At 44.2% G+C, this 72089-nt stretch overlaps 1 protein-coding gene and 1 long non-coding RNA gene across 2 annotated transcripts; both read right to left on the bottom strand.

Moving 5' to 3' along the window:
• Positions 1-28860: 28860 nt before the first annotated feature.
• Positions 28861-30328, bottom strand: LOC140104487 (uncharacterized). The gene is made up of 3 exons (XR_011850336.1): positions 30290-30328; positions 29490-30216; positions 28861-29373 (listed from the first exon to the last, which is right to left on the bottom strand). It is a non-coding gene; the product is annotated as an uncharacterized lncRNA (long non-coding RNA).
• Positions 30329-34486: 4158 nt separating this feature from the next.
• On the bottom strand, positions 34487-67347 carry LOC140104628 (metabotropic glutamate receptor 2-like). Its single transcript, XM_072128246.1, has 7 exons — positions 66873-67347; positions 66357-66560; positions 63421-64481; positions 59698-59857; positions 40116-40167; positions 35318-35765; positions 34487-34822 (listed from the first exon to the last, which is right to left on the bottom strand). Exons 1-7 carry the CDS (start codon positions 67345-67347, stop codon positions 34487-34489), a joined length of 2736 nt encoding a protein of 911 aa, XP_071984347.1.
• Positions 67348-72089: the final 4742 nt, after the last annotated feature.

The following is a 72089-nucleotide window of genomic DNA, read 5'->3' as shown; positions in this document are numbered from 1 at the left end:
GGGGTGAGTTGGGACCTGAAATGTATGGAAATGATGGGGATAAGGGCCACAAACCTATTTCGGCAGCCAACCAGATCTCTAATAATTCCACAAGTAAATCCATCATTATGTCGGCTGCAGGGCATTTCTTGGGCTTTTTGGACCCCTCGTGCATTGCTTCCCAGTGATTCTTCTTTCTACACCTCATTTCCATTGGAGATTATCATTGTGTCAAGGGGGAGGGGTTGTGTAGTGATTGACAGAAAATAAGTCACCTGCCCACCAGCAGGAAAGACCACACCCTCAGTGCACTGAAGATCTAATTTGCATAAAGATAAGAACACAATTTTCTCTTAACACCTTAACCCTAATCGGACATTTCTCACGGTAATTGGTTATAACTTCGGAACGTTGTAACATATCCAGGTGATTTTGAGATTGTTTTCTTGTGACACATTGTACTTCATGATAGTGGTAAAATTTAAGTGATAAATTTTGCATTTCATTCTGGAAAAAAATTAAAATTTGGAAAAATTTTGGAGAAAATCTTCATTTTCAAAGTTTGAAATGTTCTGCATTCCAGACAGGAAGTAAAACTACCCCAAAAGTTAGATAAATAACATTTCCGGAATGTCTGCTTCCTGTTCCTGTCCTCTCCTTTTACTAGGATGTTATGAGGTGGCGAACTTTAGGTGCGATTTTTAAAATTTTCATGAAAATCGCCAAAACTCACATTTTGAGGGACAACTCAACTTCCAAGTGATTTTGAAAGGCCTAAATAATAGTAAAACCCCATAAATTACCCCACAATTTCTCCCGAGTGTACTGATACCCCATATGTGGTGGTACACTGCTGTACGGGTGCACCGCTGGGTCTAGGATGAAAGCTGCGCCATTCAGAGCAGATTTGTATTGTCACAATGTACAGGCTATACATTTTTTTTTTTTTTTGGTAATGCGAACATATGAAGCTTATTATTTGCGGGATGAGATACAATGTATAGATAATTCATTTTTGGGGTCATTTTATTAACTATTTCAAGGGGGACACAAACAAAATTATCCATTCCCGAGCTCACCGTAACGTAAAAATAATTTTTTATATAGTTTTTCTTATCTTTGTTTAGTTTTACTGATCGACAACTTTTTAGGGGCATAACTTTTGTATTTTTCTGTTTACAGATCTGGTTGAGGGCTTATTTTTGCGAAAACAATTGTTCTTTTCAGTCGTATCATATAAGGGCATGTAACTGTTTTTGATCACTTTTTAGAACATTTTTTGTGAGGGTATTTGATTAAAAATTCTATATTACGCAAAGTTTTTCGTGTTTTTTTTTACGTCGTTCACTGAGCGGGTTCAATATTGTTTAAGATTTATAGTACAGATTGATACAGATGCGGTGATACCAAATATGTACTTTTTTGTGTGTTTTTTGTATTTTATATATTTCATTTGGTTTTTAAAAGTAATTGGGCTGATTAGGGGACTTTAATTTTATTTATTTATTATAAAATGATTTTAACTTTTTTTTAAAACTTTTTTTTACATTTTACCCTTCTTAGCGCGAACAAACGTTCATCCGATCGCTTGTTCAAGCCTTTACACTGCAATACACTAGGGCGGCACGGTGGCTGAGTGAGTAGCACATCTGCCTTGCAGCACTGGGGTCCTGGGTTCGAATCCCACCCAGGTCAACATCTGCAAAGAGTTTGTATGTTCTCTCCGTGTTTGCGTGGGTTTCCTCCGGGTCCTCCGGTTTCCTCCCACACTTCAAAACATACTGTTAGGTTGTTTAGATTGTGAGCCCCTTGGGGACAGGGACCAATTTGACATGCTTGTGCAGCGCTGCGTAATCTGTGTGCGCTATATAAATAAAGAATTATTATTATTATTACACTTGTATTGCAATGTACAGTGTAAGTAATGCTGAGCATGCTCAGTTACATACAGCCGGGTCCTGCCAGGAGGCGGAACCCGGCCCAGAAAGGAGCCGGCAGCCTGGGGCCGATCTACATGGTACATGCTTACACACCGCGGTCATGCTTCATCGTTGTGTGTAAGGGGTTAAACAACCGGGATTGGAGATCTTTCCAATCCTGGGTGTTAGTGCCGGGTCTGGGCTCTGATTTCACAGCCCGACACCGGCACTTTTGGTACCCGATGTCCCGAAATCTTCTTCTGATGCACCGCAGTAGAAAGGCGTCGCGTCTGCATATGTACCCTTAATGACCGCCATAGAATCCCCATAGGGTGGTCATTAAGGAATTAAATTATAGATCACTGAGACGCCACAAAGTTCTGTCCAGAAATCTTATAATCTGCTCCCTTCATGGACTTCTAATCTTCCCCATTCTCCATGAAGGTTGCTGCTATTTCATATGATCAGATACATACATAAGGTAGATTTTAATGGGTGAAGGACCTTGGATGACATCACCCTAGTCAAATGACATGAAATGCTCAACAATGTAAAAGAAATCTCTCTGAATATTCCAAAAGGGCAATGTGTAAAACATTTGACACAGCAGCATGCCCTAATAGTGAGACCTGTCAATCAGTAACAAGGAGGCAGGGCAATGCAAGTAACATTTAATAAGCAGGGCTCCGTTAATATCATCAGACTCACCGTAGGTGATAAGTTTACAAACTGACTTTTTAACATTGCAGCCATGGAAATGAACCAGTAAGGGTTAAGGGGAATGTTTTTAAGTATATATTTTGAGTGGGTCAATTTAATCTCAAAACATTGCATTGAACGGAAAACAGAGAATACTGGTATACGGCAGGAATGGTGGTCTTTGTAGATTAGATGGATTCCATCATAGCTTATAGTTTATATAAAGAAAATAGCTTAGATCTGCAGTCAATAGATATTTGGGATTTGGGATATTTATACTTGACATAACTTGTCTACATCTGGATATCTGCCCTCGGCTTTGTGTGTGTATTTGGATTCTGTTATTTGGGAGCTCTGAGATAGTTATAAAGCAAATATATTTTTTTTGCTACTTATATTTTTTAAAAACTTTTTTGTCTGTCACTTTTGAGGTTTCTATTATCACATTTTACCCTAAACATTTTTTGCCAAATATTTAGTAATCAAGAACTCATTGCTGACTAATTAACTTGTTCCCGCCTTGCTGGTTGCTTTGGGGTTAAAGAGATCGCCTTGCAGTGATGCTCCAACTCTATGTCAAATGGTCTCCACCTTTGTTAGAACAAATGTCATAGCATCATGTGCCTTGGGTGTGGTGGATTCATGCTCCCAACGACACCCAGTACCTTCATTTTACTCCACTATCCCTGGCTGCAGCTCTACCAACTCTCAAAGCTCTCTGGACAGCTCCAGTGCTGAGCAATAAAGCTCTCTGGACAGCTCCAGTGCTGAACTATAAAGCTCTCTGGACAACTCCAGTGCTGATCCTTGGCCTAGTTCTTGAACTTCCAGTTCCTGTTTCCTTGGTTTTGCTCCACCCCTTCCTTGATTGAACTTTTTATTTACACCCAGCTTTGCTGATCTTTCCTTGCTGGATTTTTGTGCTCCCAGCCTGTAATATAGTTTGTCTCCTATTCTACTGCCATAGACTTCTACTGTGCATTGACCACCGACATCTTCCTATGATTCCTGCCTGCCTCCCAAAACTGACGCTGATCTTCTGTGTTACAACCACTGGCTTCCCCCTGACCATGTACTGCTAAGCCTCTCCAGTGCGCTGACTTCTGGCTTCCTCCTGACGCAATTATTCAAGTAAGTTGCAACACTTAGATTTCAAAACCAGACCCAGCTAGTAACAGTAACGCAGGTAATGGAAACAGACTAAAGACACAGAGATAGTGGGCCCAGTGATTCAGCTGTCCCTACCCACTTGCCTCACTTTACTCTAGATGGTAAGGGACAACTTGAAGACATTTCATCCAAGCACCACATTTCAAAACAAAAAGATGAAGATGAAAAAGATGTCATAAGAACATTATAGTAAAAATATGTGGTGTCCGTGTGAATAACATTGCATCTAATTAGCAGCTTGCTGTCTTATGTTCTTTGGTGGAGTCACTCTGCCCCTGCGCACATGGCGACACGTCATAGTGTGTGCGCGGGCAGAAAGCATAGTCGAGCCTCTGCCAGTGCATCCAGGATGAGCTGCGAGGACTATAGCATTTTTTACTTAAACGTTAATCACACAATAATCTCAAATAATAATAACATCATCCCAGCAGCACAAAGATAGAACAATGCAATAATTTTGTGCAAAATAATAACAAACATAGACCAGATTTAACGTGATAAATAGAAAGGGGCGTTCCGTTGCATATTCTTATATGTTGACAAGTCCGTGCAGCTGATCTCAGTTTTCATAAATGTGCCGCACGATATTAAGGCAAACTGCGCATTAATAGTAAATGTGGGCCAGTATTTTCAGGTATACCGTGAAGATGAAGGGGGTAGTGTATAAACAAGGAAGCTAATAGTTGAGAGCTAGGAAGTTTCTTTAAAGTCATCAAGTAACAGATTTTAGAAAATCTTTCACACAACAACCAAACAACAGTTTTTCCCTTAATATTTGAGTCCAGGGCTTTTTTAGTAGAGAGTGGAGGAGCCCTCTGCTAATCTTCAGGGACCTATAAACCTGGCGCACACCTCACAAGTTGCCACAAAGTCTTGGACACAATTAGACCACAATGGCAAACACAAAGAGTAAACAGAGATTTGGTCCCAGCCATAACGGGATGTCCAACTAGAAATGAAGTCTTCTTCCACTAGCGGGAGTATAACTAGGTGCTAGATCTTGGGATTTATCAGTAGAAGTGTCATGATTAATGACAGCAACCACAACAAAATGGCGAGAGAGGGCATCAACTTTAACGTTTCTAGCTGCAGGATGGTAGTTATCGAAATTAAAACTCGAGTCCTAATGATTTCCCCCCAATAGGTTTTTATGGTGGGTCATAACTGTCACTCATCATGATATCACCCACATCATAGCTGTGTTCAGAGGAGGAGGGAGGACTTCCTTAAGAAGACGGCTGGAAAAGATTAAGAGATTCTGGACCATAATACAAAACTTCTCCCAAGCCGACCTCAGAATAGTCAACCTTCACTATAAATGGCGCATTCCTTTAGCTGTACAAACGCTAATATACTCAGTCACATCAGAACCTTTTTTTTGTAAGATTCATCAGTGGCTTTGGCTGCAACAACAAAAAATTGTCTTATAAACCTACAGTAGTAATTAGAGAAGCCTGAAAAATGTTGAAGGGCTTAGAAACTGGCCGGGCCTTCCCAGTTCTGTGATTTTGTGGATTTATACAGGGGATTTACGTAACCTGGGAAAGTGAATTTTTTGGGACTCCAAACAAACACAATTTAGCAAATTATAGATATTGATGTAGTTTTAATACTGCAGTCCCGGGTGGCCCAATCCGGGGAAAATATAAGGATATCATCCAGATAAACCACAATGACAAGGTAGGAAGCAGCATTTCGGTGCTCTATGGGTGTGGCCCCCTTTTTCTTACCCAGGGCTTCCCACCCGGGGATGAAAGTTCCCTTCACCCCCTAAAAAACTGCATACGAAAAAAGTGCAATGCTTCTCATGGCCACACCCACAGTGCACCAAAAAGCATATAAATAACAAGAAGATCTACGGATTCAGGCTACGGATTAAAGAAGCAGGACGCTCCTCGCACAAGGACTTGGCTTCAGTTAACAATGTCACTGGGAAGGCAATAGGTTCCCTTAAAAAATAAGCATCACATTATAATGATGAGAGCTACAGCGGAGATGATGTTATCAAGGATATTCTGTTCTAGATATATAAACCATAACAATTGCTCAAAATGCAAATTATTAATAATATGATAATAATATGATAATAAAAAGAATTGTTTTTGTAAAAATTGATATCAGCACAAACATCCGCACCTTTCAGATGAGGCTCCGGGGCTGAAGTCTGGAGGTGACTTTTCCTTCCTCTTCCTCCTCCAGAGTCTCTGGGAATCAGAGAGAATTCAGCGTCTTGTATATTCTCCGTATACAGAGGGAGGTGTATACAGGCAATTACTGCCCCCCCCCCCATTACTAATACATTAATTCCATCACTGATACATTATATCCATCTCTGATACATTATACCCATCACTGATAAGATGCTCCCCACTCAGGATGTGGACACAAATTTACTGAGAAACACTAAAAGTCCTAATTATCCCTCAGATTAATAATGTACATAACACAAACAATTGTTCTGGAAACTTTAAAGAGAAGAAGATTACACTCTCCAAGGTTACTAACTCCTACACCAACTAGTTTGGAACTAGAGGAAGCACAACAATAGGGTCATAGATGTGGCCTAGAACAATCAGACGGTGCTCACATGGTGCGTTTGCATTACAACCTGCAAACACATTGGGAAGATCATATCATATGCATTGTGTAAGAAGCAACACATATTACAAATGATTAACAATGGAAACCATATTTACAACTTAACCCTTTGCTGCAGCCCAGGTTTTGGCTGCATATGGCTACGGACGCAGATTTCACAAATGAATGATCAGCAGCTTCACCTTGAAAGAACGAACCATGAAGCATGGTCTATGATTAAGAGTCAGAAGACTTGACCCGCGTAAGATCTCTTGTGTTCCTGTTATCCTATTGATGGTCATGTCATTTTAAAGAGAAGCCGAATAAAGAAGTTTTCGTTCTTTCACGGTGAAGTCTGGATGCCGGCTTTAAGATCGTGCAATCCAAGGTGAGCTGGATGTTTTAATCTGGACTGTATATTTCAATGCACGCCTGTGCAAGTGATGATGGAAGGTGTTAACTAGAGATGAGCGAACACTAAAATGCTCGGGTACTCGTTATTCGAGACGAACTTTTCCCGATGCTCGAGTGCTCGTCTCGAATAACGAACCCCATTGAAGTCAATGGGAGACTCGAGCATTTTTCAAGGGGACCAAGGCTCTGCACAGGGAAGCTTGGCCAAACACCTGGGAACCTCAGAAAAGGATGGAAACACCACGGAAATGGACAGGAAACAGCAGGGGCAGCATGCATGGATGCCTCTGAGGCTGCTTAAACGCACCATTATGCCAAAATTATGGGCAACAGCATGGCCATGACAGAGTGACAGAATGAAGCTAGATAGCATCTAAAACATGCAATAATTGACCCTGACACTATAGGGGACGGCATGCAGAGGCAGCGGCAGCAGGCTAGAGAGTGTCATGGCGACATACCCTAAATGGACTCAGGCTTCAAACCAATGGGTGGCAGAGAGGAACCAAAGGAGGTGAGCAAGAAGTGCTCAAATAATATCGGTACATGATAAAAGTTTGCCAGTATATTTTGTGGATTACACAGCAGGGTGGCGACAAAGTTAACATGGAAGCCATGAAAACAACCCAAAATTCTGCCTGACACAGCTCGTTTGATAAGGGGACCATGTATGGAGGCAGTGAACTAGTAGTAGATTAAAGGTGCTGCAGTTAAAACTATGTTAGTTGGATCTTGGCATGGAGCTGGCGCTCCGCTGCCAGGCGAGCTTTCGCCAATCCAAGCCCCTGTCTCTAGGCTACTCCCCAAACAGCACTTCTAAGAACCTTTTGTATAAGATCAAGTGTAGTAGCGTTCTTATAAGTTTAGGATATGCCGGGTGAGGGGAATGTAAACAGATGCGCAAGAAGCGCATGATGCGCATGGAGCTGGCGCTCCGCTGCCAGGCGAGCTTTCGCAAATCCAAGCCCCTGTCTCTAGGCTACTCCCCAAACAGCACTTTTGTATAAGATCAAGTGTAGTAGCGTTCTTATAAGTTTAGGATATGGCGGGTGAGGGGAATGTAAACAGATGCGCAAGAAGCGCTGAAATAATATCCCTAAATGGTAAAAGTTTGCAAGTATATTTTGTGGATTACACAGCAGGGTGGCGACAAAGTTAACAACTTTGATGTGGAATCCATGAAAACAACCCAAATTTCTGCCTGACACACCTCGTTTGATAAAGGGACGATGTATGGAGGCAGCTATATGGACGACTTTTGGAGGTAGGAATGGAGACAACGTGTGGAGGCTGCTATGGAGACAATTTAATTTGGATAGTGCCTGTATGTGGCAGTCCCAAACATTTTTCAAACCAGAGGAGCAGGTAGGTGGCCCTCCAGTAAAATGGGATAGATTGAGTGCCTGTATGTGGCAGTCCCAAAAATTGTTCAAACCAGAGGAGCAGGTAGGTGGCCCTCCAGTAAAATGGAATAGATTGAGTGCCTGTATGTGGCAGTCCCAAAAATTGTTCAAACCAGAGGAGCAGGTAGGTGGCCCTGCAGTAAAATGGAATAGATTGAGTGCCTGTATGTGGCAGTCCCAAAAATGTTTCAAACCAGAGGAGCAGGTAGGTGGCCCTCCAGTAAAATGGGATAGATTGAGTGCCTGTATGTGGCAGTCCCAAAAATGTTTCAAACCAGAGGAGCAGGTAGGTGGCCCTCCAGTAAAATGGGATAGATTGAGTGCCTGTATGTGGCAGTCCCAAAAATGTTTCAAACCAGAGGAGCAGGTAGGTGGCCCTCCAGTAAAATGGAATAGATTGAGTGCCTGTATGTGGCAGTCCCAAAAATTGTTCAAACCAGAGGAGCAGGTAGGTGGCCCTCCAGTAAAATGGGATAGATTGAGTGCCTGTATGTGGCAGTCCCAAAAATGTTTCAAACCAGAGGAGCAGGTAGGTGGCCCTCCAGTAAAATGGAATAGATTGAGTGCCTGTATGTGGCAGTCCCAAAAATTCTTCAAACCAGAGGAGCAGGTAGGTGGCCCTCCAGTAAAATGGAATAGATTGAGTGCCTGTATGTGGCAGTCCCAAAAATTGTTCAAACCAGAGGACCGGGTAGGTGGCCCTCCAGAAAAATGGAATAGATTGAGTGCCTGTATGTGGCACTCACAAAAATTGTTTCAAACAGAGGACCGGGTAGGTGGCCCTCCAGAAAAATTAAATGCATGAAGTATAGCAAGAGCCAGTGGGCCCTGTCAAAAAATAGCCATTTTCCTCTGCTTTACTGTACAAAGAGGAGGAGAAGGAGGAAAATGAGGAGGAGGAGGAGGAGTGGATCAATTATTCAGGTTGAGCTTCCTTCACCTGGTGGAGATTGGAAATTCTGAGAAATCCAGCCTTTATTCATTTTAATAAGCGTCAGCCTGTCAGCGCTGTCAGTCGACAGGCGTGTACGCTTATCGGTGATGATGCCACCAGCTGCACTGAAAACCCGCTCGGACAAGACGCTAGCGGCAGGGCAGGCAAGAACCTCCAAGGCGTACAGCGCCAGTTCGTGCCACATGTCCAGCTTTGAAACCCAGTAGTTGTAGGGAGCTGTGTGATCATTTAGGACGATGGTATGGTCAGCTACGTACTCCCTCACCATCTTTCTGTAAAGATCAGCCCTACTCTGCCGAGACTGGGGACAGGTGACAGTGTCTTGCTGGGGTGACATAAAGCTGGCAAAAGCCTTGTAAAGCGTACCCTTGCCAGTGCTGGACAAGCTGCCTGCTCGCCTACTCTCCCTCGCTACTTGTCCCGCAGAACTACGCACTCTGCCGCTAGCGCTGTCAGAAGGGAAATACTGTTTCAGCTTGTGCACCAGGGCCTGCTGGTATTCATGCATTCTCACACTCCTTTCCTCTGCAGGGATGAGAGTGGCAAGATTTTGCTTGTACCGTGGGTCCAGGAGAGTGAACACCCAGTAATCGGTGCTGGAATAAATTCTTTGAACGCGAGGGTCACGGGATAGGCAGCCTAGCATGAAATCTGCCATATGCGCCAGAGTACCAACGCGTAAGAATTCACTCCCCTCACTGGCCTGACTGTCCATTTCCTCCTCCTCCAACTCCTCCAACTCCTCTTCTTCTGCCCATACACGCTGAACAGTGAAGGACTCAACAATGGTCCCCTCTTGTGTCTCGCCAACATTCTCCTCCTCTTCCTCCTCATCCTCCTCCACCTCCACCTCCTCCGATATGCGCTGAGAAACAGACCTCAGGGTGCTTTGGCTATCAACAAGGGAATATTCTTCCCCCGTCTCTTGTGACGAGCGCAAAGCTTCCGACTTCATGCTGACCAGAGAGTTTTTCAACAGGCCAAGCAGCGGGATGGTGAGGCTGATGATGGCGGCATCGCCACTGACCATCTGTGTTGACTCCTCAAAGTTACTCAGCACCTGACAGATATCAGACATCCACGTCCACTCCTCATTGTAGACTTGAGGAAGCTGACTGACCTGACTACCAGTTCTGGTGGAAGTTGACATCTGGCAGTCTACAATCGCTCTGCGCTGCTGGTAAACTCTGGATAACATGGTCAGTGTTGAATTCCACCTCGTGGGCACGTCGCACAACAGTCGGTGAGCGGGCAGTTGGAGGCGGCGCTGCGCTGCCCTGAGAGTGGCAGCATCTGGGCTGGACTTCCTGAAATGCGCACAGATGCGGCGCACCTTCGTGAGCAAATCAGACAGATTGGGGTATGTCTTGAGGAAACGCTGCACTATCAGATTTAACACATGGGCCAGGCATGGCACATGTGTCAGTCTGCCGAGTTGCAGAGCCGCCACCAGGTTACGGCCGTTGTCACACACAACCATTCCCGGCTTGAGGTTCAGCGGTGCCAGCCACAGATCAGTCTGCGCCGTGATGCCCTGTAATAGCTCTTGGGCGGTGTGCCTTTTGTCGCCTAGGCTCAGCAGTTTGAGCACCGCCTGCTGTCGCTTAGCGACGGCACTGCTGCTGTGCCTAGAGCTACCGACTGATGGCGCCGTGCCCACGGATGGTAGTTCGGAGGAGGAGGTGGAGGAGGGGTGGGAGGAGGAGGAGGCATAGTAGGCCTGAAACACCTGGACCGAGGTAGGCCCCGCAATCCTCGGCGTCGGCAGTATATGAGCAGCCCCAGGGTCAGTCTCGGTCCCAGCCTCCACCAAGTTAACCCAATGTGCCGTCAGCGATATATAGTGGCCCTGCCCGGCAGCACTCGTCCACGTGTCCGTGGTCAGGTGGACCTTGTCAGAAACGGCGTTGGTCAGGGCACGGATGATGTTGTCTGACACGTGCTGGTGCAGGGCTGGGACGGCACATCGGGAAAAGTAGTGGCGGCTGGGGACCGAATACCGAGGGGCGGCCGCCGCCATGAGGTTGCGAAAGGCCTCGGTCTCTACTAGCCTATAGGGCAGCATCTCCAGGCTAAGCAATCTGGAGATGTGCACATTAAGGGCTTGGGCGTGCGGGTGGGTTGCACTATATTTGCGTTTCCGCTCCAGCGTCTGGGGTATGGAGAGCTGAACGCTGGTGGATGCTGTGGAGGATCGTGGAGGCGACGATGGGGTTTTTGGGCCAGGGTCCTGGGCAGGGGGCTGACTAGCAGCTGACACAGGGGAAGGAGCAGTGGTGTGCACGGCCGGAGGTGAACGGGCTTGTTGCCACTGAGTGGGGTGCTTAGCATTCATATGCCTGCGCATACTGGTGGTAGTTAAGCTAGTAGTGGTGGAACCCCTGCTGAGCCTGGTTTGGCAAATGTTGCACACCACAGTCCGTCGGTCATCCGGTGTTTCCTTAAAGAACCTCCACACTTCTGAAGATCTAGCCCTCGCCGCAAGAGCCCTCACCACGGGAGCTTCACTAGTTGACAGTGGCGCTGATGCACCAGCTCTGGCCCTGCCTCTCCGTCTGGCCCCACCACTGCCTCTTCCAACCTGTTCAGGTCGAGGACTCTCCTCCGTCTCAGAAGCACTGTGTTCACCCGGCCTCTCAACCCAGCTTGGGTCTGTCACCTCATCATCCTCCGATCCCTCAGTCTGCTCCCCCCTCGGACTTCCTGCCCTGACAACAACTTCCCCACTGTCTGACAACCGTGTCTCCTCATCGTCGGACACCTCTTTACACACTTCCACTACGTCAAGAAGGTCATCATCACCCACAGACTGTGACTGGTGGAAAACCTGGGCATCGGAAAATTGCTCAGCAGCAACCGGACAAGTGGTTTGTGACTGTGGGAAGGGTCCAGAAAACAGTTCCTCAGAGTATGCCGGTTCAAATGGCAAATTTTCCTGGGAGGGGGCAGACTGGGGGGGAGGAGGCTGAGGTGCAGGAGCTGGAGGAGTGGGGATTTCGGTGACATGGGTGGACTGCGTGGAAGACTGACTGGTGGTGGACAAATTGCTCGAAGCATTGTCAGCAATCCACGACATCACCTGTTCGCACTGTTCTGGCCTCAACAGTGCTCTACCACGAGTCCCAGTAACTTCAGACATGAACCTAGGGAGTGTAGCTCTGCGGCGTTCCCCTGCTCCCTCATCAGCAGGTGGTGTCTCACCCCGCCCAGGACCACGGCCTCTGACCCCTGCAGTAGTTGGACGCCCACGTCCCCGCCCTCGTCCTCTACCCCTAGCCCTGGGGTTAAACATTTTTAAAATGAGAGTTATAACTTTTTTTTTTTTTTTACTTTTTTTTTTTTTTTTTGTGTGTTTTTTTTGTGTTTTTTGTTTTTTTTTGTGTTTTTTGTTTTTTTTTGAGTTTTTAGAACCAAACAATCCTATCCTATTGCTATGGCTATTTTCTAGCCAAGTATCAAAGGAAGCACACTACTATGCCAGATGAGATGACACTGAGTTATTGCCTAATAGAAATCCAACCCCTACTGAATTTTGCCACTTCAGCCTTTGCTATGGATATGTGCGCCACTAAGCGCAGAACACAGCGGTCGCAAGTCTCACTACAAATTGCTCAGAATTGGCAAGTACATGCACTGCAGAAACTACAGCCACCAGCAGATCAACCAGAAATCAAATATATAGAATGCTACTGTAGGCTTCAAGAAGCTATTTGTATTCTCCTATGGCTATTTTCTAGCCAAGTATCAAAGGAAGCACACTACTATGCCAGATGAGATGACACTGAGTTATTGCCTAATAGAAATCCAACCCCTACTGAATTTTGCCACTTCAGCCTTTGCTATGGATATGTGCGCCACTAAGCGCAGAACACAGCGGTCGCAAGTCTCACTACAAATTGCTCAGAATTGGCAAGTACATGCACTGCAGAAACTACAGCCACCAGCAGATCAACCAGAAATCAAATATATAGAACGCTACTGTAGGCTTCAAGAAGCTATTTGTATTCTCCTATGGCTATTTTCTAGCCAAGTATCAAAGGAAGCACACTACTATGCCAGATGAGATGACACTGAGTTATTGCCTAATAGAAATCCAACCCCTACTGAATTTTCCCACTTCAGCCTTTGCTATGGATATGTGCGCCACTAAGCGCAGAACACAGCGGTCGCAAGTCTCACTACAAATTGCTCAGAATTGGCAAGTACATGCACTGCAGAAACTACAGCCACCAGCAGATCAACCAGAAATCAAATATATAGAACGCTACTGTAGGCTTCAAGAAGCTATTTGTATTCTCCTATGGCTATTTTCTAGCCAAGTATCAAAGGAAGCACACTACTATGCCAGATGAGATGACACTGAGTTATTGCCTAATAGAAATCCAACCCCTACTGAATTTTCCCACTTCAGCCTTTGCTATGGATATGTGCGCCACTAAGCGCAGAACACAGCGGTCGCAAGTCTCACTACAAATTGCTCAGAATTGGCAAGTACATGCACTGCAGAAACTAAAGCCACCAGCAGATCAACCAGAAATCAAATATATAGAACGCTACTGTAGGCTTCAAGAAGCTGTTTGTATTCTCCTATGGCTATTTTCTAGCCAAGTATCAAAGGAAGCACACTACTATGCCAGATGAGATGACACTGAGTTATTGCCTAATAGAAATCCAACCCCTACTGAATTTTCCCACTTCAGCCTTTGCTATGGATATGTGCGCCACTAAGCGCAGAACACAGCGGTCGCAAGTCTCACTACAAATTGCTCAGAATTGGCAAGTACATGCACTGCAGAAACTACAGCCACCAGCAGATCAACCAGAAATCAAATATATAGAATGCTACTGTAGGCTTCAAGAAGCTATTTGTATTCTCCTATGGCTATTTTCTAGCCAAGTATCAAAGGAAGCACACTACTATGCCAGATGAGATGACACTGAGTTATTGCCTAATAGAAATCCAACCCCTACTGAATTTTCCCACTTCAGCCTTTGCTATGGATATGTGCGCCACTAAGCGCAGAACACAGCGGTCGCAAGTCTCACTACAAATTGCTCAGAATTGGCAAGTACATGCACTGCAGAAACTACAGCCACCAGCAGATCAACCAGAAATCAAATATATAGAACGCTACTGTAGGCTTCAAGAAGCTATTTGTATTCTCCTATGGCTATTTTCTAGCCAAGTATCAAAGGAAGCACACTACTATGCCAGATGAGATGACACTGAGTTATTGCCTAATAGAAATCCAACCCCTACTGAATTTTCCCACTTCAGCCTTTGCTATGGATATGTGCGCCACTAAGCGCAGAACACAGCGGTCGCAAGTCTCACTACAAATTGCTCAGAATTGGCAAGTACATGCACTGCAGAAACTACAGCCACCAGCAGATCAACCAGAAATCAAATATATAGAACGCTACTGTAGGCTTCAAGAAGCTATTTGTATTCTCCTATGGCTATTTTCTAGCCAAGTATCAAAGGAAGCACACTACTATGCCAGATGAGATGACACTGAGTTATTGCCTAATAGAAATCCAACCCCTACTGAATTTTCCCACTTCAGCCTTTGCTATGGATATGTGCGCCACTAAGCGCAGAACACAGCGGTCGCAAGTCTCACTACAAATTGCTCAGAATTGGCAAGTACATGCACTGCAGAAACTACAGCCACCAGCAGATCAACCAGAAATCAAATATATAGAACGCTACTGTAGGCTTCAAGAAGCTATTTGTATTCTCCTATGGCTATTTTCTAGCCAAGTATCAAAGGAAGCACACTACTATGCCAGATGAGATGACACTGAGTTATTGCCTAATAGAAATCCAACCCCTACTGAATTTTCCCACTTCAGCCTTTGCTATGGATATGTGCGCCACTAAGCGCAGAACACAGCGGTCGCAAGTCTCACTACAAATTGCTCAGAATTGGCAAGTACATGCACTGCAGAAACTACAGCCACCAGCAGATCAACCAGAAATCAAATATATAGAACGCTACTGTAGGCTTCAAGAAGCTATTTGTATTCTCCTATGGCTATTTTCTAGCCAAGTATCAAAGGAAGCACACTACTATGCCAGATGAGATGACACTGAGTTATTGCCTAATAGAAATCCAACCCCTACTGAATTTTCCCACTTCAGCCTTTGCTATGGATATGTGCGCCACTAAGCGCAGAACACAGCGGTCGCAAGTCTCACTACAAATTGCTCAGAATTGGCAAGTACATGCACTGCAGAAACTACAGCCACCAGCAGATCAACCAGAAATCAAATATATAGAACGCTACTGTAGGCTTCAAGAAGCTATTTGTATTCTCCTATGGCTATTTTCTAGCCAAGTATCAAAGGAAGCACACTACTATGCCAGATGAGATGACACTGAGTTATTGCCTAATAGAAATCCAACCCCTACTGAATTTTCCCACTTCAGCCTTTGCTATGGATATGTGCGCCACTAAGCGCAGAACACAGCGGTCGCAAGTCTCACTACAAATTGCTCAGAATTGGCAAGTACATGCACTGCAGAAACTACAGCCACCAGCAGATCAACCAGAAATCAAATATATAGAACGCTACTGTAGGCTTCAAGAAGCTATTTGTATTCTCCTATGGCTATTTTCTAGCCAAGTATCAAAGGAAGCACACTACTATGCCAGATGAGATGACACTGAGTTATTGCCTAATAGAAATCCAACCCCTACTGAATTTTCCCACTTCGGTCTTTGCTATGGATATGTGTGCCACTAAGAGCTAAACACAACGGTAGCAAGTCCCCCTGCTAATTCCTCACAAAATGGTAAAAGATGCAAATTAAAATAAAAAAAGTAGAACGTTATTGTAGCCCTAAGAAGGGCTGTTGGGTTCTTTGAGAATCACTCCTGCCTAACAGTAAGCTAATAGAACACCCTAACGCTTTCCCTGACCAGCAGCAGCTCTCTCCCTAGCGGCATCCAGAGACAGAATGATCCGAGCAGCGCGGCCAGCGGCTAGTCTATCCCAGGGTCACCTGATCTGGCCAGCCAACCACTGCTATCGACGTGTAAGGGTACCACGTCATGCTGGGTGGAGTGCAGAGTCTCCTGGCTTGTGATTGGCTCTGTTTCTGGCCGCCAAAAAGCAAAACGGCGGGAGCTGCCATTTTCTCGAGCGGGCAAAGTATTCGTCCGAGCAACGAGCAGTTTCGAGTACCCTAATGCTCGACCGAGCATCAAGCTCGGACGAGCATGTTCGCTCATCTCTAGTGTTAACCTTTTAAATGTCACCACCAAAGCATGTGCTGTGCCATCTTGGAAAGGTTAAGTGCCCTCCGCGATCCGACAGTGATCACTAGCAAACTGCCCATATACTGCAATACAGAACAGTTGCAGTACATTGTATAAGTAACAACAGAAACAAAATAGCGTCCAGCTCACCCAAAGCTCTTGGTTTCCCATTGCACGGAGATGAAGTCCCTCGGTTCAACAGCATACAAAAGGAAAAAACTCCAGCACATCCATGGGATATATATTGTATGAGTGATCAGACCCCTTAGGGTGAAAGTAACATAGGGGGCCTGATACCGTTTGATACCAGATCACACTAGCTTTACTCTCAGAAAGGAAAGAAGAAATCGGGCAAGGAAAGCCAAGCGGGCAATTCTTTTATAGAAGGCCTATTTTATATGTATGTTTCGTGAGTATGAGCAATTTATTAAAAAGGACTGTTAAGTGATGGATTAACCCTTTCATGCTCTGCGACGGATATATCTGCCGCAGAGCTATGAAGGGTGTATGAAGAGGGCTCACGGGCATATTACAGCAAAGACCCATCGCTAACACCCGTGGTTGGTGCTTGCACCGATCCTGAGTGTTAACCTCTTGTATGCCGCCGCCGGCACTTAAAATACGGCGGTGCTGCCATCTTTCTTGCGATCGTCACTTCCCTGAATGTCTTCATAAGCCCAAGGCAGCATGGTTTCAGAAGATTTGTTACAATGAGACAGTGGCTCATTTTATTGAATCGTATGCAAAAACGCCATATACTGCAATGCAGAAGTATTGCAGTATATGGTAGGAACGATCAGACCATCTAGGGTTAAAGTACCATAGAGGGTGTAAGAAATAGTGAAAAAAAAATTTTTTAAATTAAAAAAATTAATAAAATATTAAAAATTCAAATCACCCCCCTTAACCTAGAACTGATATAAAACATAATAAACAGTAAAAATAACAGTAAACAATAAAAATTACAGTAAAAACACATTAGGTATCACCTTGTCCCAAAATGCCTGATATATCAAAACATAAAAACGTTTTTTGTCAGCGATGGCCTCCATAACGAAAAATAGCGCCCAAATGTCCGAAATTCGACTTTTACACCATTTTACATGTCATAAAAAATGTCATAAAAAGTGATCAAAATGTTGCACAGTCTTTAAAATGGTAACAATGAAAATGACACCTAACACAGCTCCGTGCACCAAAGTATGAAAAAGTTATTAGCATCAGAAGATTAGTGTCTTTTCGTACATATTTGTTTTTTTGAAAATGTATTAAAATGCAATGAAGCCTGTAGAAATTTGGTCTCACCGCGATCGTACCAAACTATAGAATAAAGCGGAGGTGTTATTTGGAGCGCGCGATGAACGTTGTAAAAACTGAGGCCACAAGAACGTCATGCACATGTGGGTTTTTTAAAAATTTTTCCACATTTAAGAATTTTTTCCAACTTCCCAGTACACGCCGTGGACTAATAAATAATGTCACGGAAAATTTCAATTTGTTACGCACAAAATAAGCCCTCACACCACTATATTCATGGGAAAAATGAAAAACGTATGGATTTTTGAAGGTGGAGAGCGAGAAATGAGCGAAAAAACCCTCTACCTTAAGGGGTTAATATCTTTCTAAATAATACATAATATTCATTTATTATACTGTCTGGGCCGGGAGATTTGGCTTTTTTCAATGCTTTTATCACTTCTTCTACTTCCTCTATGCTAATAGGTCCATTTAATTCTTGATTCATCTGTTTGTCCAGCGCTGAGGAGAGGAATTTCCTTATCTTTTCCCCTGGCGGGTCCCTATATCCCACTGCTTCCTTCAAATTATATAATGACAAATAGTAATTTTTAAAGACCTCCAGTATCACTTGTGGATCAGAAAGCAGTTCCCCTCTTTCATTCAATATTTTCTATATAACATTTACCTCTTTTCGTTGGTTTACTACATTGCTAAGAAGTTTGGATGCTTTATTACCTGGAGCGTATGTGCGAGCCTGAGTTTGCTTAAGTTGCTTTGCTTAGTCATTTATTAATATTGTATTTATTTCATATCTTGTATCTTCTATTTTATCAAATAGGACATTGTCCAAATCTTTTTTGTGTCGATCTTCTAAACTTTTCAGTTGATGTCATAAAACTTGTAACTTCTTTACTTCTTTTTTTTGCTTTGTAATAATCTCCCAACATATTGCCATCTTATGCGCACACCCCAGTGCGGCTTTATTCTCCAGGTTATTACACACAAAAACGTTTTATAGTTTCTCTTGGATCTCATGTTTACATTTATAAAGGATCTCGCTGTGCATTCTCCAATCAGAAAAATTGTCATGATGATCTAATATTTTGTTGACACAAATGGTGGTGAGTGCCAACTCCTTCTTTTCTCTTCTCTTTGATGATGAAAAAGTACTCTGTTCTGTGTTCTACTAAAGTTTAAGCACCACCACCTACATGCATATACATGTCATACCTCTCCAACAGGAAGAATTGGCTAGAAGAGATCTGGACACTTTATAATCCCTATGAAAAGGTCTAAAAGCAGTGCCCCTTATACGTCTTTTTTGATATATATGATTATCTGAAACAGGTGTCCCTCCCCCAATACAATTCACTATCTTAGTGCATCAAATATATTTTACACCTCTGCGATCAGGGAGAGTTCATTTTACTTAGCAGATTATAGCAGTGATATTTGCTTTCAAATTCCCCCATTAGTGATTAGTAGCGATATTAACTGCTCAAAACAGTGTCTTACTTCTTCACTTGTTAGTTAGTAGCAGTGTTGACAGTTTAATATATTATCCGGAATTTTATGTGGAGACAGTAATTGGCAAATATCATTTGCTAATAATTAGTAGTTAGTAACAATGATCTTAGTTTGATACAGTGTCCTATTCAGTTAGTAATTAGTATCACTCGTAATAATACAATTATTATTAGATGGTCGAATCCATTCTAACAAAGTGGAATTCGTTTAGAATTTCAGGAAAGATTTGGTTCTGCACGAATACGAAGTTTCCAGTGATTCGTGGGAACAAATTTTTTTTCCCTTTATTAGCAAAATGGCTGCAAGCACAATGCATTACATGGGGCAGAGAACTCTGGGAAGAATAAAGGAACACCCCCGATCACATGTGCAGGGATGTAATCCAATCAGCGACCGGCAGGCTTATGTGATGTCACCGCCCTATAAAACCAGACGGCCATTTGCAATCCTGTCATTTCACACTGCATGCGCTGTCTCTAGCGTCCAGCTGCTTGTACTCAGTAGCTGATGGAGTGATTTTTGCTCAAAGTCCAGGGTGTCAGCTTTTGGGGTTCTGTATTCCCCAAATGCCAATTCTTTTTTGTTGCTAAAGTTGATATCAAGAAATCCGTGTCAAATCCACATAGTTGTGGAGTTATTTTTTTTTCAAAGTCCAGGTTGTCAGTTTTTGGGGTTCGGTTTTCCCCCAAATTTCTATTCTTTTTTGTTGCTAAATTTGATATCAAGATATCTGTCTCAAATCAACATAGTTGATTAACCAATATATAAGACAGAGAGGTGGCAGGTGAAGCAAGCAGAGGTTGCAGCACAGCAAGCGGACATCGTAGCAGGGTTGACTCTGTGAGGCCAGAACTGCCAGTGTCACCTAGCGGCAGTGTGTTGATCAACAACCCAAGGGTTCTCGATTGGTTGAATAGGTCATCCAATTCCTCCCAAATGACATCTGACAACCCCAGCCAAGAGTCCATGGGTTCGTGAGATACAACTCTTAGTTGGCATGGCCCAGGAGCAGTTCAGCGGCCCTCACCTGTCCTCAACCAGCCTCTGTCCTGTTCATTTCCCTCAGCCAGAGATCTACTAGGTGGTCTGGGCTCAGCATCACTATACAACGAGGATGAAGTCTTTGAGGACAGTCAGCAGCTGCTTGGCAGTGAAGAGGTGGGGCAGACATTCGCTGATTCGTGCAGTAGGTGGGAAAGTAGAGATGTGGAGAGTGGCATGGGCGGTTGAAAGTGGTTGGGCTGTGCATACTGACACCATTGAGGAGAAAAGCAGTGACAGGGAAACACAAATCAATGATGATGTAGCCAATCGCACTTGGGAACCGGGTGAAGCAAGGGCTTCATCATCATCGTTGGGAGAAGAGGGTGTCATCTTTTGCATCAGGCAGTGAAACAAGCAGCAAGTCGCTATTGTGGCCGTGAGTCAGCAGGTTGGCTGCAGAGCAAGGAAGAGAGGCAAACGGTGGTGGGGTACAAAACGCAGTGTCCAAGTAAGCAGTGGCACAGGGGCTCAGCGAGGCAGCAGTGTTAGTAGTCACTACTAAAGTGCAGAGTGTTGACGGTAAAATCATCTACACGGCAGTGTGGCAGTTTTTTGACACCAGAGGAGCCGAGCGACCGTATATGTAGAATCTGTGGGCAGAAAGTGAACCGTGGCCAGGGAGCTAACGTTGGCACCACGGCCCTGCGTCAACACATGCAGCAGCACCTAGAGGCACACATGCTATTTCAGCCAGTCGAGGCTCCAGCACCTCTGCCCAAGGAAGTTGTTTGTCTTTGACATCATCTCCCAGTCCAGATGCTCCTGCTCCTCGCTGCGCATGGAGCCAGCAGTCGTTGAAAGAGGCGATTACAAAGAGACAACTGTATGCATCCAGCCATCCTAAGGTGCAGAAGCTGACCGTGCTCCTGTCCAAATTGTTGGTACTGCAGTCCCTCCCTTTCCAAGTTATGGACTCTGCACACTTCAGAGAACTAATGGCTTGTGCCGAACCGAGGTGGAGAGTTCCAAGCTGAAATTTATTTTCCAAATAGGCAGTGCCAGCCTTTCACCAATATGTAGAACAGAAGGAGGGCCAGTCCTTGAGCTTACAGACGTGTGGCGCTGTAACTACAGTCAGGGGCAGCACATGTCCTTTACGGCCCACTGGGTGAATGTGCTTCCCGCCCAGCCACACCAACAAGTTGAACAAGAGACACCGCTTTCTCGTCCACGTTGTCAAAGTGCTGCTCCTGCGCCAATGTCTGGCTCCTCCTTCTCCACCCCCACCACCTCAGCCTCCACATATCTAAGTGCTGCTTTATCATACTACATACTATAAAATACATGTGCAGGGCACAGCGGTGTCAAGCAGTTCTGCACCTGGTTAGCCTCGGCGAACAAAGTCACACAGGGTAGGAACTGCTCAGCGTCATGCAAGAAGAAATCAATGTGTGGCTTTCTCTGCGACAACTGCAAATCGGAACCATGGTGACAGGCAATGGGAGGAACATGGTGTCCGCTCTGCACCTAGGAGGGATGGTCCATGCACCCTGCATGGCGCTTGTGTTCAATCTGGTTGTCAAAAGGTTCCTGAAGTCTTCCACCCATCTGCAAGACATTCTATAAATGGCCAGGACACTGTGCACGCACTTCAGCCATTCTTACAAAGCCAAGCACACCCTCCTCGAGTTGCAGCTTCAGAACGGCCTACACCAACATAGTCTGACGTTTCCACCTGTTGGAATTCCAGCCTCCATATGTTAGACCGCCTGTATGAACAGAGAAAAGCCATTAATGATTTTTTGAGGATGCAAGCAGACAGGAGTACTCCCCTGTGTAACTTTCATGTCAGCCACTGGCAGCTCATGCGTTACACCTGCCGTTTGCTCAGGCCCTTTGAAGAGGCCACGTTATTTGTCAGTCGCCAGGACTACGGGATGAATAACGTCATTCCACTGCTTCATGTCTTGGAACAGATACTGCAAAATCTGTCTGGTCAGGGCACTGGAGAAGTGGTGACTACATCTCATGGCCATGGACATGAGTCCAGTGGGGGCTGAACTGGAGGAGGAGGAGGACATTGGAGCACAAGCAGAGTCTGGTGAAATTAGTGGTTTTTCTAACGAGGCAGATAACTCAGAAGACCCGTGGCAGTATACAGTGGAGACCAAGGCCCGGAGTCCATCAGAGTCACTTGCATAGATGGCCCGCAGCATGCTGCTTTGCCTAACTAGTGACAGCCGAATAGTCACAATCCGGCATAGGGATGACTTTTGGCTCTCCACCCTCTTGTATCCTTGCTACCGGTCCAAAATGGGTGCCTTTTTTCGGCTGCCGAGAGGGAGGAACAACTGGCATACTATAAAGAAATACTGTGCAAAGAGTTTGCCGCTGCCTATGTGCGCCATTGTCCATCCTCTGCCAGGTCTGACCAGAGGATTCCTGGCAGTGATCACTCATGTACTCCTGCCACAGCTGCTGTGGAGAGATGGGGAGGGGGGTGTTGGAGCAGTAGCAGCTCCATCAGCAGCAGCTTAAGTCTGGAGCACTATACCACCCCAGATAGAGGATCCCCCGGACTACTGGGCAGCCAAACTTGATGTGTGGTGAGTAGAGAAGCTGTCCTGCTCGGCCAGTAGTGTGGCATCAGAGCGGGTGTTCAGTGCGGCGGGGGCCATCCTTACTGCTTGTCCACTTGTAATGTGGAGAGACTAACCTTTGTCAAGATGAATCAGGCATGGATTGGCCAGGATTTTAACACACCAATGCCTTATGCATCAGATTAGATCAGCCATGATGCCTCCCCCAAACGTTGAGAAATGAGTCTGGATTCTAACTACCTGCCTCAGCCACTATTCTGATACTGCCACCCGCCTGATGCCACATTAGCTCCATCTGCCTCCCACCATCTTTACCAAGGACTGGAATTGTCCCCCACCTCCACATTCCATCATTGTGCCACACTGTGGCCTACCATGTTGTTGCCACCACCAGAATGTGTCATTGTGCCGCTCTGGCTGAGGGAAATGGCCTTATGCTGCTGCTACTCCTGCTGCCCACCAACACACACTGTGATTGTGTCACTCTCTGACCTCCTGCTGCTACTGCTGCCGCCACACTTTGTCATTGTGCCACACTGTGGCCTACCATGTTGCTGTCACCTGCATAATTTGTCATTGTGCCACTCTCTGACCTCCTGCTGCTGCCGCCACCTCCACACTCTGTCATTGTGCCACACTGTGGCCTACCATGTTGCTGTCACCTGCATAATTTGTCATTGTGCCACTCTCTGACCTCCTGCTGCTGCCGCCACCTCCACACTCTGTCATTGTGCCACACTGTGGCCTACCATGTTGCTGCCACCACCAGAATTCGTCATTGTGGCACTCTCTGGCCTTATGCTGCTGCTACTCCTGCTGCCCACCTACACACACTCTGATTGTGCCACTCTCTAACCTTCTGCTGCTGCTGCCGCCACCTCCACACTTTGTCATTGTGCCACTCTGTGGTCTTCAATGTTGCTGCCACCTCCATAATTTGTCATTGTGCCACTCTGCGGCCTACTCATGCTGCTGCCTACTGACCGCTGTCTCCCTGGAACACTCTGTGATTTTCATAATGCTGTTTTCACCCTCCACCACTCTATGACGTTGCCACTATGTTTAGTTTCCCCCTTCATTTCATCTGTCAGAAGGAATGAAAAGCCTCACGATTGACAACCAAAAGCAGGAGTGGATACAGAACACACAGGACATGCAAGTATCCCATTTACTGCTCATCTCTGTTTTGGATCCACTCCTTTTTGTTTTTGGCTTTAGCGATACTGATGATGGATTATTGACCGATTGAAAGCGGACACTGACACGTGAAAAGAAGGGCAAAATGATCAGTGACATCAATGCAAAATAACTGCCGACATCCTCTGCACTCTTTTGGGTAGTTTCTACATGTATCCGCGTGTAACAGAACAGGTTGTGTCGTCATCTATGGAATCATCTGATGTCAGTGTAAAAAGATTGCACTCTGTGATGTTATAGTGGGATCTTGGCCCTCAGCTCATTCCTTTCGAGCCGGCACAGACCTTGTCAGGCTGCGTTCCTGCTTCGCTTATTTGGGGAAGTTGGCCTCTGTAAGTGCACATGGAAGTGAAGAGTGAAGCGATTCTTAGAGCCGCAGCTGTCATGTGCATGTCGTACTAAAACACAGCATTGTTTGAAGACCAAACCATGCTTTTACAACACCCTACAGGCTCTCTGCAGCCAGGAAATACCTGTTTTTTAACGTGATTCGCCATAATTCTATTTGGGTCGAAATCAAATTTTTGAAAAATTTGCCCATCTCCAGTTACAGCCCCTAAGGGTCACATGGTAGGCACTTACATGGTCCTTGATGTCACTACCTTCCTGGTTTAATCTAAGAGTGGGGTGTAGTTGTGTCTGTTGAGTTACTAGGACACTTATTTAGTATCTCTCAGAATGGACATTATGTATTATCATCTTTATTGGAACAGGACAAACATTACTAAAACAACTATTGCAGAGGGTGAGTGATATATTTCCTATTTCATTCAGAATAGTCTAGGTTAAGCGTTGCATGCATTTTCCCGTCCATGATGTCATAAGAAGATCCAGCGATGTCATGAGAAGACCCAATGATGTCACTGCGGGGTCATGTGACTGGGGTCAGGCTTCAGATCATGCAGGGATGATATTGGGGTCATGCTCTTAGGATGATGCAAGTTATAATATGGCCGATCCTTCATGCCAGAGACTTGTCTCCACCTCATTTATCGGCACGGCGCCTTCCTTCAGTGAGATTTTAAACCTTCTCCAGTTATACCTAAAAGAAAAAATAAAAACACTGCGTTGAGTCTTGCTCTTACCGGGATGTGCTCGACCTGTGGAAGTTTTAAGATCAGAGGAATCTTCATAAATTTGGCCTCACAGGGCAGTTCAGTTAATTTTATGTTCAGTTGGAGGCTGAGATTTCATTGATGTCATTTTGGGGACTGTTTAACTTTTCAATCACTTTTTTATAAAAATTTGTGTTGCAAAATGGCAAAAAAGTGGTTCTTTGGACATTTGTGCGCCATATATTGAAAAATTAGACACTTTTGTGACCTAATATGCGGCACCTAACAGGTTAACTGCTGCGATCAGTGCCACTTCCCAGTAGTTGTGAGTTGTGCAACACCACGGACACCCGCAGCATATCACTAGAGCTCAGCCTGTGAGCCATACAGCCCTTACTGCTGTAAAACACATATAGGGGCTTATTTACTACGGGTTCCGTGGCCACATTTCCATCGAGTTTTCCGACTTTTCGGGGATTGCGTCACCGGGACAGGGATTTAGAAGGGCATTGTGTTGCACGCACCGGCTTTCATGCAACAAATTGGAGGGGGGGGGGGCGGCCCGTCGGACGACCCGACTGATTCGGACAAACCACAGGATTTAACTTTAAATTTTTGTCGCAAGATCAAGCTCTTACATGCACCAGGAAGAAGAAGGTGAACTCCAGGGACCTGAGCGGGGAAGCAACACATGCAGGATATCGGGGGAACAATCTTAGTGACTCCCCGCACAGTGCATTATACACGGACAATGCACTTACATGCACCAGGAAGAAGAAGGTGAACTCCGGGGACCTGAGCGGGGAAGTGACACATGCAGGATACCGAGTGCACAATGTTAGTGACTCCCCGCACAGCGCATTATACACGGACAATGCACTTACATGCAGCGGGAAGAAGAAGGTGAACTCCGGGAACCTGAGCAGGGAAGAGACACATGCAGGATATCGGGCGCAGGATCTTAGTGACTCCCCGCACAGCACATTATACACGGACAATGCACTTACATGCAGCGGGAAGAAGAAGGTGAACTCCGGGGACCTGAGCAGGGAAGCGACACATGCAGGATATCGGGCGCACGATCTTCTTGAATTGCGGCAGATGTGCATTCCGGTCTGACAATGCACTTTCGGGGATCGTGCAGGACGGGTAAGTAAATGTGCCCCATATAGTATGTGTATAGCATATGTATAGTATGTGTCGTTAATGTCTCATTAATATACAGTGGACCTAGGGCCCACAATTGAAATATATTTATTTTGAAGCACTGTGCAACCCAAAACACATCATCATCATCAATGATGATAAAAATGCAGATGTTTTCTGAGTTGCGTTATTCAGTGTTTTCAATGAGTTTTCAAATACCATGTAAAAACAAATTGTGCACAAATCCTAAAATCTTGTGTCATCCCCCTCTTATTGTGACCTATTGTGCCTCTCATTTTCACCTTCTCTTGTGGGCCCCATATCCGTTCCCCAGCAGCTCTTCTCCTTCTTCCTCTGCTGCTGCTATCACGACTCCCCCAGCAGGGGAACAATGTTGGTGCAGAGAGCTGGGGCTCAGCAGGGGCATTGGGCAGCAGGGGATGGAGCCAACAGTTGTTTGGGCCCACTGGTGGTGGTAGACTGGTGGGCCAGTCCAACCCTGTCAATATGACACTCACCAGGTGAATGATTGGAGCCTTTAAACCACTGGCATCTCTGGACATTCTTCTCTGGGTGACAGAAAATTATGTAAAGTTTGGGCAGAAAAAGACCTCCGAGTATTACGAGACCGCAGAGACTGATAGAGGCGCAGAGAGCGGTGACCTGCACCTGCAGGAGATACAAGAGACTCAATGCCATTATAGAGGGTCTACACTACAACACCCTACAGTATGGAGACTACAGTGGATGACAAAAGCGCAGAGACTGATGGAGGCGCCGCAAGTGGTGTCCTGACCATGTCAGTAAAGAGGATCTTCACTACAACCCCCTATAGCAGTGGTGGCGAAGCTATGGCACGGAGCCCTAAGTGTGGGCACCCAGACCAACACCAAAGACAACACAAGGGATATTCTTTGATTCCCAAACAGCACTGAGGACAACAAGTCCTGGACTATCTTAAAGCAAAAGAACTGCCTGAGACTACAGGAGGAATGGGAAGGTGTGAGCAGATGTTGATTATCATTGTAGCACCGGCTCCAGGTCCGAAAATTCTTCCTATTTGGGGGTACCTGAATTTATCCCGCCTTCTTTGGTGTTCTCAGGATACTAATACGATTGAAAGCTACGACAGAGAAGGCAGCAAGAAGTCTCCTCGGGAGAATATAATGGGGCAGATTTACTTACCCGGTTCATTCGCGATCCAGCGGCGCGTTCTCTGCGGTGGATTCGGGTCTTCCGGCGATTCACTAAGGCAGTTCCTCCGACGTCCACCAGGTGTCGCTGCTGCGCTGAAGTCCGCCGAGGTCCGCCGGAGTGCACGATCCATTGCTGGGTGAAGTTAAGCGCGTGTCCAGCGACACTTTTTTTAAAAAAAATGCGGCGGTTTTTCCGAATCCATCGGGTTTTCATTCGGCCACGCCCCCCCATTTCCATCGTGTGCATGCCGGCGCGGATGCGCCACAATCCGATCGCATGCGCCAAAAACCCAGGGCAATTCAGGAAAAATCGGCGCAAATCGGAAATATTTGGGTAACACGTCGGGAAAATGCAAATCGGGCCCTTAGTAAATTACCCTTCAATGTCTGAGTTAACTGTATAATTGAGGTAATTTCCACTTACTCTGTTTAAATGAAGTTGGATGTAACACAACAGTTCAACTGATAGAAGATAAGTAATAAGCCATTTAAGGGTTATAGAATAAAGAGTGAGGCGTCTATGAAAGAATGAGCACATTGACAGTGGTCACTTATCACCTCACTAATATCTTCTACCTCTCGCTCTCCTCTGGTGTCATCCCCCCTTCTTTCAAGCATGCTGTTATTACCCCGTTACTAAAGAAACCTTCCCTGGACCCATCCAGTGCTACTAACTACAGACCAGTCTCTAATCTCCCTTTCATCTGCAAACTCCTGGAACGCCTGATCTATTCTCAACTAACCCACTATCTCTCTATAAATCCCTCCTCGATCCCCCACAATCTGGTTTCCGATCTTTGCTCTCGCCTGAAACTGCTCTTTCTAAAGTCTCCAATGATCTCCTCACTGCAAAATCCAAAGGCGACTATTCGCTCCTTGTTCTTCTGGATCTATTGGCAGCATTTGACGCTGTGGACCACCAGCTCCTCCTCAGGGGCTTCAGTCCATCACATTTCGGATTTATATTTATCCTGCCCCAGCTTCTAGCCACTAGATGCCTCCATTCTGTATGCTGGAGGTCCAATACTTTATTGATACATGAAGACTTTGTGATGCCTGACTCCCGCTGCTTTTTGGGTTCAATGTCAAGCAAGATTTGAGAGGGGAAAATAATGCAATAGACAAATAACACATCCAAATAATGATACTTTAGAAAAGAGAGGGAAAGCGGATGTGCAAACAAGATAAATTTTATTATTTCATCAATATATGTCAGTGTCGACATGAAGTCCATTTCTTTTACAATGGATACTTGTGGAGGTGACATTCCCCCACTCTAGTTCCACCTTCATATTCTCAAATGCTTTTATAGTACAGGCAGTCCCCGGGTTACATACAAGATAGGGTCTGTAGGTTTGTTCTTAAGTTGAATTTGTATGTAAGTCGGAACTGTATATTTTATCATTGTAATCCCAGCCAGAACTTTTTTGGTCTCTATGACATTTGGATTTTAAAATGTTGGGTTGTCATAAGAATCAAGATTAACAATAAAGCTTCATTACAGACACATCTGATAACAGTTATAGGTGTTTATTGTAGCCTAGGACTAAAGTACAATGGGGGACATTAATCATAGTGGGTCTCAGGTTCGCCTATGTGTGCGCCTGTTTTTTTTTTTTTTTGCGTTTGTTATTTACTAAGGGTCTTGTGTTTGCTTCGTTAATGTGGGGTTTTTTTTTGCTGCGCCACACCATCAGTGTGGATGGTCAAGTAGATTGACCATCCACACTCAAATTTGGAGTTTCCGCAGATTGTGTGCTTATTGTCTCACGCAGATCATCAGCAATAGCAATTGGTATTTTGTGTCTGATAGCTATGTTGTGCAGAACACAACATGCAACAATGATTTTACATATGAAATCGGGCTTATATAATAATGCCCCTCCTGAAATGTCCAAACATCTAAACCGACTTTTTAATGTGCCAAAAACACGCTCGATGTGTGAACGAGTCTTGCGATGTGCGGAATTGTATTTTTTCTCTTGAACACTTGATGGCTGCAGGTATGGAGTCATCATCCATTTTCTTAAACAATATCCATTGTCACCTAAAACAGGGATAAATGATATATTATGATCAATGAAAAGAAAGATGATCTTCCAGGTTGAAATCATGACCTAAACAATTACATACATGTTTAAACATCAAACATTCCAAACTCACCAAGTAATATGCTGTCTCCATATTTTCCAGCCTCAAAGTTGCCGCACAATTGCGAATTTGAAAAAATGTATGAGTCATGGCATCCTCCAGGGAATTTCGCAACAACATCAATAATTTCCATTCTTGGCCCAACTGCAATCTGAGTGTTAATTGAGTGGTACATTTTTCTGTTGCGGAATATGGATTCATTGTGACCTGGTGGAACTATAGCCACGTGTGTACAATCCACAATACCAATAATGTTTGGGAAGCCATGCATTTTATAAAATAACTCCTTGTTTGTAAGTTGTTTTTGTGTTGTATTTGGGAATTGAATGTATTGTGGAGAAACATCAACAATGGCATTCACCACGGTTTTCAGAATTAGGCTGAATGATGGCTGTGAAAATCCAAAACGAGATGCAACACAATATTGGAATGATCCGCTTGCCAAATAGTGTAATACCGACATGACTTTAGTAATACCAGGAATTGCAAAACTGCGTCTTGTCTTTCTTCCAATTTTTTTTTTTAATAATTGGTATAGTTCCAGGATGGCTCTTTTGTTTAAGCGGCAATTTTGAATTATTTCCTCTTCAGAAATGGCCTCAATTCTGAGTCTTGATGCAAATCTTCGGGCTTTTCTTTTTTTGGTTTTATGATTAATGTTTGTTGTATTTTTCTCTTGTTGAGTTGTGGCCAACAATAAGATTGGTACTATTACATCCATTTTTTGGTTCTTTGGAATCTGTGACAAAAAAATCCTTTAGTGTTTGTTTTTTTTTCTTTTGTTTGGTCACTTAAAGTGTTGTAATATTTACCTTTTTTTGAGACTTTCAGGTGGACAAGTTGTTTTGTGTGTCTCGTTTTTCATTTTCATCAGGCTCCATTTATATTCATGGTCATGCCCTTGTGTAAGGCCCAAACAACGCAATTAACATGTGAACACCACCTGCCAATGTAAACGAATAAAAAGCAACCAATAAGAAACAAACGTGCAAATACATAAACACAACAAGGGAACAAGGCCGAAAGAGATGATTAAGAGCAAGCTGCAAAGGCAGAGGTAAAAAAAAAAAACATTGAAAAGGTAAATTTATTTTCAAAGATACATTTTAAACAATAATGTTTAAAAAACAAGCAAACCTAGCATGTAAAACATGGGTTACAAGTATACAAAATTTTTAAAATTTGACTTCGCAGACATAATTGTGGGATAAAACACCCAAATTTGAAAGCATGGCTGAAGGAGGATCATCAGCCTCAGGTAAGCCACAAATAAAAAGTAAATAGGAAAAGATATATAGCTCAAATAACTAATGTGGTTAAAACATTACATTATAGATTCAAATACAACCAAAAAAAGGGCAAAGGCTTTTCACATGAAAGAACTCATTGAAATTGTCCGGTATCTAGACCAAAAGGGGTATGAAAATGCTCCGCCGGGAAAGGTCCATCTGCACAAAACAATTATTCTTCGTAAACTTTCGAAACATCTTGAAACCAAGTTTGGCCGCAAGCATACACCCCGCCAGATCCAGAAGAGGTATTCTGATTTGAAGGGCAGGCAGCCAGCAACACTTGTAAAAATACGGGAAACAATTGCAAAGGGTAAGTTAAAAATGTACGGCTGTGTTCACACATGTTGTTTACATCAAAGTTAACAAAGTGATAATATTTAAAGGAGTGATGTTTCAAATTTTGAAAACAAATGTTTTAATATTCATGTCTGTTTGATGAACCAATGTTTTTTGACATAAGATTAACACATGTGTTACCAAAACACGAGCACAGTTTTAATAGACCAGTTCACAAAACATATGAGTGTGTTAACATTCATTTTACACATAATCAAGAAATACATTGCTGATAACAATATGTAAACAAGCAATACAAGTTACCATAATCACTCGAAATGCGAACTGGTTTGTGGAAAATGCACTTGTGTTTTGCAAAACATGGGTTAACATTATGTAAACACACACTTGTTAAGCCAAAAACATGGGAAAAACCACACATTGTCAAAACTTTAATGATTTTAGGCAGGTGTGTTAGCCAGTGTTTTTTCAATTTAAATGCATGGCTAATGTATACATGCCTAGATTAAAGAACAAAATATAAACTTAAACACAAACATCGATTTGTTAATAATAATAATCTTTATTTATATTGCGCCATCAAATTCCGTAGCGCTTTACAAATCATAGGGGACATATACAACTATATTACATTAAAGGACAAACAGTCATATGGAACAATGGGAGTGAGTGCCCTGATCACAAGAGATTAGTCTATGAGGATGAGGGGAGGACACAAGAGCTTACAGCCTATGAGGATGAGGGGTGACACAAGAGCTTACAGTCTATGAGGATGAGGGGGTGACACAAGAGCTTACAGTCTATGAGGATGAGGGGGTGACACAAGAGCTTACAGTCTATGAGGATGAGGGGGTGACACAAGAGCTTACAGTCTATGAGGATGAGGGGGTGACACAAGAGCTTACAGTCTATGAGGATGAGGGGGTGACACAAGAGCTTACAGTATATGAGGATGAGGGGGGACACAAGAGCTTACAGTCTATGAGGATGAGGGGGTGACACAAGAGCTTACAGTCTATGAGGATGAGGAGGACACAAGAGCTTACATTCTATGAGGATGAGGGGGTGACACAAGAGCTTACAGTCTATGAGGATGAGGGGGTACCACAAGAGGTTGTATAATGGTCCAGCTTTATAATTTGTTCGGATTGCAGCAAGAGCCTCAAACAGGTCGCAATCACTTCAGACAAAGCAGACTCCAAGCCATGGAGGAATAAAGGCAAACAGTAAGTAAAAGTTGATGACACGTTTTAACATCTTTAATAAACAAAAAATAACAATAAACAATTTAAAAAAAAACACACAGGAAACATCACAAAGCTCCAATGACCCAGAGGAAACTGTGACCTTACACTTGGACGCCATATCCATCAACAATTCATCATTGGATGGACAACAAGCAAGCACAAATGCTGTTAATTTAATGCAAAATATGTATGATGATTTAAGTTCAAAGATTGATAAGCAGAATGCTGATATTTGCCAAATGAAAGAAACCCAGGCAAATATTCGTGAAATATTGTTTCGCCACAAAAAAACACCCTAAAAATGTTATCCAAGAAAGTTGGGCAATACATTATTGAGTGTATTCATTTAGTTTTTGTTCAATTTGATTTTGACTCCCTTTTTTTTTTTTTTTTTTAATATAAACAGATGAGTGCATCGATTGATGTTATATATGTTTTTGATAATAAAAAAAAAAAAACAACTGAATCTGTATTTTGTGATCATTATGTAGTATAAAAGTTATTTTTAATTAATTTAACATGTGCAGATTAACATTGTCAATAATCTCTTTCAAAGAGGTGACGTCCTCTCTGAAATAATGATTTTGTTCTTTAAGTGCATTTTAATGGTGATCTGAAATAATTTTCCATTGTCAAACATCGCAGAAGACTATTTCCTGTTGCATAGAGTGCCTTAGTAATTTAATTTTGTTTTATTTATTTTTATTTTTTTAAAGTGCACCTGCTCCGAGTAGGTGCATTTTCTGCGCCTATTTTGGGCGCACATTTGTGATAGATCCCGTGCAAACATCTGTTTAGGACGCACTCACTATGTCAGATAAGGCGCAGGGACTCAAAACCACTAAGTGCCGAACTCTGCCGTGCATAAATGCGCCTAATTAACGAGATGCGCCAGATTTTTGCGCTAAAAGACGCTCAAAACAGTCTAACAGACTATGATTAATGTCCCCCAATAAATTACCAATATCCAGAGGTCCGTTTGTAACTAGGGGTTGTATGTAAGTCGAGTGTTCTTAAGTAGGGGACCGCCTGTATTTGCCATGACTATATTTTGAGGTTGGGTTGATCTACAGTTTGTCTACTCTAACAATGTACAATATGGGAAATAATATATTGTGCTAGTTCTTTGGACAGACCCTACTTACTGTAAGAAAGCTTGTATTCAGATGAACACAGGGAAAACGCCAGGGCACTTCAATTTAGGATATAAAACAGCTTCTTTTTATTCAAGACATGGCATAGATAAGTGTTGGACAAGTGTGCAGTGTCTTTTAATGGATTATGAATAAAAAGAAGCTGTTTTATATCCTAAATTGAAGTGCCCTGGCGTTTTCCCTGTGTTCATCTGAATGAAATCTTTCTTCATGTGAAGTCGCCTCTGGATCGCTCCCTGATTTGCTGCCCATGCACTTTCCTTGGGCGAGGTGTGGAAGCTTTTGCACATTTTCATGATCAACCTACTTAAGTTTGTACATGAATATCAGATTACCTCCATAGCGCCTTCTTGTTACTATATTTATGTAAGATCTCAAGGCTTCAAGACTTAAATTTTGATAACATTTCTGCAAATGTTCATTGAACCTCGGCAGGGGATAGGACTGAGTATCCACAGTGATGACCCGTCCTACAGCTTTGTGATATTTCTCCACTATCTGCTGATCCACAGGTAGTGTTGACCACCCAGGTGAAGGAGGCATTGGGGGTAATTTACTAAGGGCCCGATTCGCATTTTCCCGACGTGTTACCCAGATATTTCCGATTTGCGCCGATTTCCCCTGAATTGCCCCGGGATTTTGGCGCACGCGATCGGATTGTGGCGCATCGGCGCTGGCATGCACGCGACGGAAATCAGGGTGCGTGGCCGAACAAAAACCCGACGAATTCGGAAAAAAACGCAGCATTTAAAAAAAAAAAAAAGTGTTGCGAGACTTGCACTTACCTTCACTAGGAATAGGCCGGTGAACTTGAGTGCATTTCGGCGGGCCTTGGGGAACTTCAGCGCAGCAGCGACACCTGGTGGATGTCGGAGGAACTACCTTAGTGAATCCCGGCCGGACCCGAATCCTCCGCAGAGAACGCGCCACTGGATCGCGAATGGACCGGGTAAGTAAATCTGCCCCATTGAGTCTATTAGCATCAGCCAGGAAATGTTCTAGGTCACTCAGGTTCAAAATCAGAACCACCACCGAGCATGGGAATGTTTTTGTAGGTTCTTGATGTCTTGTATGTAGTCTTCTCTGTAACATAACACTATAGTGGTAGCAAAACAGATTCTACGACTTTCAGCTTCTTTCTTGAATTCCTCCATGACTGAAATAAAAGTGGGTCCAGAAGACGCCACAATGGAGACATAGGTCCAGTTATAATGGATGAGGAGATCTATAATAGGTTTTGACTGATATTGGACAGGGGGCACCATGCGCAGGAGGTTAGGACGCTTGGGTAATTTTAAAACTGTGGCAGAACAACCGATCACTGGGATTTCTGAACCTTGGAGAGAATCCAGAATCTGAAAAGGAAGAAGCAGAAATGAAAATAAGGCGAAGACTAGAAAACAATGGAACGATAATCAAAATAACCCTCATGATCGTTTTCTCTGGAGGACTTAACATATCGGCTATAATCAACGCGCGTGTACACTCCTTGGCGGGGAAATTGGGTGGCAGCTGAAAAATGAAACAATTTCCAATGAAACAATTTTTTAGCTTATTTCGGCAGATTCCAACAAAGCTATCTGGGTCACATAATATACAATAATCCATCCATAGGCTAAGTGTAAATCCGAACACAAGGTTCCTAGTTACTTTATGCAGCGCAGCACCAGCAGGGACCATGACCCAGCAGCCCTGCAGTACCCCACTAATGTACTAAGCCCCGAGTCTCCATGCCCCGGCACCCACCAGCTTCGGACCACTACAGCAGTGGAAGCCATTGTGATGCTGCACCATGTGGATTGTCCAAAGTGATACATCCCTTTAAAATACTATCATGAATGGTGTCGTACCTCATCTGATATAAAATCATCTCTGGTTTCAATCACTGCTGCTACAGGTTTTGATTTCATAATGTCATTTAGTTCCTCTACTATTCTATGGTATCTACACAAGATCTTGGGGGATGAGACCAGTTTTATCCTGAGAATAGGGGAATTTCTATTAATTTCTTCTGTAGTGAACTTCATGGCCTCCATCAGCTGCACGCTTTCGCAGAGCTTTGTTTTGTTGCTTAAGTGTCGAACAGATGCGTAGCATTCACCACGAACTGGGAATAACCCCACAATCTCCAGTTCTGGTTGTGTAGACTGGTCCCCAGACACATGACCCCCATTACTACATAGAATTGCCAGGGACTGTAGAGTCCAGGACACGGCGGCCATCAGATGGAAAGATCTGGACCTCAGAGACGACCTCCAGAGGAGATGAGGAGAGAACTTTCCGTATTCAGTTGTGGACCTAAAAAGTGCAGAAAAATAATATCAATAAAAAAATAAGAATAAAACATACAGAAAAGTAAAGAAAACTTAAGTCTTTGTTTATGACGCTGTGGTGCAAAAATGAAAACAACCTACAAAAACTGTGGAAAATGACAAACATAAGAAGATTCCCACGGTCCCTGGTTTATCAGGATGGATTATTGTGGAAGTTTTCCTTTAATAATCAATTGTACTTTTTATTTATTGCTGATACTTTTTTATTTCTTTTTCCATCTGCTTGTATTTTGGCAGCATTTTTCAGAGGAGACCCCGCAATACATTATTGTCTTTATCGTCTACGTAGTTTTTATTTCACAGGGATCGTTTTCGATTATCTCATATTCACTTTTTTGATTTAGTTTATAATTCAATGTGACTTCTCCGCTCATATTGGGGGTGTTTGCAGGCCTTGAATGCTTTCATTATGGAGTTGTAAGAATAATTTCTATTGGCCGCTTCCAGGTCCCTTCTATCACGTAGCGAGTTTGCAGACATATTCTTGGCTATAGACATTTGTCAATGACAATCAAATTAGAAACCAATTATTAGAAGATTCCCAATGCCTATAGTAAAGATGTCTCCCACTGAATGTGGGATGTATCCCAGCGAAGTGGGTAGGTGCAGGGTGTTCCTGCCTATGTACTTTTAAAAACCTGCAAAGGTTTGCAGGTGTTTCTGCAAAACAATGTCAGGTCCGACCTGGTGTAGTTTAACTGAGGCGGTGCGGCCTACGCCTATTGATGTATCCGGCGGAGGCGGTTGTGGTCTATCATATGCCGATGTATAATAAATCTCCCCCAAGGTGTGTATCTACCCTTGGCCATGCAGATGGACGGATTAAGGGTGGGACGCAATCTGGTGGGGGACCTTCCAACAATGTTTTTGGAGGTATATCGCCTGCCAGCCCCCTGTAGTATATAGCCTGGCAGCCCCCCTGTAGTATATAGCCAGCCAGCCCGATGTAGTATACAGCCTGCCAGCCCCCCTGTAGTATATAGCCTGCCAGCCCCCCTGTAGTATATAGCCTGCCAGCCCCCCTGTAGTATATAGCCAGCCCTTCTGTAGTATATAGCCTGCCAGCCCCCTGTAGTATGTAGCATGCCAGCCCCCTGTAGTATATAGCCTGCCAGACCCCTGTAGTATATAGCCTGCCAGACCCCTGTAGTATGTAGCATGCCAGCCCCCTGTAGTATATAGCCTGCCAGACCCCTGCAGTATATAGCCAGCCAGCCCCTGTAGTATATATACTGCCAGCCACCTGTAGTATGTAGCATGCCAGCCCCCTGTAGTATATAGCCTGCCAGACCCCTGTAGTATATAGACTGCCAGCCCCCTGTAGTATATATCTTGCCAGCCCCCTGTAGTATATAGCCTGCCAGCCCCTGTAGTATATAGCCTGCCGGCCCCTGTAGTATATAGCCAGCCAGCCCCCTGTAGTATATAGCCTGCCAGTCCCCTGTAGTATACAGCCTGCCCCTCTGCAGTATATAGCCAGCCTGCCCCCCTGTAGTATATATACTGCCAGCCACCTGTAGTATGTAGCATGCCAGCCCCCTGTAGTATATAGCCTGCCAGACCCCTGTAGTTTATAGCCTGCCAGACCCCTGTAGTATGTAGCATGCCAGCCCCTGTAGTATATAGCCTGCCAGACCCCTGTAGTAAAAAGCCACCAGCCCCCTGTAGTATAAAGCCACCAGCCCCCTGTAGTATACAGCTACCAGCCCCCTGTAGACTTTAGCCGCCAGTCCCCTGTAGAAAATGGCGATCTCGGCGATCTTCCCCAGCGAAGGCAGCTGTGTCTCACTGAAACAGCTGTTATCCTAGACCCCTATGTGCGTTGCGGGCCGCTGTGCGTTGCACACAGAGACACAGAGCTGAGCTAAGTCGCTGACTGTTGGAAACTGGTGGGGGCCCCTTAAAAAGTGAAAGTGGTGGGGGCCCCGGTTCAAAGCCCCATGAGCCCCTCCTTTAATCCGGAGGGGCTCATGGGCTCATTAGTATTGTCATGTTCATTCGGTGATATATTCTACTACTCCTTCCAATAAATCCTATTTTGACACAGTGCTAGGCCGTTTCTATTACTGAATTATTTTTTTTACCCTCTAATACTGGGGTTTGCCTATCACCATTGTTATTTAAAGTGAATATTAAGCCTTACTATGGGAGAGGCCGCCTAAGACAACCAGCTGTCTACTCATATGGGAAAGTCAAATGGGTGTGAGCTTTTCAAGAGAAGTTGGTGGAGTTGCCTTATTCCCTGAAATGTTTTCTCTAAATGTGTCCATCCCTGGCAAAACAAAAGTTTTTCTGATGCTTTAACTCTCACAAAGGAGACATATCCCATCCTTAGTGATGCTGCCTAATATTAGAGGACATCTACCACCAGGATGAAGGATTGTGAACCAAGCGCGCTTACATATTGTCCCCCCCCCCCCTTACTAGACACCACACAAGAACACTTTTTACTTATTATGTGTAAGCTTTGTATCTTGTCACCACGTAAAACTATGTGATGCACCAACTGGCTATAACTTTCTGACTGTTTTTTTGAAAAGTGCCTTGTATCCAGTGTTAAATCACAAATGAAGTTATTCCATGTTATCGTATATATTGTATATTGTCTCCAGCTCTCTGGAATAGAGCAACTCAATACACTGTGGCAGATTTATCAAGTGTCTGAAAGTCAGAATATTTCCAGTTGCCCATGGCAACCAATCACTGCTCAGCTTTCATTTCACCAGTGCTCATGAATATTTTAAAGGGGAGCTGTGATTGCTTGCCATGGGCAACTGGAAATATTATGACTTTCAGACACTTGATAAATCTGCCCCATTGTGCGTGGATCTAGAGATGATGGGGTCAGATGATAGGGATGCAGCCAACCCTACCAGTTAAAATAAATGGAATATCACCAGCATCATCCATGTGTTGATAGTAATAATAGCAATAGTAATACTACTACTAGTAATAATAGAAATAATAATAATGTGTTCTTTAAAAGTTTATAGTATAAACCTATGGTAGACTTTCTGGTCAGTCATTTGGTTGAGAAATAGGGGGTCCTCCAGCCATACCTCTGCTTGGGGCTCTAGAAATGGGACATTGTACGGTCCCTGCTTGGTTATTGCTGTGACATGGGGATATTAACCATAAAAATAACAAAATCTGTAGTAAGACAGTAATAATAAAAAGAATAATACACTTTGTACAAATTAATATCCTTACATACATCCGCACCTTTCAGACGAGGCTCCGGGGCTGAAGTCTGGAGGTGACTTTTCCTTCATCTTCCTTCTCCAGAGTCTCCAGGAATCAGAGAGAATTCAGCGTCTTGTATATTCTCCTTATACAGAGGGAGGTGTATACAGGCAATTACTGACCCCCCATTACTAATACATTATATCCATCTCTGATACATTATATCCATCTCTGATACATTATATCCATCACTGATACATTATAACCATCACTGATACATTATATCCATCTCTGATACATTATATCCATCTCTGATACATTATATCCATCACTGATAGGACGCTCCCTGCTCAGGATGAGGACACAGATTTAATGAGAAACACTAAAAGTCATAAGTGCCAATCGGATTAAACATTTATATAATATAACAACAAAAAATACAGAAAATAAATATATGAGACAGCAGAAATAAGTAAAAGTACTACATTCCAAGGAAAAACTGAATTACTCCCCAAACTCTTAACTTTCAAGTACTCCCAGTCCAGAGAGGCTTCAGGTGTGATAGACCAGGGACACTGTCATAGTGCAGGGACTGAGGAGAAAGCTGCTCATGGTGTTCACCTATAAGCTACCCATCCCTGCCTAAGTCATGGGACCCTCCTGCCTCTTATCTCTCTCAAGTTTATACTTAATCCGTTCTGTTCTACTACTACTCATTGTTGACTTTAACAATGAGTAGAGAACAGAACGGATTAAGATTTGCTGCAACATTAACAAATGTTGCGTATTCTGCGCAGAGTATCAGTACACACGGCTGCTATATATATTTGCTGCAAACATCTCTAAAGTTTAGCAGGAGCTGAATGGTTACATTCCTTTTTGAAGAAACTGAACTTCACAAAGTATAGTACTTTGTCAAACAGAAATCCTTTCCTTGCCTTTATGTACATTCCTTTGTGTAGTGTATTTTCTGCGAGGAAGTAGCAGCTCCACACCCCTGATATTTACCTGAATGTGTCAGATTTCCAGCAGCTCGTGTTCAGTAAACTGCTTTGTAATGTACATTAGCTCGAACTTTTTCTGCAAGATCATATACTTTTGTGGCAACACTGGTAAAGTTTAGTGTACGTACGGAACTGTAGCAGATACCTGTCTATTATTTACCACAATGTTTAGGTTATTATCTGCAGTAAAGTACCAGACATATTACCATTATCTTAAACTAAATGTTTTTAAAACCTCCAGTCGACCCATAACAGGTCTGGGCGTGATGTGCCACTAACTGGGGGGCCGGCCAGATACAGCAGAATAGGGGAGCCATAAGCCCAGCTGTGCCTGGATTTCTAAGCTACAGAGGCCTAGAGGACCCACACATCATACACTCTATATAAGGGCAATCTGGCAGCACCCGGAGGCTGTATGGATGACATCTTCTCACACACAGAGTAATATATACTAAATAATGTAAAAGACTTTCTGCCCTTCAAGCATTAATGTGATTGGTCGACCACAGAATAAGGAAACTGATTCCTTAATGAACACTTTTTAGTCATTTACCTGCTGAGAAAGTGAAAACATTTATGACATTTGATGTAGGAAAATATTGAAAATTTGGTCAATTATTTAAATAATTCAAAATGACTACAATTTGATTAAAGCCGCTTGGTTGGGATATTATAGGGGTCATCTGTGGAACATGATAAGGATATTATAGGGGACATCTGGTGCAGCATCTGGTGCAGCATCCTTTGTGCTGGAAGAACAGATGCTGTGGGGTGTTGATGCAGTAGGGTGCTGATGATGTGGAGTGCTAATGCTTTGGGGTACTAATGCTGTGGGTTGCTGATGCTTTGGGATGTTAATGCTGTGGGGTGTTGATGCTGTGGGGTGCTAATGCTTTGGGGTGCTAATGCTTTGGGGTGTTGATGCTGTGTGGTGTTGATGCTGTGTGGTGTTGATGCTGTGGGGTGTTGATGCTGTGTGGTGTTGATGCTGTGGGGTGTTGATGCTGTGGGGTGTTGATGCTGTGGGGTGTTGATGCTGTGGGGTGTTGAATTTGTGGGGTGTTTATGGTGTTGGGTGTGTGGCCAGTAAATTAGCTCTATACAGAGAAGTTGATTGGTTGTCACTCCTGTTGCATAGTCAGAAATTGCTTTGCAGTAGTATTCTTGGGTGCCGGTATGGCAGTATTATGGAGTCACTATGTACTGGTAGTGGCCATGATGTAGCGGTATTCTTGGGTGGCAGTATGGCAGTATTATGGAGTCACTATTTGCTAGTAGTGGCCATGATGTAACAGTATTCTTTGGTGGTGGTATGACAGTATTATGTAGTTGCTATATACTGGTAGTGGCCATGATGTAGTGGTATTCCTGGGTGGCGGTATGGCAGTATTATGGATTCACTATGTAGTGGTTAAATGGCCATGATGTAACGATATTCTTTGGTGGTGTTATGGCAGTATTATGCAGTCGCTATGTACTGGTAGTGGCCATGATGTACTGGTATTGCTGGGTTGCAGTATGGCAGTATTATGAAGTCACTATGTAGTGGTCGGGGCCATGATTTAGTTGTATTGGTGTGTTGCCGTATGGGAGTATTATGGAGTCACTATGTACTGTTAGTTGCCACGATGTACTAGTATTCCTGGGAGGCGGTATGGCAGTATTATGGAGTCACTATGTATTGGTACTGACCATGATGTAGTGGTATTCTTGGATGGCGGTATGGCAGTATTATGGAGTCACTACGTAGAGGTAGTGGCCATGATGTAGTGGAATTGTTAGCTGGCGGTATGGCAATATTATGGAGTCAGTATTCAGTGGTAGTGGCCATGATGTAGTGGTAAACTTTGGTGGTGGTATGGCAGTATTAGGAAGTCACTATGCAGTTGTACTAACCATGATGTAGTGGTATTCTTGAAAGGTTGTTTGGGAGTATAATGGAGTCACTATGCAGTTGTAATGGCTATAATCTATTGGTATTCCTGGGGGGGCAGTATGGTGGTATTATAGAGTCATTATGCAGTGGTAGTGGCCATTATGTAGCGGTTTTGTTAGGTGTCACTATGGCAGTATTATGGAGTCAATATGCAGTGGTAATGGCCATGATGTAGTGGCATTCTTGGATGGCAGTACGGCAGTATTATGGAGTCACTACGTGGTGGTAGTTGCCATGATGTAGGGGAATTGTTAGCTGGTGGTATGGCAGTATTATGGAGTCACTACGTAGAGGTAGTGGCCATGATGTAGTGGAATTGTTAGCTGGTGGTATGGCAGTATTATGGAGTCAATATGTAGTGGTAGTGGCCATGATGTAGTGGTATACCTGGGTGGCGCAATGGCGGTATTATGAAGTCCTTATGCAGTAATACTGACCATGATTTAGCGATATTCTTGGGTAGTTGTTTGCCAGTATAATGGAGTCACTATGCAGTTGTAATGGCTATAATGTATTGGTATTCCTGAGTGACAGTATGGTGGTATTATGGAGTCATTATGCAGTGTTAGTGGCCATGATGTAGCGGTATTGTTAGGTGTCAGTATGGCAGTATTATGCAGTCACTATGCAGTGGTTATGATGTGCTGTAAGTCTTCTTGAATTCAAAAGAACAATATTTTGAATGCTTATAGTCACCACACAGGATGAATTGTAAAGGCTTTATAGATGGGGTCATTACTGATCCGGTGATATCCAATATGCTTTTTATTCTTTTTATAAACATTTTTAGGGATGATTTAGCAGAATCTGTTTGGGTTAGGGTTTCCTTTTAAGGAATTTCGTTATTTTATTTATACCCAACATCTGATACTATGGCTCAGATAAGTTATTGGGGCACATTAAATCACCTTTTTTTTATAAAGGTTGATGTGTAGGTGGGCACTAATAAGGATCGGTTCCAGGTTTCTTAATATGGTAGTTTTAATTTATCTAATCCAATGACACACAGATAGATACTGTCACGGTTACACCCGCGATCCTCGTTACGGATTGAGGGTGTACCCGTGCCTGCTGCCTGCCTGCCTTCCCGTGGTCCTGCCTGCCTGCCTTCCTGTGGTCCTGCCTGCCTGCCTTCCCGTGGTCCTGCCTGCTTGCCTTCCCGTGGTCCTGCCTGCCTGCCTTCCCGTGGTCCTGCCTGCCTGCCTTCCCGTGGTCCTGCCTGCCTGCCTTCCCGTGGTCCTGCCTGCCAGCCTTCCCGTGGTTCTGTCTGCCTTCCCATGGTCCCCGTGTCCCTACCTTGGCTGCCACCGTGGGCCTAGTCGCACCCGCGGAGCGACCTGGTGACTCCCCGCCGCAGCAAGACCATCCCGCTTTGCGGCGGGCTCTGGCGAAGACCAGGAGTTCACTTAGACTCCGCTCCCGGGTGCGGCTAAGGTTGTTATGTCCCGCGGTGGTCCAGAGAGTCCACTTACTTAGTCCTAAGGGACTATTCCCCATAGACTGTGACAGTAAGATCCGGCCATGGACTCCGCCAAGGTCATGATCTCTGCCAAAGCCATGAACAGTGTCAAGGATCCGTACCAGCTTCTGGGTGACTTTCCCAGCACTATTGCCCAGCAGGCCCAAGAGATTGCTGTGCAAAAAGAACTCTTGGATAAACTCGCTGCCACCCTGCGGATTATTGCCTCCCAGCAGCAGGCTCCTGTGACTCCTCCTGTTGTTTCTGTCCCCCAGCCATGTTTTTCGGCAGCGAACTCTGGATTAGATTTTTTGATGCCAAACAAATTCGATGGCAACCCCAATTTTTGCAGGAGTTTTGTCGCCCAGTGCTCGTTGTACATCAAGCTGACGTCCTCCCAGTCCAGTGGCTCCGCAGCTCCCCACAGCTGCTCCAGTGGCTCCGCAGCTCCCCGCAGCTGCTCCAGTGGCTCCGCAGCTCCCCGCAGCTGCTCCAGTGGCTCCGCAGCTCCCCGCAGCTGCTCCAGTGGCTCCGCAGCTGCTCCAGTGGCTCCGCAGCTCCCCGCAGCTGCTCCAGTGGCTCTCCAGCTCCCCGCAGCTGCTCCAGTGGCTCTCCAGCCTCCGCAGCTCCCCGCAGCTGCTCCAGTGGCTCTCCAGCCTCCGCAGCTTGCCAATGCTGCTCCAGTGGCTCTCCAGCCTCCGCAGCTTGCCAATGCTGCTCCAGATACTCTCCAGCCTCCGCAGCTTGCCAATGCTGCTCCAGAGACTCTCCAGCCTCCGCAGCTTGCCAATGCTGCTCCAGAGACTCTCCAGCCTCCGCAGCTTGCCAATGCTGCTCCAGAGACTCTCCAGCCTCCGCAGCTTGCCACGGCTGCTCCAGTGGCGCCCCAGACTCCGCAGCTTGCCACGGCTGCTCCAGTGGCGCCCCAGACTCCGCAGCTTGTCACGGCTGCTCCAGTGGCGCCCCAGACTCCGCAGCTTGCCACGGCTGCTCCAGTGGCGCCCCAGACTCTGCAGCTTGCCACGGCTGCTCCAGTGACTCCGCAGCTTGCCACGGCTGCTCTGGCCACCCCTGAGGCTGCTCCGGTGTGCATAGAGCCGACCCAGCCTGCTTCCCAAGTCTTCCCGGTGCCTTCTCTCCTCCTAAGGTGTCTCACCACCAAGAAGAATTGGAGGAGGAGAAGAAAGAAGGACAGCGGGCTGAAGAAGAGAAGAGGGGCCCTAAGGGGAGGGGTACTGTCACGGTTACACCCGCGATCCTCGTTACGGATTGAGGGTGTACCCATGCCTGCTGCCTGCCTGCCTTCCCGTGGTCCTGCCTGCCTGCCTTCCCGTGGTCCTGCCTGCCTGCCTTCCCGTGGTCCTGCCTGCCTGCCTTCCCGTGGTCCTGCCTGCCTGCCTTCCCGTGGTCCTGCCTGTCTGCCTTCCCGTGGTCCTGCCTGCCTGCCTTCCCGTGGTCCTGCCTGCCTGCCTTCCCGTGGTCCTGCCTGCCAGCCTTCCCGTGGTTCTGTCTGCCTTCCCATGGTCCCCGTGTCCCTACCTTGGCTGCCACCGTGGGCCTAGTCGCACCCGCGGAGCGACCTGGTGACTCCCCGCCGCAGCAAGACCATCCCGCTTTGCGGCGGGCTCTGGCGAAGACCAGGAGTTCACTTAGACTCCGCTCCCGGGTGCGGCTAAGGTTGTTATCTCCCGCGGTGGTCCAGGGAGTCCACTTACTTAGTCCTAAGGGACTATTCCCCATAGACTGTGACAGATACATACATATATATATATATATATATATATATATATATATATATAAAATACCTACAGACGTCTGCAAATAATGGTCTTTATAACAAAAAACATCTCTCTTAAAATAAAAATAAAAAATTTCAGTGGTCTAAAGATACGTCATAGGGATATGTATGGTTTTTTATATTATGAGGTATAAAAAATAGGATAAAAATGAAAAAAGGATTTTTTTTTTTTTTAAAATTTCATATATCGTATGAAGAAGAGGTGAGTATCCAGGAGGTATCCTCTATAACTGGCAGGATATAGGACCCTATACCTGCAGTATATGTTGCTATAAATAGGATTGACCTTAGACAAATGGCAAATATCGTTAATATTGTCAGGCACTCACGGTTAGTTGATTCTGGCTTGCTCTCGTACCAAATCAAGGTTTTTCCGTATCGGAGGACAGTAGAACGCCGTGTAGGTAATGTTCACTCTGTTGTCTCCACCACCACGTGTGTTACGCAATGGCGTTTTTCATTTTTAGCCTATTTTTTATACCTCATAATATAAAAAACCACACATATCCCTATGACGTATCTTTAGACCGCTGAAATTTTTTATTTTTATTTTAAGAGAGATGTTTTTTGTTATTAAGACCATTATTTGCAGACGTCTGTAGGTCTAGTTTTTTATATATATATATATATGTATCTATCTGTGTGTCATTGGATTAGATAAATTAAAACTACCATATTAAGATACCTAGAACCGATCATTATTAGTGCCCACCTACACATCAACCTTTATAAAAAAATTCTTCTTTTCCTTTTTTGGTGTTTAAGGGTTAAGGTGGTAGCACATAAGGACGGTTATATAAGTCTGATAAGTGCCACTGAATATTCCACATTTACTCACCTGTCCGCTGGATTTCACAAAAAAAGCATTGTCCATGTATAATGCACTCTGCTGCGATTCACTAAGATTGTGCACCCGATATCCTGCATGTGTTGATTCCACACTCAGTTCCAACTGAGTTCACCTGCTTTTTCATGGTGCATGTAAGGGCATTGTCTTTCAGCACAATTTGAAGGTTAAATCCCGTGCTGAGTCTGCATCAGTCGGGCCGTCCAAGGACCCGCTCCCCCGATTTGTGCCGCATAAAAGCCAGCGCAGCTGTGCCAAAAACTGATTGAGTGCGACACAATGCAAGTACAGAAACCTGTTAAATACTTTTCCTAGCAGTACAAACCCCAAAAATGACGAACAATCCAACAAAAGTACAACATACGATCGTTAGTAAATAAGCCCCATTGTGTCCGTGTCAGTTTTTGTGTATAATTGCACTAAAATGAATGTCTTTGGCTCTTGCACATGTATTTATGAAGTGTTTGCGCCATTTTTGTGTTACAGTTACACTTAGTCTGACATTTAAGAAAACTCTGTACCCAAAGGAATGTGGTAGCGCTTAGTTGGAAGTTGTGCCATATTAATTACAGAGCTGCACCACAACTCTGTCACAACTGCGTAAGGTGGGAACCTCCAAAAAAAGGTTCAACTGTGTCACATCCTAGTTCACACTACTTATTTAGTTGATTAAAGGTCTTCATGGGATTCTTTTCTTCACATACTTCAAAATTTGAAATCCAAAATAAATGCAGACAAGGAGGTTCTAATTAACATGTGACTGCTATGTCACGGAGAGGACCTCATTGGATTAGGAAAACTTGTACTACACATCCCAATCAATGCAGACAAGGAGGCTCCAGTTACCATGTGACTGCTATGTCATAAAGAGGACCTCATTGGACTAAGAAAACTTATCTTACACATCCCAATCAATTCAGACAAGGAGGCTCCAATTACCATGTGACTGCTATGATATGGAGAGGACCTCATTGAACTAAGAAAACTTATACTTTACATGCCAATCAATGCAGACAAGGAGGCTCCAATTTTCAATGTGACTACTATGTCTGCATTGCTTGCGATGCTACACATCCCAATCAATGCAGACAAGGAGGCTCCAATTACCATGTGACTGCTATGTCACGGAGAGGACCTCATTGGACTAAGAAAACTTGTACTACATATCCCAATCAATGCAGACTAGGGGGCTTCAATTACCATGTGACTGCTATGTCTGCATAGCTTGGTATGCTACACACCCCAATTAATGCAGACAAACAGGCTCCAATTACCATGTGACTGCTATGTCACGGAGAGGACCTAATTGGACAAGGAAAACTTGTACTACACATCCCAATCAATGCAGTCAAGGAGGCTCCAGTTACCATGTGACTGCTATGTCACTGAGAGGACCTCATTGGACTAAGAAAACTTGTACTACATATCCCAATCAATGCAGACAAGGAGGCTCCAATTACCATGTGACTGCTATGTCACGGAGAGGACCTCATTGGACTAAGAAAACTTGTACTACATATCCCAATCAATGCAGCCTAGGGGGCTTCAATTACCATGTGACTGCTATGTCTGCATTGCTTGGGATGCTACACACCCCAATTAATGCAGACAAACAGGCTCCAATTACCATGTGACTGCTATGTCACGGAGAGGACCTAATTGGACTAAGAAAACTTACACTACACATCCCAATCAATGCAGAGAAGGAGGTTCCAATTACCATGTGACTGCTATGTCTGCATTGCTTGGGATGCTATACTTCCCAATAAATGCAGAGAAGGAGGTTTCAATTACCATGTGACTGCTATGTCACAGAGAGGACCTCATTGGACTGAGAAAACTACACATCCCCCTCCTGGCAGAATTGATAGCTCATCTTTCATAATGCTGATTGGTTAAGTCTAGGCGGGTAACATCATGATGGGGAATTTTCTGGTCATTTCTTCTCATAAGGAGACCCCTGGTAGAAGATATAATGTTCATAGAGATTATGTCCTCCAATCTGTTACCTGTGCACAGGATTAGCTGTGCCCCTGTCATATGACAAGTAGTTTGTGGGAGGACTAGTTTGACTCTTAAAAACGACACAGCAAAATCTGATGTTTTTGCTTATTTCCTAGTTGGAAGTTGTGCCATATTAATTACAGAGCTGCACCGCAACTCTGTCACAACTGCATAAGGTGGGAATCTCCAAAAAAAGGTTTAACTATGTCACATCCTAGTTCACACTAATTATTTAGTAAACCAAAGGTCTTCATGGGATTATTTTCTTCACATATTTTAAAATTTGAAATCCAAATCAATGCAGACAAGCAGGCTCCAATTACCATGTGACTGCTATGTCACGGAGAGGACCTCATTGGACTAAGAAAACTTATACTACACATGCCAATCAATGCAGACAAGGAGGCTCCAATTACCATGTGACTGCTATGTCACGTAGAGGACCTCATTGGACAAAGAAAACTTACACTACACATCCCAATCAATGCAGAAAAGGAGGCTCCAATTACCATGTGACTACTATGTCTGCATTCCTTGGGATGCTACACACCCCAATCAATGCAGACAAGGAGGCTCCAATTACCATGTGACTGCTATGATATGGAGAGGACCTCATTGTACTAAGAAAGCATATACTACACATACCAATCAATGCAGACAAGAGGCTCCAATTTACAATGTGAATACTATGTCTGCATTGCTTGGGATGCTACACATCCCAAACAATGCAGACAAGGAGGCTCCAATTACCATGTGACTGCTATGTCATGGAGAGGACCTAATTGGACTATGAAAACTTGTACTACACATCCCAATCAAAGCAGACTAGGAGGCTACAGTTACCAAGTGACTGCTATGTCTGCATTGCTTGGGATGCTAAACATCCCAATAAATGCAGAGAAGGAGGTTTCAATTACCATGTGACTGCTATGTCACAGAGAGGACCTCATTGGACTAAGAAAACTACACATCCCCCTCCTGGCTGAATTGATAGCTCATCTTTCATAATGCTGATTGAATAAGTCTAGGCGGGTAACATCATGATGGGGAATTTTCTGGTCATTTCTTCTCAGAAGGAGACCCCTGGTAGAAGATATAATGTTCATAGAGATTATGTCCTCCAATCTGTTACCTGTGCACAGGATTAGCTGTGCCCCTGTCATATGACAAGTAATTGGTGGGAGTACTAGTTTGACTCTTCAAAACGACACATCAAAATCTGATGTTTTAGCTTATTTCCTAGTTGGAATTTGTGCCATATTAATTACAGAGCTGCACCACAACTCTTTCAAAACTCCATAAGGTGGGAATCTCCAAAAAAAAGGTTTAACTGTGTCACTTCCTAGTTCAAACTAATTATTTAGTTGACCAAAGGTCTTCATGGGATTCTTTTCTTCACATACTTTAAAATTTGAAATCCAAATCAATGCAGACAAGGAGGCTCCAATTACCATGTGACTGCTATGTCACAGAGAGGACCTCTTTGGACTAAGAAAACTTGTACTACACATCCCGATCAATGCAGACAAGGAGGCTCCAATTACCATGTGACTGCTATGTCATAAAGAGGACCTCATTGGACAAAGAAAACTTATACTACACATCCCAATCAATGCAGACAAGGAGGCTCCAATTACGATGTGACTGCTATGTCACGGAGAGGAAATCATTGGACAAAGAAAACTTATACTACACATCCGAATCAATGCATGCAAGGAGGCTCCAATTACCATGTGACTGCTATGTCTGCATTGCTAGGGAAGCTACACACTCCAATCAATGCAGACAAGTAGGCTCCAATTTACAATGTGACTACTATGTCTGCATTGCTTGGGATGCTACACATCCCAAGCAATGCAGACAAGAAGGCTCCAATTACCATGTGACTGCTATGTCATGGAGAGGACCTAATTGGACTAAGAAAACTTGTACTACACATCCCAATCAAAGCAGACAAGGAGGCTACAATTACCATGTGACTGCTATGTCTGCATTGCTTGGGATGCTAAACATCCCAATAAATGCAGAGGAGGTTTCAATTACCATGTGACTGCTATGTCACAGAGAGGACCTCATTGGACTAAGAAAACTACACATCCCCCTCCTGGCAGTATTGATAGCTCATCTTTCAGAATGCTGATTGGTTAAGTCTAGGCGGGTAACATCATGATGGGGAATTTTCTGGTCATTTCCTGGTAGAAGATATAATGTTCATAGAGATTATGTCCTCCAATCTGTTACCTGTGCACAGGATTAGCTGTGCCCCTGTCATATGACAAGTAATTGGTGGGAGGACTAGTTGGACTCTTCAAAACGACACATCAAAATCTGATGTTTTAGCTTATTTCCTAGTTGGAATTTGTGCCATATTAATTACAGAGCTGCACCACAACTCTGTCACAACTCCATAAGGTGGGAATCTCCAAAAAAAGGTTTAACTGTGTCACATCCTAGTTCACACTAATTATTTAGTTGACCAAAGGTGTTCATGGGATTCTTTTCTTCACATACTTTAAAATTTGAAATCCAAATCAATGGAGACAAGGAGGCTCCAATTACCATGTGACTGCTATGTCACGGAGAGGACCTCATTGGACTATGAAAACTTATACTACACATCCCGATCAATGCAGACAAGGAGGCTCCAATTACCATGTGACTGCTATGTCATAAAGAGGACCTCATTGGACTAAGAAAACTTATACTACACATCCCAATCAATGCAGACAAGGAGGCTCCAATTAAAATGTGACTGCTATGTCACGGAGAGGAAATCATTGGACAAAGAAAACTTATACTACACATCCGAATCAATGCAGGCAAGGAGGCAAAAATTACCATGTGACTGCTATGTCTGCATTGCTAGGGAAGCTACACACTCCAATCGATGCAGACAAGGAGGCTCCAATTACCATGTGACTGCTATGATATGGAGAGGACCTCATTGGACTAAGAAAGGATATACTACACATCCCAATCAATGCAGACAAGTAGGCTCCAATTTACAATGTGACTGCTATGTCTGCATTGCATGGGATGCTACACATCCCAAGCAATGCAGACAAGGAGGCTCCAATTACCATGTGACTGCTATGTCATGGAGAGGACCTAATTGGACTAAGAAAACTTGTACTACACATCCCAATCAAAGCAGACAAGGAGGCTACAATTACCATGTGACTGCTATGTCTGCATTGCTTGGGATGATAAACATCCCAATAAATGCAGAGGAGGTTTCAATTACCATGTGACTGCTATGTCACAGAGAGGACCTCATTGGACTAAGAAAACTACACATCCCCCTCCTGGCAGTATTGATAGCTCATCTTTCAGAATGCTGATTGGTTAAGTCTAGGCGGGGAACATCATGATGGGGAATTTTCTGGTCATTTCCTGGTAGAAGATATAATGTTCATAGAGATTATGTCCTCCAATCTGTTACCTGTGCACAGGATTAGCTGTGCCCCTGTCATATGACAAGTAATTGGTGGGAGGACTAGTTTGACTCTTCAAAACGACACATCAAAATCTGATGTTTTAGCTTATTTCCTAGTTGGAGTTTGTGCCATATTAATTACAGAGCTGCACCACAACTCTGTCATAACTCCATAAGGTGGGAATCTCCAAAAAAAGGTTTAACTGTGTCACATCCTAGTTCACACTAATTATTCAGTTGACCAAAGGTCTTCATGGGATTCTTTTCTTCACATACTTTAAAATTTGAAATCCAAATCAATGGAGACAAGGAGGCTCCAATTACCATGTGACTGCTATGTCACGGAAAGGACCTCATTGGACTAGGAAAACTTGTACTACACATCCCAATCAATGCAGACAAGTAGGCACCAATTTCCATGTGACTGCTATGTCTGCATTGCTTGGGATACTACCCATCCAAATCAATGCAGACAAGGAAGCTCCAATTACCATATGACTGCTATGTCACGGAGAGGACCTCATTGGACAAAGAAAACTTACACTACACATCCCAATCAATGCAGACAAGGAGGCTCCAATTACCATGTGACTGCTATGTCTGCATTGCTTGGGATGCTACATATACCAATAAATGCAGAGAAGGAGGTTCCAACTACCATGTGACTCCTATGTCACAGAGAGGACCTCATTGGACTAAGAAAACTACGAATCTCCCTCCTGACAGAATTGATAGTTGATCTTTCATAATGCTGATTGGTTAAGTCTAGGCGGGTAACATCATGATGGGACATTTTCTGGTCATTTCTTCTCACAAGGAGACCCCTGGTAGAAGATATAATGTTCATAGAGATTATGTCCTCCAATCTGTTACCTGTGCAAAGGATTAGCTGTGCCCCTTTCATATGACAAGTCATTTGTGGGAGGACTAGTTTGACTCTTCAAAACAACACAACAAAATCTGATGTTTTTGCTTATTTCCTAGTTTGAAGCTGTGCCATTTTAATTACAGAGCTGCACCACAACTCTGTCACAACTCCATAAGGTGGGAATCTCCAAAAAAAGGTTTAACTGTGTCACATCCTAGTTCACACTAATTATTTAGTTGACCAAAGGTCTTCATGGGATTCTTTTCTTCACATACTTTAAAATTTGAAATCCAAATCAATGGAGACAAGGAGGCTCCAATTACCATGTGACTGCTATGTCACGGAGAGGACCTCATTGGACTATGAAAACTTATACTACACATCCCGATCAATGCAGACAAGGAGGCTCCAATTAAAATGTGACTGCTATGTCACGGAGAGGAAATCATTGGACAAAGAAAACTTATACTACACATCCGAATCAATGCAGGCAAGGAGGCAAAAATTACCATGTGACTGCTATGTCTGCATTGCTAGGGAAGCTACACACTCCAATCGATGCAGACAAGGAGGCTCCAATTACCATGTGACTGCTATGATATGGAGAGGACCTCATTGGACTAAGAAAGGATATACTACACATCCCAATCAATGCAGACAAGTAGGCTCCAATTTACAATGTGACTGCTATGTCTGCATTGCATGGGATGCTACACATCCCAAGCAATGCAGACAAGGAGGCTCCAATTACCATGTGACTGCTATGTCATGGAGAGGACCTAATTGGACTAAGAAAACTTGTACTACACATCCCAATCAAAGCAGACAAGGAGGCTACAATTACCATGTGACTGCTATGTCTGCATTGCTTGGGATGATAAACATCCCAATAAATGCAGAGGAGGTTTCAATTACCATGTGACTGCTATGTCACAGAGAGGACCTCATTGGACTAAGAAAACTACACATCCCCCTCCTGGCAGTATTGATAGCTCATCTTTCAGAATGCTGATTGGTTAAGTCTAGGCGGGGAACATCATGATGGGGAATTTTCTGGTCATTTCCTGGTAGAAGATATAATGTTCATAGAGATTATGTCCTCCAATCTGTTACCTGTGCACAGGATTAGCTGTGCCCCTGTCATATGACAAGTAATTGGTGGGAGGACTAGTTTGACTCTTCAAAACGACACATCAAAATCTGATGTTTTAGCTTATTTCCTAGTTGGAGTTTGTGCCATATTAATTACAGAGCTGCACCACAACTCTGTCATAACTCCATAAGGTGGGAATCTCCAAAAAAAGGTTTAACTGTGTCACATCCTAGTTCACACTAATTATTCAGTTGACCAAAGGTCTTCATGGGATTCTTTTCTTCACATACTTTAAAATTTGAAATCCAAATCAATGGAGACAAGGAGGCTCCAATTACCATGTGACTGCTATGTCACGGAAAGGACCTCATTGGACTAGGAAAACTTGTACTACACATCCCAATCAATGCAGACAAGTAGGCACCAATTTCCATGTGACTGCTATGTCTGCATTGCTTGGGATACTACCCATCCAAATCAATGCAGACAAGGAAGCTCCAATTACCATATGACTGCTATGTCACGGAGAGGACCTCATTGGACAAAGAAAACTTACACTACACATCCCAATCAATGCAGACAAGGAGGCTCCAATTACCATGTGACTGCTATGTCTGCATTGCTTGGGATGCTACATATACCAATAAATGCAGAGAAGGAGGTTCCAACTACCATGTGACTCCTATGTCACAGAGAGGACCTCATTGGACTAAGAAAACTACGAATCTCCCTCCTGACAGAATTGATAGTTGATCTTTCATAATGCTGATTGGTTAAGTCTAGGCGGGTAACATCATGATGGGACATTTTCTGGTCATTTCTTCTCACAAGGAGACCCCTGGTAGAAGATATAATGTTCATAGAGATTATGTCCTCCAATCTGTTACCTGTGCAAAGGATTAGCTGTGCCCCTTTCATATGACAAGTCATTTGTGGGAGGACTAGTTTGACTCTTCAAAACAACACAACAAAATCTGATGTTTTTGCTTATTTCCTAGTTTGAAGCTGTGCCATTTTAATTACAGAGCTGCACCACAACTCTGTCACAACTCCATAAGGTGGGAATCTCCAAAAATGGTTTAACTGTGTCACATCCTAGTTCACACTAATTATTTAGTAGACCAAAGGTCTTCATGGGATTCTTTTCTTCACATGCTTTAAAATTTGAAATCCAAATCAATGCAGACAAGGAGGCTCCAATTACCATGTGACTGCTATGTCACGGAGAGGACCTCATTGGACTAGGCAAACTTGTACTACACATCCCAATCAATGCAGACAAGGAGGCTCCAACTTCTATGTGACTGCTATGTAACTGAGAGGACCTCATTGGACTAAGAAAACTTATACTACACATTCCAATCAATGCAGAAAAGGAGGCTCCAATTACTATGTGACTGCTATGTCACGGAGAGGACCTCATTGGACTAAGAAAACTTATTTTACACATCCCAATCAATGAAGACAAGGAGGCTCCAATTACCATGTGACTGCTATGTAACAGAGAGGACTTCATTGGACTAAGAAAACTTATACTACACATCGCAATCAATGCAGACAATGAGGCTCCAATTACCATATGACTGCAATGTCTGCATTGCTTGGGATGCTACACACCCCAATCAATGCAGACAAGGAGGCTCCAATTACTATGTTTCTGCTATGTCTCGGAGAGGACCTCATTGGACTAAGAAAACTTGCACTACATATCCCAATCAATGCAGACAAGGAGGCTCCAATTTCCAATGTGACTGCTATGTCTGCATTGCTTGGGATGCTACACATCCCAATCAATGCAGACAAGGAGGCTCCAATTTCCAATGTGACTGCTATGTCTGCATTGCTTGGGATGCTACACACTTTAACCAATGCAGACAAGGAGGCCCCAATTACCATGTGACTGCTATGTCACGGAGAGGACCTCATTGGACTAAGAAAACTTATACTACACATCCCAATCAATGCAGACAAGGAGGCTCCAATTACCATGTATCTGCACACCCCAATCAATGCAGACAAAGAAGCTCCAATTACCATGTGACTGCTATGTTATGGAGAGGTTCTCATTGGACTAAGAAAACCTATACTACACATCCCAATCAATGCAGACAAGGAGGCTCCAGTTACCATGTGACTGCTATGTCATGGCGAGGACCTCATTGGACTAAAAAAACTTATACTACACATCCCAATCAATGCAGAGAAGGAGGCTTCAATTACCATGTGACTGATATGTCTGCATTGCTTGGGATGCTACACATCCCAATAAATGCAGAGAAGGAGGTTCCAATTACCATGTGACTTCTATGTCGCAGAGAGGACCTCATTGGACTAAGAAAACTACACATCCCCCTCCTGGTAGAATTGATAGTTCATCTTTCATAATGCTGATTGGTTAAGTCTAGGCGGGTAACATCATGATGGGGAATTTTCTGGTCATATCTTCTCACAAGAGACCCCTGGTAGAAGATATAATGTTTATAGAGATTATGTCCTCCAATCTGTTACCTGTGCATAGGATTACCTTTGCTCCTTTCATATGACAAGTAATTTGTGGGAGGACTAGTTTGACTCTTCAAAACGACACATCAAAATCTGATGTTTTTGCTTAATTCCTATTCATATTATCCAAAAGCTACAATCGCTTTATAAGTGCAACATCCCGGTCCATCACCAATAGCATCGGCAGTATAAAGTATTAAAAAAGATGTCAAAAACAATGTCCTGTTACCTGGTAGATGTTACTCTCAAATCTACCTTTTACTTTAATATTATCATCTTAAGATAATGTCCTGCATTGTCCAAGAACATTCTGAAAAACAGGACAAACAGACGAAGGTGACTAGGTGAATGTGCTGGAAGAAGTGGGGAAAGGAATAGTAATTCGATCACTTGGCCAAAAACCCCTTTTAAATCCCTGTCCCAGGGGCACAAAATGGAAATTGTTGCGATGTCTGACGAAAGTGCTATCCGCGGGGCACTTAGTAAATGAGCCTCGTTGTCCTGTTACCTGGTAGATGTTACTCTCAAATTTACCTTCTACTTTAATATTATCATTTTAAGATAATATCCTGCATTGTCCAAGAACATTCTAAAGAACAAGACAAACAGATAAAGGTGGCGATGTAAATGTGCTGGAAGAAGCTGGGAAAGGAGTAGTTATACTGGACAAAACAGATTATGTGTAGATTAGAAGAATTTGTGGATATTTTCTGATAACCACATGTAAAAGAAGATGGAGCCTTATCTAAGAGATGCACAACATTTGATTATAAAAAAATAAAAGTTGCCTCCAATAAATTAAGATTACTTTCTAGTATGAAGTTGTGATGTTTCATCATAATTTACATGCATTTAACAGTTGGAAGGAGTTCAGGTGATAAGAGAATGTCTAAATGAAGATAAAATGTATACATCAACAATTATTCTGCCTTAAAACAAACCATGAAAACATGCTTCGGAGAAAATTGTATGAACATAGGTAAAGGTACAACTCACAGAGAGAAAACTGCATAGGAACATATGGGGAAGCTGTATTGGAGAAAAGAAAATGTGTAAAGAATTTGAGAGGGGAGGATATGAGGAAAAAAATTAAATAAACATTAAGGACAATGTATATACGATTTGGGGTCACAGGCAACTAGTGGTTTAAATGTAGATTTTAAATTGAATAGATGTGTTTTGGTAAATCACCTAATATCATGGCAGCCTAGACCAAATGTGCACTCTACTGCTCACTGGATCTGCCATTCAAATGGAGTCAAATAACTTGGTTCACACTTATTATTTACTAGAACAAAGGGATTCAAGGGATTCTCTTCTTCACATACTTTGAAATTCGAAATCCAAATCAATGCAGACACGGAGGCTCCAATTACCATGTGACTGCTATGTCACGGAGAGGACCTCATTGGACTAAGAAAACTACACATCCCCCTCTTGGCAGAATTGATAGTTCATCTTTCATAATGCTGATTGGTTATGTCGATGCGGGTAACATCATGATGGGGAATTTTCTGGTCATTCCTTTTCACTAGGAGACCCCTGGTAGAAAATATAATGTTCATATAGAGTTCATATAGAGAGTATAATGTTACTCTCAAATTTACATTCTACTTTAATATTATCATTTTAAGATAATGTCCTGCATTGTCTAAGAACATTCTGAAGAACAGGACAAACAGATGAAGGTGACGAAGTGAATGTGCTGGAAGAAGTCGGGAAAGGAGTAGTTGTACTAGACAAAACAGATTATCATGTAGAGATGTTTATATGTGTAGATTAGAAGAATTTGCGGATGCACAACATTTAATTATAAAAAATAAAAGTTTCCTCCGATAAATTAAGATTACTTACTACTATGAAGTTGGGATGTTTTATCAATATTTAAATGTTTTTAACAGTTGGAAGGAATTCAGGTGATAAGAGAATGTCTAAATGAAGATAAAATGTGTACATCAACAATTATTCTGCCTTAAAAAAACCATGAAAACAGCAAAGGAACCTATGGGGAAGCTATGTTGGAGAATAGAAAAATGTATAAAAAATTTGAGAGGGGAGGATATGAGGAAAAAATTAAATAAACATGAAGGACGATGTATATACGATTTGGGGTCACAGGCACCTAGTGGATTAAATATAGATTTTAAATTGAATAGATGTATTTTGGTAAATCACCTAATATCTTGGCAGCCTATACCAAATGTGCACTCTACAGTTCTCAGGATTTGCCATTCAAATGTAGACAAATAACTTAGTTCACACTTATTATTTACTAGACCAAAGGGCTTCAAGGGATTCTTTTCTTCACATGCTTTAAAATTTGAAATCCAAATCAATGCAGACAATTACCATGTGACTACTTTGTCACGGACAAGACCTCATTGGACTAAGAAAACTTATACTACACATCCCAATCAATGCAGACAAGGAGGCTCCAATTACCATGTGACTGCTATGTCACGGAGAGGACCTCATTGGACTAAGAAAACTTATACTACACATCCCAATCAATGCAAAAAAAAATTTTGTTTGATGGTAGGTAGGTACTGCGATGGATGAAAAATTCACACCCATTTTTTCATATTTATGTATGCATAACTTAGAAATCAGTACATCTATACGTCTCTGATCATAGTGTAAAGTTTGTCTCTAAGTTTGAGAGAGAATTTTGTGGACATTTGGGAATCTCTCTGTCCTTCTCATTAACATTTCATCTAGAAACCAATGGACCGAAAGAGAAACTCAACCAAACACTAGAACAATTTTAAGATGTTTTGTCTCTGGCAGAAATGGAAATGCTTTCTCACACATTTGCATAATTAGGAGTAAACTGCTCAATACACATATTGCTGTTCTTCTATAGCTGTAACTATAATAACAGGTATGTTTTCTCAATAGAAAGAAAAAGAGTCCAGAATAGTGGATAAAATCAAAAGTTTATTCCATCATATTATGGTCCATACAACACGCGCGAAAAATGTTGGAAAACCCAACGGAAATGCTGCCGCGGGACCCTTGGTAAATAAGCCTCATTGTTGCCTTCACAGCAGACCTACTAGGATGTGTATATACCGTAATAGCTGAGTGCACGGACAGTGAGGATTTATCAGTCAGGTTTTATATTATGCTTAGGTTGGATCTCACTGGACCAGGAGGAACACAACTAACGAAACCAAAGAAAGGGACAAGTTACACATGGATTAGATTTCTATATATTTCTCTACTCTAATGGTTACAGGGTAAGAGCAAGATATTATTTCATATAAGCCCAATACATGATAGAATATATATATATATATATATATATATATATATATATATATATATATATATATATATATGTAGAGTGAGGAGATCAAACATTATTGTATGAAGTTTAAGTTACTGTTTGTTGCAGACGTGTTTCCAGTCCATAATGTCATGAGAAGATGCAGGGATGTCAAAGCAAGATCATGTGACTTGGGTCAGACTTCAAGTCATGCAGGGATTATATTGGGGTCATGCTTATAGGATAATGGAGGATATAATATGGTGGATCATGCTAGAGACTTGTCCCTTATCTATTGTATTGTGACGTTTTTCTTCATCAGTGAGAAAGGAAGACTCCAGCCGTACCTATAATAAAATTATACAAGTGTAAGGCTTAGTAGACATGAGCTCATCTAATCGAGTTGATACTGTCACAAGAAAGGCCCCAAAAAGACATCAGATCTGTCAGCATAGGAATTATGGATGATAACTTGTAAACCCATCACTATGACACTCACCATGTGATGTCTCTGTATGACTGGAGGGTTTCACACACTTTCCTCTCTTTACATTTTTCTCTGGGTGACAGAAGATGATGTAAAGTTTGGGCACGAAGAGACCTCCAAGTATAACAAGAGCGCAGAGACTGATGGAGGCGCAGAGAGTGGTGACCTGAACCTGCCGGAGATATAAGAGACACAATGTCTCATTTACAGCGAGCTACTTACATTTATACAGTATTACCAATACTGTACAGCACTTTGAGGTAGCCAGAAAGCTCAAGTCACTGTGCTCCCTAGTAGCCAAATCACAGTGTTCCCCAGTATCTATGTCACAGTGCTCCTCAGTAACCAAGCTACAGTGCTCCTCAGTAGCCAAGTCACAGTGCTCCTCAGAGACCAAGTCCCTGTGCTCCTCGGAGACCAAGTCACTGTGCTGCTCAGAGAACAAGTCACAGTGCTCCTCAGAGAACAAGTCACAGTGCTCCTCAGAGACCAAGTCACTGTGCTGCTCAGAGAACAAGTCACAGTGCTCCTCAGAGACCAAGTCACTGTGCTGCTCAGAGAACAAGGACCCTGTGCTCCTCAGAGACCAAGTCACAGTGCTCCTCAGAGACCAAGTCGCTGTGCACCTCAGAGACCAAGTCACAGTGCTCCTCAGAGACCAAGTCGCTGTGCACCTCAGAGACCAAGTCGCTGTGCTCATCAGAGACCAAGTCCCTGTGCTCCTCAGAGACCAAATTACAGTTCTCCTCAGAGACCAAGTCCCTATACTCCTCAGAGACCAAATCACAGTGCTCTTAAGAGACCAAGTTGCTGTGCACCTCAGAGAGCAAGTCCCTGTGCTCCTCAGAGACCAAGTCACTGTGCTGCTCGGAGACCAAGTCACTGTGCTCATCAGAGACCAAGTCACAGTGCTCCTCACTGGCCGAGTCACAGTGCAGCCCAGTATCTAAATGTTAAAAATAGTACCACTAAGGGTGCATGGTCTGAAAATGATCATAGCCCCAGAACTTTTACCAGCAGCTTAGCCTTAGCCTCACAAAAGCCCTTACCAAGACTCCTCAACCCCCTGAATCTGCCAAGCCCAGTAATCTGTCCAGCAGAAGATGTGCAACCTGGCCAGAATGACACATGCTCAAGATGGCCACTTCTGAAGTGCTACCTCCGGATCTCCCGCGCTAGGGCTGTGCCAACTTTCTACCCCTGTTGAGCTTTGGGATGCTCCTTACCATCTGTGGCAGCCACCAGCTCCCACTCAACCACCCTGACTTGGGGCCAAGAGACTGCTGTGCCACAATCACAAGTGGAGCCAGAACCACCGAAGTCAGACCAGTCACCCCCGGCCAGAAGTGAGATATTGCAGGGACCTTCCGTGGCACTGTATACATCGACACTTCAGATGTCCCTAGGCACACAGCACTTCATGCTTGCTACTGCTATCCCTGAGTCCTCCACCTTGGAACTGCTCATACTGGCTGCCGCCCAGTACACTGTCTCTGCCGCCTCCTCATCCATGAGTATGAGAGCCACGGTGTTCACCCAAAGTCTCCTGTTAGCAATGCCTGTTTATTCTGCCAAAATTCCCGCCCCATTCCAGCTGACCTAACAGCCCCCTCACCTGGGCATCCGGCCCCTCCAACTCCACTGTCTTGGACCAACCTTCACTGGAAGGGACCAACCGCATCTCCTCAATCTCCCCTCCTACCTTACTCAGTACAATGCAAGATGTCTGCAGACCCCACTATTAACCCCTATTTCTGCCACTCAAGCCCAGGGATCCTACCTCAGTCCTCTCCTGCTGCACAAATCCTTCAGCAAGACAGGCTCCCTATGGTACAAAATATTTAAGCTTTTCTCTCCTCCCTACCCACCAAGGATGGTATGTCTCAATTTGCCTCTAAAGTCTTGGCTGAATTTGAACAAGAGTTTGCCAGTCCACGTTCTGATGTTACTTCTTTGACCACCAGAGTAGACCACTTGGATCAGGCACTTCTCCTAACCTTTTCCTCTTCTACTAACCTAGGCCCGGAAATTCTGAAAGATATGGTTCAACACCACCAAACGCAAATACATGCAATGCAGAAACATGCTGTATGGATGATATAGAGAATACAAGCAGGCGGAATAACTTGCACATCAAAGTTCTTCCTGAAACTGTTCAAACTGCTTCTTTGTTCTCCACTGTCACTGAAATTCTCAGCAACATCCTCTGGAAGGCCCACAATATGCATATTAAAATTGACAGAGCTCACCAAGCTCTCCGACCTCTCGATCCAAAATCCGAGAGAAGTGGTGGGTCGGTTCCATTTCTACTCTCTCAAAGAACCGATCCGACTAAAATACAGAAACCAAAAACAGATCATGCCTGCACTTGAGAGGATGATCACACTTGGTCCTGATCACACTTTGAGAATGTGCCCCTTTATATTTGAGGAAGTCATTAACATTTTCCCTAATGATGCGTGTTCCACTACTTGTGCTTGTGCTGGGGTGTCAGTAACGGCTCATTGGTTCTACCGTTATATACCCCCATTAGGGATCTCAGACGACACTGGTTGTTAGGCCAACACCATTTTAGCCTCAGCTGTTAGTTTAGGCTGTGGCTCCTTTCTTTAGGTGCTGCTAGTTTTCTGTTTCCTTTTTTGTCTCTGTGCTAATATTTCTGGTCATTGTTCCTGCTCCTTCTTTCCCTAGCCGCCTCCCTCCCCCCACCCTTCCCTCACAGCAGTTGGATCGCTGAGGTCTTCTAATAAAGGTATAACAACTTCACATCCCTCCTTTAAATTCCAAGTGACTGAATTCTCCCTCAAAGCATGCACAGGTACTCCACCACATCAGACAGGGTTCAGGTCCTTTCTTTGCAAGAAATCCACTTTAAAGTGGGCCATGCCCCTACAATCAAACTTAAGCACTTCACATCATGATTCTTTGATAACAACCCTCTGTCGTGCTCCGGTGGGGTAGCGATCGCCTTGCATAAATCCCTCCCCCACACCATTGTGTATTTAATCCCCTGTATTAAATCACCTTCTAACAGAGTGGTGCATACCACCCCTGAGATTGTGGACACATTTCCCTCCTTTTACACAGATCTTTACAAAGGTCTGAAAGTGCTTTGGCTCCTTCACCTGGTCCCCAGGATGGGGGGTGTGGGTTTGCCCGATTATCATCTGTACTACCTGTCAGCGGCCTACTCACTTCTTTCACAACAAGACCTTTGAGACGGGCGGCAGCTTGCTCGGCCGCGCGTGGGATTGTGCGGGCGGGTTCTTGTCGCCGGGGCGGGTGTTTGCTGAGTGAGACGGTTGCTTGTTATGGGGGAGGGGGGGGGGGACGGTGTAGACTGGGCTGTAGAGTGGGGAGGAGGGGCATCCGTCCGCTCTGTCAGTGGTCGGCTCCAGAATGCAGGGAGATGGGGGGGGAAGTCACTTATGCTGGGGGACGGTCAGTCACCTGTGCCAGGGGGCGGGCGGGCAGCCGGCTCACGGTGGGAGGGGACGGGCAGCTCACGGAGGTAACGGGTTTAGGAGTGGACACAGTGGTAGGGGCCCGGGGGCACAATCCGGCAGGCACTAACAGTACAGGGACACATGGAGTCCGTGCATCCCCGGGCCCCTTAACCTCACAGGCCCCATAGCAACCGCTACGGCTGCTACGCCACTGGCTACATCCACATTTTATTCCAAAGTTATAGGATTTATGACTTGTAGAGTGACCTGTGATGTTTCTTGATTTTACCTTAGGATGATCAAAGGTGATGTAGAAGACGGGCAGGAAGGCCAACCAGATGATGCAGGTGGTGTACATGGTGAATCCAATGCATTTGGCTTCATTGAAATTTTCCGGATACTTTCGGGTCTTGAAGGCATATACTGTGCAGAGGAGAATGAGGAGGACATTGTACACCAGGGAGAGCAGTATCTTCATGTCTCCTGATTTACACTTCAGAATCACTAGTGGTTTATCTGAAGATACAGACTCAATAACCTTAGCCAGGTCTACAATCAGCCATATCACCAGACCCAGGAGCTGGCAGGTGATGAGGGCCAGGCAGATAAACAGCTGGGAGGCCAGGCTGATATAACGCGGCGGTGCAATCCCCTTCTGGGCGCTGTTGAAGATGCGGGTGATACGATTGGTCTTGGTCAATAAGGCAGAATAACAAATAGCGAATGATGTGGCAAGTCCCAGGCGTCGGAGACCACAGATGACAACAGAAGGACGAGCAATGAAGATAAAAGTCATGATATAGAGGAGCAGGACTCCACTCAGCAGGATGTAACAGAACTCTCGCCCCGAGGCCTTCACTATTGGGGTGTTATTATTCCATAACAGGACTCCGCCCACAAAGATGGTGGAAAGTATTCCCAGGCCGGAGAAACTAAGCGATCCGATAGCCAATCCATCCCCCCACCGGATGTAATCTATAGGGAGCTTGGAGCAGTTATTGTGGTCTGTGTTGGGCCAATATCCGGAGACACAGGCTTTACATGTGGTCTCATTTATTACAATCTGATTTGGTAAACATTCTGTGCAATCCCAACAGCAAGGATTCCCCTGGTCAAAGTCTTTCACTTGATGTTTATCGCAAGGTTCACCACAGAGGGATTCAGGCACTGTGTTGCTTTCCCACATGCTGTGACTCGCATTGAGTGTCAGCTCCTCTGCCCAGGATCCAATCTGCTGGTACTTGAAGGTTCCATTGATCTCATGGATGGTGAAGATGTTGTATCTCGCAGGTCCATAATCTTTCTCATCAAATCTCACAGTGTATTGTACATCTGGAGGAGAGAACGGAGCTGAGGAGGAAACACAATGGGGGAGATGTATTAATGTCTGGGTCTTTAATCCAGTGCAGAGTCAAAGTCAACAGATCTCATCTGCTCCAGATTTATCCCTGTGCCTGATGCTGGATGATGAATCTGGTGCAGGATAAGATGGGTGAGTTGTACTTTGCACCTCCTTTTAGTTGGTCTTGTTTGCTGTGACATAGTATTGAATTTTCTGGCGCACAGACTGGTTATTTCTGGCACAGACACATCCCCTTTTACAAAGGATACACCCCTTTTAACAGAGGACACACTCCTTTTCGTAGGAGGCGGAAAACAGCCTAAAATTGGTCTAAAACCTGCAGTAAATGTGGCGAATGTCAGGTGCAAATTACTCCAGTTTTCTGGAGTAGAAACATTGATAAATCTACTTTAGTGTTCAGATAGTAGAATGGAAATGTCTTCTATATCCTGAAGAGAACAATTCTTGCTGTCGGTCTCTGCTTCGATCTCGTCATAAAAATAATATAAGGCTTCAGGCTGAACGATGCCAAAGCTAAAGGACAAGAAATGTAATCACCAGAACTCGGTAATTAAGCCGCTTCAGTATCGGGGTGTAACTTTCTTAGATAATTACATATATACTCGAGTATAAGCTTAGTTTTTTAATGTGCTGAAAAACCCTAACTCGGCTTATACTCGAGTCAAGGAAAAACCCAAAAAATGAACTCACCTTCTGACGCTCCCAGACATCCATCGCGGCTCCAACATCGGGTCCTGGTCCGTCAGGACTTCGTGACGTCAGCCGCATCGACACACACTATGAAGTCAACTCGAGGGGGCAGGCAGGCAGGCTATATACTCGAGGGGGGTAGGCAGGCAGGGTATATACTCAAGGAGGACAGGCAGGCAGGGTATATATTTGAGGGGGCAGGCAGCTGGCTATATATTCGAGGGGCAGGCAGGCTATATATTCGAGGGTGCAGGCAGGCTATATACTCGAGGGGGGCATGCAGGCTATATACTCGAGGGGGGCATGCAGGCTATATACTCGAGGGGGCAGGCAGACAGGCTATATACTTGAGGGGGCAGGCAGGCAGCCTATAAACTCCAGGGGGCTGGCAGGCTATATACTTAATGGGGCTGGCTATATACTCCAGGGGCTGGATGGCTATATACTGGGGGGGGCTGTGACCAATGCATTTCCCACCCTTGGCTTATACTCGAGTCAATAGGTTTTTCCAGTTTTTTGTGTCAACATTAGGGGTCTCGGCTTATACTCGGGTTGGCTTATACTCGAGCATATACAGTACATTATAACTACATTAAATATGGAATATTTTCTAAAATGCCAAGCACATCTTCCTCTCATGGCTGAGGGTTTGCTACAATATACAAGTCTAGGTATTACTCATTTACCTACAAACAGCAGAACAATTGCATTGGGGCTTATTTACTAAGGGTCCCAAAGCCGCATTTCCGTCGGGTTTTCCGACTTTTCAGTGATCGCGCCGCAGAGACAGGGATTTAGAAGGGGATTGTGTCAGATTTTGGCGCGTTGGCTCCAGCTTTCATGCTACAGAAATCGGGGGGCAGCCCATCAGACGATGCAACGGATTTAACATTTAAATTGTGTCGCAAGACAATGCACTTACATACACCGGGAAAAAGATGGTGAACTCCGGCCGACCTGAGCGGGGAAGCAACACAAGCAGGAGATCGGGTGCACGATCTTAGTGAATCGCGCCAGAGTCCATGATCGTTGGACAACGCACAGCGGGGATCGCGATAGGACAGGGTAATTAAATAAGCCCCATTGTGTTCAGTACCGGTGGCTGATCACACGTGGCCATCACATCCTCTGATATAGATATATTCATGTCCCTCAAGACTTCCCCTTCTTACCATTGAATGAAATGTCTTTAAGAAACATCATGAAGGTGTCATTGTGCTCCCTCACACAGTCCGCGCTCATATTGGGGCAGGTGGGGGAGGACATGTTCTGTAGGGCGTGAGCGATGGCGTACACTGCATTCACTACAGTCTGGATCTTGGGTGCGAATAGGAAATCTTCGGGTTGGAGGATGTCAAAACTGAGATCTAAACGATCTAAAAATAATTAGAAAAATAAGATCTGAGCTGTGGATCTATGACCTGATAAAATTATTAATAAATAAGCTGCTGGTCCATCAACTCCATCAACCTACAAAACTGATCCAGAAGGAAACACAAACCCCATGGGGTAAACACAAATTGTTCCCTAAGAGGAATAAAAATCCAAGAATTTTGTAAAAGCTTTTTATACATTTTCTATGACTGCCTCCTAGGGCTGAGCATTTCATAGTGTGGCCACTGAGAAGAAACCTTAAATGTGCCAGTCATTGTACTGACCCCGAATATGTTTCTACATGTAAATATCACCTGTAAAATATCTGAAACGGAAACCACCATATAGAGAATGAAAAGATGTGTGATCTTGATAAAGATAGTCATTGAATCTTTCTCTTCTTCTGTCTTCTTTCTCTAACTGTAACCGATTATAGTTCTTTTGGAATTTGTCATAGAACCTTTGGAAATAGTTATTGAACCTCGGCAGGGGATAGGACTGAGTGTCCACACCGATGACCCGTCCTACAGCTTTGTGATATTTCTCCACTATCTTCTCTGTTGATCCCCAGGTAGTATTGACCACCCAGGTGAAGGAGGCATTGAGTCTATTAGAATCAGCCAGGAAATGTTCTAGATCCTTCAGATTAACAATCAGAACCACCACCCGAGCCCGGGAATGCTTCTTCAGGTTCTCAATGTCATGTCTATAGTCTTCTCTGTAACACATTACTACAGTGGTAGCGATACAGATGTTGTGACGTTCAGCTTCTTTCTTAAATTCCTCCATGACTGAAATAAAAGTGGGATCGGAAGACGCCACAATGGAGACATAGGTCCAGTTATAATGGATGAGGAGATCTATAATGGCTCTAATCTGGTATTGGTCAGGGGGCACCATGCGCAGGAGGTTAGGACGCTTGCCTTGTTTTAAAGCTGTGGTAGAACAACCAACCGATCACTGGGATTTCTGAACCTCGGAGAGAATCCAAAATCTGAAAATAAAGAAACACAAAATAATGTAAGAAGGAGAAGACCAGGAAATAATGCAACAAAATCTAATATGACCCCTGGGATCCTCAGAGAACAGAGGTATAATGCTGGAAGCCTGTTCCAAACCCGGATCCACATCTATGGGAAAGACAAGGATTAATGAGAAGAAAATGTGTTCACATAAGGAAATAAAATGAAAATCAGCAAGTCCAAAATCAATCAATTCCAGAAGAACCACAGGTTCCAAGATAATTGTGAGACTGCAGACTGGTCACCACTAGGAGTCTATCCCCAGATATGTCCTGTGATATGGCCCCTCCTTATATTGTCCCTCTATAAGGAATATACTTCAAGCTTGTGATGTGTAATACACATGAACCCTCATCTTTGTATACTAAGATGAGGGTTCATGAAATGCACGTTCGCCTTTATCCTCCTCTCCAGGGACATGGCCGACCTCTCTCACTACCAACAATTTATATCACATTTATCGAAAATAATTAATATAAATTACAGGATTTGTTAGAAACTGACGGGGAGGGGAGCTGGTCCAGGAGTATATGGAAGCTCCATTGGAAGACACATTGGGGCAGATTTACTTACCCGGTCCTGTCGCGATCCAGCGGTGCGTTCTGTGTGGAGGATTCGGGTCTTCCAGCGATTCACTAAGGTAGTGCGCCCAATGTCCACTAGGTGTCGCTGCTGCAATGAATTCCGTTGTATTATGTAGTAGTAGTATTGCTTCTACTACTTTCCCTATCTCTGGAGAACCAACATGTATAGATTTATAAACAGTCTATCGCCCTTCCTGTGCTCTTGGATCTGCCAATGAAATTAGATTAATTTCTACCATAAATCGAACCTCTCACGCACTTATACAGGACTTCTCCTGAGCTGCACCAATTCTATGGAATGTCCTTCCCCAGACTCTGAGACCAATACCCACCCTCCAAAGCTTCAAACAAGCTCTTATAACCCATCTCTTTAGGCAGATCTATCACATCACTAACTGCATGAAATGTAAACTCTCCCTTTACTAATCTGTTCTATGCTCTATTTCCCATCTGTTATCCAGCAAACACCAGATACATCTTGTGTCACCCCTTTCATCCTCATATAAAGTAAGCTCTTGTGTCCCTCCTCATCCTCATAGACTGTAAGCTATTGTGTCACCCCTCATCCTCATAGACTGTAAGCTCTTGTGTCCCTCCTCATCCTCATAGACTGTAAGCTCTTGTGTCCCTCCTCATCCTCATAGACTGTAAGCTCTTGTGTCACCCCCACATCTCCATAGGCTGTAAGCTCTTGTGTCCCCCCTCATCCTCATAGACTGTGAGCTCTTGTGTCTCCCTCATCCTCATAGACTGTCAGCTCTTGTGTCACCCCCTCATCCTCATAGACTGTAAGCTCTTGTGTCCCCCCTCATCCTCATAGACTGTAAGCTCTTGTGTCCTCCCCTCATCCTCATAGACTGTAAGCTCTTGCGTCACCCCTCAGCCTCATAGACTGTAAGCTCTTGTGTCCCTCCTCATCCTCATAGACTGTAAGCTATTGTGTCACCCCTCATCCTCATAGACTGTAAGCTCTTGTGTCCCTCCTCATCCTCATAGACTGTAAGCTATTGTGTCACCCCTCATCCTCATAGACTGTAAGCTCTTGTGTCCCTCCTCATCCTCATAGACTGTAAGCTCTTGTGTCACCCCCACATCTCCATAGGCTCTAAGCTCTAGTGTCCCCCCTCATCCTCATAGACTGTAAGCTATTGTGTCACCCCTCATCCTCATAGACTGTAAGCTCTTGTGTCCCTCCTCATCCTCATAGACTGTAAGCTCTTGTGTCACCCCCACATCTCCATAGGCTGTAAGCTCTTGTGTCCCCCCTCATCCTCATAGACTGTGAGCTCTTGTGTCTCCCTCATCCTCATAGACTGTAAGCTCTTGCGTCACCCCTCAGCCTCATAGACTGTAAGCTCTTGTGCCACCCCCTCATCCTCATAGACTGTAAGCTCTTGTGTCTCTCCTCATCCTCATAGACTGTAAGCTCTTGTGTCACCCCCACATCTCCATAGGCTGTAAGCTCTTGTGTCCCCCCTCATCCTCATAGACTGTAAGCTCTTGTGTCCCCCTCATCCTCATAGACTGTGAGCTCTTGTGTCTCCCTCATCCTCATAGACTGTAAGCTCTTGTGTCACCCCTCAGCCTCATAGACTGTAAGCTCTTGTGTCACCCCCTCATCCTCATAGACTGTAAGCTCGTGTCCCCCCTCATCCTCATAGACTGTTAGCTCTTGTGTCTCCCCTCATCCTCATAGACTGTAAGCTCTTGTGTCCTCTCCTCATCCTCATAGACTGTAAGCTCTTGTGTCACCCCCTCATCCTTATAGACTGTAAGCTCTTGTGTCACCCCCTCATCCTCATAGACTGTAAGCTCTTGTGTCACCCCCTCATCCTCATAGACTGTAAGCTCTTGTGTCCCCCTCATCCTCATAGACTGTAAGCTCTTGTGCCACCCCTCATCTTCATAGACTGTAAGCTCTTGTGTCCTCCCCTCATCCTCATAGACTGTAAGCTCTTGTGTCACCCCCTCATCCTCATACACTGTAAGCTCTTGTGTCACCCGCTCATCCTCATAGACTGTAAGCTCTTGTGTCACCCCTCAGCCTCATAGACTGTAAGCTCTTGTGCCACCCCTCATCCTCATAGACTGTAAGCTCTTGTGTCACCCCCTCATCCTCATAGACTGTAAGCTCTTGTGTCACCCCCTCATCCTCATAGACTGTAAGCTCTTGTGCCACCCATCATCTTCATAGACTGTAAGCTCTTGTGTCACCCCCTCATCCTCATAGACTGTAAGCTCTTGTGTCACCCCTCAGCCTCATAGACTGTAAGCTCTTGTGCCACCCCTCATCCTCATAGACTGTAAGCTCTTGTGTCACCCCCTCATCCTCACAGACTGTAAGCTCTTGTGCCACCCATCATCTTCATAGACTGTAAGCTCTTGTGTCACCCCCTCATCCTCATAGACTGTAAGCTCTTGTGTCACCCCTCAGCCTCATAGACTGTAAGCTCTTGTGCCACCCCTCATCCTCATAGACTGTAAGCTCTTGTGTCACCCCCTCATCCTCACAGACTGTAAGCTCTTGTGTCACCCCCTCATCCTCATATACTGTAAGCTCTTGTGTCACCCCCTCATCCTCATAGACTGTAAGCTCTTGTGTCCCCCTCATCCTCATAGACTGCAAGCTCTTGTGTCACCCTCATTCTCTTAGACTGTAAGCTCTTGTGTCACCCCCTCATCCTCATAGACTGTAAGCTCTTGTGTCACCCCCTCATCCTTATAGACTGTAAGCTCTTGTGCCACCCCTCATCCTCATAGACTGTAAGCTCTTGTGTCCCCCTCATCCTCATAGACTGTAAGCTCTTGTGTCACCCCTCATCCTCATAGACTGTAAGCTCTTGTGTCACCCCCTCATCCTCATAGACTGTAAACTCTTGTGTCACCCCCTCATCCTCATAGACTGTAAGCTCTTGTGTCCTCCCCTCATCCTCATAGACTGTAAGCTCTTTTGTCCTCCCCTCATCCTCATAGACTGTAAGCTCTTGTGTCACCCCCTCATCCTCATAGACTGTAAGCTCTTGTGTCTCCCCCTCATCCTCATAGACTGTAAGCTCTTGCGTCCTCCCCTCATCCTCATAGACTGTAAGCTCTTGTGTCACCCCTCATCCTCATAGACTGTAAGCTCTTGTGTCACCCTTCATCCTCATAGACTGTAAGCTCTTGTGTCACCCTTCATCCTCATAGACTGTAAGCTCTTGTGTCACCCCCTCATCCTCATAGACTGTAAGCTCTTGTGTCCCCCCTCATCCTCATAGACTGTAAGCTCTTGTGTCACCCCCCTCATCCTCATAGACTGTAAGCTCTATTGTCACCCCCTCATCCGCATAGAATGTAAGCTCTTGTGATCAGGGCCCTCACTCCTATTGTTCCATATGACTGTTTGTACTCTGTAATGTAATATTATATTTGTATATGTCTCCTATAATTTGTCTCCTATAACCCTTCTTCTGCCAGGGAAGAGATTGTAGGAAAGAAAAGAAGGAAACTGTTCCCGGCAGACCCTGACTCTCTGGACTTATTTCCCATTGGGGTGCACTAGGCCTTACCCTCCCTTCTGAAGAGCAGCAACACCTCGATGGATCCTGGTGGACACCTCTATCCCAGGCACTGCAGACATAGTTTTTTAAATACAGGGACGTATATGTAACATATTTCTGACGTGTTTTGGTCCATATTCGTATGCCTCCTTTTGCTGCAAAAGGCAGCCCCCTTAACACCAAGCATGACCTACAAGAAGCCTAATAACATGATGTGGGCTATCTTCAGTTGGGAATCTCTTCCTTCTGGAATAGATATACTGGTTTGGCTTAATGTTATTAGGCTTCTTGTAGGTCATACTTGGTGTTGAGTGGGCTGCCTTTTAAGTTAGCATTGTTTTCTATTTCCCACCTTGGAAAAAGTATGTGCATATTTCCCAGAATTC

This window comes from Engystomops pustulosus, chromosome 10, assembly GCF_040894005.1.
Source record: "Engystomops pustulosus chromosome 10, aEngPut4.maternal, whole genome shotgun sequence".
Taxonomy (NCBI): Eukaryota; Metazoa; Chordata; class Amphibia; order Anura; family Leptodactylidae; genus Engystomops; species Engystomops pustulosus.
Note: the sequence above shows the minus strand (reverse complement) of the source record. Positions and strands in the feature narration are given on the sequence as shown.

What these genes read in the sequence shown, in the direction of transcription:
- LOC140104628 (XM_072128246.1), bottom strand. Translation starts at nt 67,347, where the DNA reads ATGGAGGAATTTAAGAAAGAAGCTGAACGTCACAACATCTGTATCGCT. An exon ending in CCGTTTCAGATATTTTACAG is followed by an intron (nt 66,561 to 66,872) that starts GTGATATTTACA and finishes AATTATTTTTAG; the next exon opens with ATCGTTTAGATCTCAGTTTT. An exon ending in CAGGTATCTGCTACAGTTCC is followed by an intron (nt 35,766 to 40,115) that starts GTACGTACACTA and finishes TGCACTTTTTAG; the next exon opens with GTCCACAACTGAATACGGAA.